Here is a 70,179-nt window from a genome sequence, read left to right as displayed (position 1 = left end):
ACAGTCGCGATTTAGGCCAGACCCGGCGGTGACAGACAGTTTCCCAGGTCACATTCGTTGCCTCCATTTATGGACCTGCGTGGGTATGGAATGGATCAGATGGGGGTGGTGGGGCAGGATGAAAACCGCTGAGACTTGGTGCCATGAAGATCCCGGAGTCCCGCTCCAAGTGACGGATCTGGCAACCATCCGTCTCTAGACCCTGAGATGGGTACCTACCCCAAGTCCATGTAAATAATCCATAATTAATCTATAAACCAAAATTGGAGTTGATTATGAGCCAACTTTTGAGGCCCATAGCCTGAGGCCTTCCTTCCCCAAGGAAGGAAGGGCACTAACGAAATGGGTGTACAGAGCAGTTATATACTGTCAAAGAGCATGTATCACATAGGATTGCAATGTTCCATTTACAATAGCCACAAGATCGCCCTGCCAGAATAGCTATTGATGGACACAGCGGGGAGCGGGTCTGCTGTCGATGGTCTTGGCTGGTGTCAGGTCTGTTGCCTGCAGCTGGGTGGTCACAGGATGAGTGCAGCAGTCAAATCCTAGCCTAGGGAGAAATGCTTATCCTTAAGGAAATGCCATATGGGGGAAGTTGCATCCTTAAGGGCATTTACTCTTCTCTTTGGGACATGGCAAAGCAGATACACAATGCCTGTTTAAGGGCAACAGACCCTGTGGTGAAAAACAAACTCAGGCCGAATTAGTTTTACCCCTAATGGCTTCCTCATGTGCTCCAATATATCCTATTGCTTGCCATTTATTTATCCGCCAGATTTGACCAGAGGCAGACTCTTCCCTGGCGCCACACCACAGAGTCCCCTGCCTCTCCCAGGGCCACTGAGGAAACTACGGAGGGCCCTGCTCACCGCTGGTGTCTCTCCACCCACCATCGCCACTCCACCCGCCACCGCCAGGACCCTCATCCTCCCTCTGGAGGCTGGGCATGACCTGCAAGGACCTGGATGTGCCTGTCGCTACCTCCTATGTCAGGCACAAAGCATGACTGGCCCCTTCCTCCCCTGACATGGCCCATGACACCTCCCAGAAAACTTTCACAGCTCACGACTCTTTCCTCTGTAGTTTGCAAACTGAAGTCTTGGCCCAAGTGGCTGTGAGGTCTGGCCTCCTTTGGATAAAGTAGGCAAGCCATAGAGTGCTCCTCTCCCTCTCTCCCTCATGGGTGCACTGAGGGAGTGGGCCTGGAGGAGGCCTATCTCGGTTCTCATTGTCGGCTGTCTCCCATGGGTGGTGCCCTATGCAGCAGGAGAGCGGGCTTTCCTGACTCCAGAGTTGAGGGTGGGTCATGCTCGGGGAAGAGCATGCCCAGTGGGTTCCCGTTCATTCCCTGGGTGGCCTGCCTACTCTGCCACACTCCTTTGCAAGCCTTTCTCGGCCTTCTGACTTGACCAAGTCTTTCCTCCTGGAGTCAAAAGCTTCTTTCATGATGTGAGGCCATATGACTTCAGATCATTTCGCTGGGCACTGTCCACTGCGATGTGAAAAGTTGACGTCTGTGCCATTTAGCTGGACACTGTCCAGTGCAGTGTGAAAAGTTGAAGTCTGGGTCATTTAGCTTGGAACTGTCCAGAGCAATGTGAAAAGCTGACATCCAGGCCATTTAGTTGGGAACCCTCCATTATGGTGTGAAAAGATGACATGTGGCCACTTAGCTGGGCACTCTCCAGTGAAGTGTGAAAAGGTGACATCCAGGATTTAGAGGGGCACTGTCGAGTATAGTGTGAAAAGGTGATGTCTATGTCATTTAGCTGGACACTGTCCAGTGTGGTGTGAAAAGGTGACATCTGTGTCATTTAGCTGGGCACAGTTCAGTGTGATGTGAAAAGGTGACATCGGGTCATTTAGAAGGGCACTGTCTACTGTGGGGTGAAAAAGTGACCTCAAGTCATTTAGTGGGGCACTGTCCACTGTGGGGTGAAAAAGTGACCTCAAGTCATTTAGTGGGGCACTGTCTACTGTGGTGTGAAAAGTTGACATCCAGGTCATTTAGCTGGGAACCCTCACATATGGTGTGAAAAGGTGACATGGGGTCACTTAGCTGGGCACTGTCCAGTGAAGTGTGAAAAGGTGACCTTGGGTCATGGAGCTGGGCAATGTCCCATGCAGTGTGAAAAGGTGACGTCCAGGTCATTTAGCTGGGCACTGTCCAGTGTCGTGTGAAAAGGTGACATCCAAGTCATTTAGCTGGTACTGTCCAGTGCAGTTTGAAAAGGTCACATTGGTTCATTTACCTGGGCACAGTCCAGTTCCATGTGAAAAGGTGGCATCCCAGTCATTTAGCTGGGCACTGTCCAGAGTGGTGTGAAAAGGTGACATCCGGGTCACTTTGATGTGCACTGTCCAGGGCAGTGTGAAAAGGTGAAGTAGGTTTCATTTAGCTGGGCACTGTAAAGTACCGTATGAATAGAAGACGTCTGGGTCTTTAGCCTGGCACTGTCCAGTGCAGTGTGAAAAGGTGATGTCTGTGTCATTTACCTGGGCAATGTCCATTGCCATGTGGAAAGGTGATATCGAGTCGTTTAGCTGTGCATTGTCCAGTGCAGTTTGAAAAAGTGATGTTTGGGTCATTTATCTGGGAACTTTCTAATGTGAGGTGAAAAAGTAACATCTGGGTCATTTAGCTGGGGACTGTCCAGGGCAGTGATAAAGGTTACATCTGGGTAATTTAGCTGGGCACTGTCCAGTGCAGTGTGAAAAGGTGACATCCAGGTCTCTTAGCTGAGCACTTTCCAGTGTGGTGTGAAAATGTGATGTCTGGGTCATTTAGCTGGGCACTGTCTGGTGCATATGAAAAGCTGACATCTGGGTAATTTAGGTGGGCACTGTCCAGTGTGGTGTGAAAAGGTGACATCAGTATCATTAATTTGGGCACTGTCCAGTGTGGTGTGAAAAGGTGACGTCCAGGTCATTTAGCGGGGCACTGTCCAGTGCAGTGTGAAAAGCTGATGTCCTGGTCATTTAGCTGGGCACTGTATAGTGCGGTGACAACAGGTGACATCCCGATCACTTGGTTGGGCATTTTCCAGTGCAGTGTGGAAAGGTGCCAAGCAGGTAATTTAGCCTGGCACTGGCCAGTGCTGTGTGAAAAGGTGACATCTGGGACATTTAGGTGGGCACTTTCTAGTGCAGTGTGAAAAGGTGATGTCCAGTTCATTTAGCTGGGCACTGTCCATTGCGGTGTGAAAATGTGATGTCTGGGTCATTTAGCCAGGCACTGTCTAGTGTGGTGTGAAAAGGTCACATCCAGGTCATTTATCTTGGCACTGTCCAGTGCAGTTTTAAAAGGTGACGTCAGGGTCATGGAGCTGGGCACTGTCCTGTATGTGACAATGTGATGTCCACGTCATTTAGCTGGGCCCTGTCCAGTGCAATGTGAAAAGGTGACATCCAGATCATTTTGCTGGGCACTGTCCAGTTCGCTGGAAAAGGGTCAATGGTTCAGTTCTCCTGGGTCAGCTCCCCAGTCGCTCCCCATCTTGAGTCCCTCCCTTGCGGAGGATCATGTGTTTCCCCCCATCTGTCACCTCCTCTATGGTTCCACCAGCTTGTACCAACCTCCTCCCTTTACCACATCCCAGGCAGCCCCAGGCCCTGCTACCAACCATTTAGGCTCAGGACTAGAGTGAGTAATGAATCAGTCTGCTTTTTTTTCACAGGTCCTGATTACCCCTGTGATGGGGGTGCCTAAAGGACCTGGTGGGAGCTCTGATGGAAGAGAAGGGCCTGCATCCTGACCCCTCTAGCCTTGGGGAGGGTTACAGGCAAACATCCTTCTTTTCCTTCTCTCCTAGCCTCTTAGCTAGCGGCACACATAGGTCTCAGTGTGATGGTCCCTGTCGTCGCCCCATCCGTTCCTGGTCCTTTTCAGCTGTGAGCATCAACAGCAGCTCAGTCCCACCTATCTCTGGAGTCACCTCTGCTCCAGGCAGGGGCTGCACAGTCACTCAGGATCTGGGGTCTGCAGGAGGCTGGCTGCCGGGTGCACGCAACAGGCTGAGCCAGAATTCCCCTTGTTACCTGGAGAACTGGCCTCCTCCTAATCTGGTCTTACACAGTCTCTACTCTTCACCTTCTGCCTTTCCTGCTGTGACCCCAGGCACTTTCTGTGAGAACGCAGCCCTGAACGCCAGCCTTTTGAGTTGAGTCTTCAATGTTTGCACCCTTCTTCCTGGGATTAGACCCAGGCCTCTCTCCTCTTAGCCCCCTGGATGAGTCCCCTTCCCTTTGATACATACCGTGGAGTGATCATGCGGCTCTCCCCCAAATGTGAGTACTTCCCACGACTTGTGTGTCTCCTATCTCTACACCACCTCCCACTGGGCCCAAATAGACTCTCCGAAACAGAGGATCTGGACTGAGTCAGGCCTGACTTTGCTAACCCCCTTCAGCATCCACAGGCCCTAAGCCTAGGTGTGGCCCCTCCCCTTTCCCCCTGGCCTCACCAGTGAGGAGACACCAGAACCCAGGGCTGAGCTTGTCCAAGTCATTGCTGTGGAGCCACATGAGGTCTCATTCTCCTGGTATCTATTGAGGGAATCAGACAATGTACAACTTGTTGGACCACACTGGTCAGAGCCTTGAAAACACAAAAGAAGGCATGAATGATTCTCTCCAGGAGAGCGATGAAGCCTTCATGGGAGATGAATCTGGGGGGAAATAAAATTCAGCCAGGTGGGAAAATGGGGAAAATGATCAGGGATGAGGGCTGAGCCAACGTCTACAGTAACAGAAAAGTCTCCCAATCTGGGCTCCCCTCTGCCCAGGGTCTTTGAAAGTTGGGACACAACAGCAGAATATCTTGTTCTCTGGAGCATCTCCAGTCAAGTGAACAGGATAGGGGGCTGTGGGTGCCTGGTCCCAGAGTTCTAAGTTCTGTTGGGGCCTATCACCAAGGAAGTGAGGTCAAAATTCCATTACCTGAGCCCCTTCATCAAGTCAGACTACCCAAAGGCCCCTCTGGCTGTTATACCTTCCTCCCCCGTGTCATCTCCTTACCTGCACACAATGAGCCAGCATAGCTGGAAATGTAGCAGGATCCCAGCTTTGAGGAGACAGAGCTAAATTCAGACCTCTTTTTTCTTAACACTTCTCTGTCCTGGAAAACTCAGTGTGCCTCTCAGGTCCTCCTCAGTCTCCCAACCTATACAATGGGGTCAGGTTAGAATCTACTTCCTGGGACATCATCAGTTGTATATGAGATAAATCTGTAACGCCTGTGGGCTGGTGTCACATGTAGCTAAGGCACAAACTTAGAGAGAGAAGAATTATAAGAAGGGTTTGAATGTAGCATGGGACACCACTCAAAAGGGGCCTACGTCCCAGCGATGTGATATTGGAACAGTCACTTTTAACTTGGCCTTGTTTGAATGTCAGAACCATGAGGGGGTTAATGAGTGAAATTCAAACACTGTCATCCTCTGGATGAAAACCTTTAATTACTAGATGATGGGAATCCTTTCACATGTATATTAAACCACTGTGATGTACGCTTTTAAATGTCTCACAATTTTGTCAATTATACCTCAATAAGCTGAGAAAAAATCAAAAAAATAAAACCTTTCAATTGTTTCCTGTTATATTTAGAATGAGACCCAAGTGCCTCATCTCATTCTATGGGGTGGGTGGTCTCCACAATGGCTCCCAGCGATCCCCAACTGTGGGAGACACAATGCTGTGTAACCACTAAGTGGTTAGTGACTGGATTCTGCCAATAGATTTAACCAAAATGATGGGACACCGTGTCTGACTTTTCATTACAAAGTCAATCAGTTCCTTACTGCCTCTCTTGTGTTCCACCTCTCTCTGTGTCTCTCTATGTCTCTCTGTGTCTCTGTGTCTATCTCTGTCATCCCTGAGCTGGGGACTCGAGCACAGATGTTTTGAGCTGCCCCGTGTAGAGGCCCACACAGGAGAGAACCAAGGCAGTGCCCAGGCCAGCAGACAGAAAGGAACTCCTGCTGAGTCCAAGCTGCACCCTGAATCCATTGAATGACCTTGGGAGCAAATCTGCAGTTGAGGCTGCAGCCCCGGCCTGTGGGGCATCTGGAACAGAGGAACCAAGCTAATCTGCCTGGATTCCTCATCCACAAAACTTATGAGATATTAAATATTTGTAGTTTGAAGATGCAAGGCATTGGGGCAATGTTTTCAGAGAGCAGGAGATGACTCACAGTCTGTCAGGCCCCAAGAGCTGGCCCTGCCCTCCTCCCTCTGCTCCTCTCTCCTCCCAGGCTCCCTGCAGCCACACTGGGCACCTTTCTAACCTCCTCTGGCCAAACTCACTTCTGCCTGGCAGTCTCTGCACCAGTGGTGCCTTCTCCCTGACACACTGCTCCTGGACCTGTGCAGGGCTGGCTCCCTCTTGTCATTCTGGTCCCAGCAAATGTCACCCCAGTGAGGCCTTTCAGACCCTCCTACCAGTGCCCCCAGCCCTCCCTCACAGCCTCCTTGTGTTTCAGGCCAGCGCTTCCTCTTTTCGTTCTCATGTCTTTGCTTTGGTGCTTTTGTCCGTCTCCTTCCAGACTGTGAGCTCCAGGCAGGCAAGGACCACTTGGCCATCTTCAGCCCCGTGCTTAGGCCCACCCGGGCACCTGACACAGAGTGAGTGCTTGGCGCACAGTTGCTGAATGAATAACTGGGCGTGTCTGGGAGCTCTCCTCCCTTTTAATCAGCCGGGCTGCAGAGATGAACGCTGGTAATGGGTTCCCTGTGGTTTCTGATGCGGGAAGACAGCCGGAATCAACTCTGCGTGACCTCCTGCTCCAGTTGCTCCAGCCAAGCTCACTCTGGACACCACTGACACGGAAGAATGCCTGCCACCCAGGCAGGAGCACCACTGAAGAAACTGGCAAGTTTATCTGGGTGTCCTCAAGGCAGTGGCTTTCCAGAGTCCCAGGGGCAAAGAAGCAGGACCTACAGGCTCTGATGGCAGTGCAAGTGACCTTGCAAGCCTCCATTTCTCCTCTTTTCTGTCCACTCCAGTGTTGTCCTCTGACTAATGAGGTGTCACCACTGGACCATTACAAAGAACCCCCACATTCAAATGAGCACCTTGAGAGTCCAACAAGGACTGGTCTTGTCCCTGGACCCCAGTCTTTTTTTTTTTTTTTTTAATAATTTTATTTATTTTTTCCCCCAAAGCCCCAGTAGATAGTTGTATGTCATAGCTGCACATCCTTCTAGTTGCTGTATGTGGGATGCGGCCTCAGCATGGCCGGAGAAGCGGTGCGTTGGTGTGCGCCCGGGATCGAACCCGGGCCGCCAGCAGCGGAGCACGCGCACTTAACCGCTAAGCCACGGGGCCGGCCCATGGACCCCAGTCTTGGTGTACAGTGCTCTGGCATGTTCTTCCCTATCCCTAGTCCTCAATCACCCAAGCCTCTCTGCTCTGAAGGACCTCCAGGGAGTGGAAAGCAGTTTCCCAAGGTCTCAGAGCACAGGGGGTCATTGGTAGAGAACCAGGGTCTACAGCCTTTGCCAGCATGCAGGACCCTTGGGGTCAGCCACTGCAAGTGCCCAATTTGTAGAGAAGGAAATTGAGACCTTCTCTCCTGTAGTCCCTCTCTATACTGGGGGGTGGAGTGCTCAGATCAGTTCCAGGAGCCCAGAGCAGTGGGCTGCATAACCCCAGTCTCTGTCTCCTGGAAACTACTATGGAGATGGCCCCGGCCCAGGCTGTACTGTGGCAAATTTGAGGATCACCCTCATGCTATAGATCTCTAGACATGTTGCCAAGAGAATGGATGCCCCTACTCCACTGCAGTCTCCAACCCCTGTCTCCTCTTTCCCTTGTCACTTACAGGTTGTCTGCTCTTCTGACCTACCCTCCCATGGTCCCCAACTGTGAAGTTGGCTTCTGTTTGTGCACGCCTGTGTGCACGTGAGGATGCAGGAAGAAAAATGGCCCCATTGGGAGGGGTTGGGCACAGTTCACCTGGATCTTAGGGGCTCTCATTTCCAACGTGAACATGACTGGAGGGGTTGGGCCCTGGCCTAGGAAGCCAGTGTCCTCCCTTTTCTTCTTGATTCTGCCCATGTAGTATGCCCTGGGCCACTCTCTGCCTCCTTCGGGCCTCGTTTTCCCAATTATACAAAGAGGGGTTGAATGTGGAAGTTTATAAGCCCATGCACAGCAGAACCTGTTGTCAGGCTCCATCGACACTGGATGGGGTGATGGAGTGGGCAGGCTCGAGCAGGCACAGGTGCATGGGCCTCCTAACATGGGCAGATGCTGGTGGACACGGAGCAGGAGCAGCCAGGTCTCCTGTCAAGGGCCCAGCGCTCACAAGTGGCCCCACGACAGTGAGTGCCCCTGAGCCCTGCCTTGCCGCTGGCATGCGCACTGCACCAGCTGCTCCGCTCAGGAGGTGAGTATTTGTGATCCCCGACCTGCAGCCTCTCAACACTCCACATCTTCTGTAGCCCCATGGGCGCCTCCAGTGCACTAGGGAGTCCTCAGGGAGCTGGACCTCATGAGCCTGCAGATCCTGGAGAGGAGGGAATCCCTTTTCTATTTTCCCCTCAGCTTGGTCACATTTTGCATTCAACAATTTTGTGATTGTATGACTGAGCCTGGGCTTATTTTCATATATTTACGACTACTTGTATATCTTTTTCTGTGAACTGTGAGTTCATGTCTTTTGTCAATTTTTCTACTGAGTGTGTGTTTTTTCTTATCAATTTCTATGATCTTTTTATATATTGGGGGTAAGAGCCCTTTGTGATATGAACTGCAAATATTTCTTCCTTTTTGATTATGATGGTTTCGTTTGGTTTGGGTGGAGTTTTTTTTTGGTGTTTTTGTTTTGCTCTGTGTCGTTAAGACGTCACTTCTCCCCTAATTGATCTCTAGATTCATACCATCACAATAAAGTATCTAAGCAGACATCATGTGGACACTGACTGGACTATCCAATTTCAAATTTCCATAGAAATACAAGTGGCCACATATGGTCCAGACAGTCTTGAAGGAGAACAAGCTTGGAGGGCTTCCACTCGATATGAAGCCCTAGTGTAAAGCTGCAGTCATCAGGGCAGTGTGCTGTCACAGTGCAAGGACAGCCCCGAGGAGAAGTAGAAAGACTAGAGCGTCCTCCTGAGACCCCCACATACGGACATCTGTATGTGACAGAAGAGGCAGGCTGAGCGTGGGGAGAAGAGTGTCTCCCCAATAAATGGCCCAGGGGCACTGGTTATTCTTATAGGAAAAAAAGTCATCTTGACTCCTACCTCACACCATAAACAAGTCAATTCCAGGTGGAGTTTACATCCAAATGTAAGCATTTAAAACAATGACATTTGTAGTACATAACACAGGAGAATATTTTCATGACTTTGGGGCAGGCAAAGATTTCTTAGATAGGTCACTGGGTAAATTAAACATAAAGACAAAAATTAATAAATTGAACTTTATTACATTTAGGAACTTCTTTTCATCAAAAGCCATCTTTAAGAGAGTAAGAAGGCAAAAACAGAATGGGAATAAACATTTGCCATATTTGATCTGGAAAAAGCCTCATATAGGATATGTAACTAACTCCCATAAATTATTAAGAAAAAGGACAGACAATCTACCAGGAAAATTGGGCTAAAAGATTTGACAGGTGTTTCACCAGAAAGATAACCAAATGGCCAATAAGTATTTGAAAAGGTGCACAATATTGTTACTTGTCAGGAAGATGTAAATTAAAACCACAATATGATACCAATACACAATGACTAAAATAAAAACCACGGACAATATCAAGTCTTGGTGAGGATGGAGAATAACGGGGTTCATGCACTGCTGTGGGTGTCAACAGTCACGACCACTTTCAAAAATTCTGTGAGGATCTCCTAAGGACGGACTTAGACATATTCTAGGAGCCACAAATTCCTGTCTTAGGTAAATACCCATAGAAATGCCTACATATGTTCATCGTTGCAAAAGAATTTTCAGAGCATCATTTGGTAATTCTCTCAACTTGAAGCAACCCAGACGTGCATCAACAATAGAAAGGATAGGGGCCAGCCTGGTGGTGCAGCAGTTAAGTGCGGCGCTCCGCTGTGGCAGCCCAGGGTTCACAAGTTCGGATCCCGGCACTCACCGATGTACCACTTGTCAAGCCAAGCTGTGGCGGCGTCCCACATATAGTAGAGGAAGATGGGCACGGATGTTAGCCCAGGGCCAATCTTCCTCAGCAAAAAAAAAGAAAAAAAAAGGAGGATTGGCATCAGATGTTAGCTCAGGGCCGATCTTCCTCACAAAAAAATAAATAATAAATAAAAAGAATTTAAAAAATTTGGAAGGATAAATAAAATAGGTTACTTTTTTTTAGAGTGGTATAGTATACAAAAATAAAAATGAACTACAGCCACATTCATAAATATGTTTGAAATTCACAAACATAATGAAAGAAGCATGACATAAAAGAGTACATTCTGTATAATTCCACTTAAATCAAGTTCAGAAACAAGCAAAATGAATAAGGAAGTGAGAATGTTTGTTACTGGTGGGGAAGAGAGGGCAGTGACTCAGGGTGCCCCAGGCCAGCTCCTCCCACCCTGATGGGAAGGAGAACATTGTAAGGCTTTTCCTTGGGTCCCTGGAGCCCAAGAGAGAGGGGATGACCTGCCCCAGCTCCCTGACCTCTCTACCCCAGCACATATTTACCTGTTGGGGAGGGGTAACATTTATTTGTTGTTCATAGTAAATGCTAGATTAAAATCCTGTGTCTTTTCCAGCCACCGAGTGGGGGTGTGGCTCTTTCACTTCCTGTGCTCCTGTAAATGAGACACAGAATCTCTCATTCCTCCTTGAGTTAAGCCATCTTGCAGGGTCACAGCTTATTGTATGTGGAAGAAGGGAAAAGAGCCAGCGCCCCTTCTTGGCTGCTAAAGGACACCCCCAAGTCCCCCTGCCTCAGAGGACAGGCTCATTTCAGTGTGGTTCACCTGGGCCAGGAGCAGAGACAGCCCCTCAGAGCACCTGGGATTTAGAGGTTGGAGGGACTTTCACAGGCACAGCAACAACCACGGAAATGTGGGTGTCTTGCACATAGCACTAGCCAGGACCATGTCCTGCCCCAGGACAGCGGCTGCCTTTCTACAGCTTTGGAGAAAGAACTTATGTTTTCTGCTTCTCTTGTTGAGGTTTCTTATGGCCAAATACTGAAACTTGTAGTTTTCTTATCAATCTCTTCATTGCAGCAGCAGGAAGTGGGTAAATACATATAAAAAGATAAAAAAATTGCATGTGGAAAGGACAAAGCCAGAGGAAGGTCACTTGCAGACAGACTGAGGGCAGGCAGGACTCTCCCTCCTCAGTTGCCCTCCAGGGGCTCTGTGATCACCCTCGACCTAGATGGGAACCCTCCTGGGATCCTTGTCCATGACCTCAGAATTCCTTTTCCTGTTGGTTTCTTATCTAGGGTAAAGATTTTTGATGCAGGTTTTAAGGCTACAGCTGGGCTTCCTTCATAAACATCACTGCTCCCTGTGAACTAGAATGTCCAGCATCCCTGTACTTCCTAATACAATTCATTTTGGGCAGAAATTTCTCTTCCTCAGTCAAATTATTGTAGGATTTCTCCATAGATGTGGTCTGAGAGAATGAAGGTAATGTAGTCTGGGTGGGGGTCATGGACATTTCCACCACAGCGTCATATGACTTAATCTTTCCTTCATGGTCACTTGGTGGCTATAGTTATGCGTGCAGTGTCTCCTAAGGCCCAGTAGCAAATAAAAGGCTGTTTCTCCAAAGGAGAGCATTATCTGCAGTGCTGTGCTTCCAAATCCTAACAGTCTGTCTTGGGATCCTTCGATTGGGGCCTGCTAATGGCACCACCCAACATCTCCACATGCAGGGACACTTCCAGCACCATGGGGACTGCCGGATCAGATGGCTCAGATGGCAGAGCAGCCTACCCAGCAACCTGGACCTGATGTAGATCCTTCTCTTGTTCTGGATCCTACTCAAGACTAGCAGCTTTTGGGTCACTCACTCAATGAGCTTGAGTCACCCACCCTAATAAGGATTCTGTTGCCTCCAAAATACAAAGAGGCCCACTAGGCATTATGCCTCTCTTTGTTCATAGGAGGGAAGGGGCCAGATTGCACTACTTATCCTTCACCTTTCAAGTGATATCTTAACATGACCTACACCACTGGACTCCTAGAAATTTCACTGAGGAGGGCAGCCCCTGAATTTTTGTTGCATTTATTTCCTGCCTGGTGACACACTATGTCTTCCCGATAAGACTAGATGAGTTTCTACTCGTTGCTGACTAGATGGAATCAGCATCCCCGCATGATCCTGTCACCTGGATGGTGCGATTCCCTGCTTCCATTGAGTTACAGTTTCCCACACAGGTACAGGCAGTGGCCCCTTCTATTTCTTTATACCCACTCTCTGCTCACTTTTCTGTTGGGTCTTTTGTGTTTTATTACTGATTTGAAGTTTTTTTTTTTAGATATTCTATAAAGTAATCCTTTGTTGGTTCATATCTATTGTAGATATTTCCTCCTATTCCGGCCCTTGTATTTTATTTTCTATTTTTAGGTTGTTGGCATATATTAATAAGTTAATTCTATATATTGAGCTTATATCCAGCGACCTTGCTAAGATTCACTTCTTCATTGTAATAATTGGTAGATTATAGTGAATTTCCCATTCACGCAATGGTACCGTCTGTGCCTAATGGCAGTTTGATTTCTTGCTTGTTGATCCTTATGCCTTTTTTTTCTTTTTACTGTGTTAATGCCTTGACTCCCCTTCTAGTAGAATGTTGAACAAATGAGTGATAGCAGGCATCTCTGCCTGGTTTTCATCCTAGGGGAAAAAGCTTTCAATAATTCTGTAGTAAGTATGATGTTTGCTATGGGTTCATTTTTTTTTTTTAAAGATTTTTTATTTATTTTTTCCCCCCAAAGCTCCAGCAGATAGTTGTATGTCATAGCTGCACATCCTTCTAGTTGCTGTATGTGGGACTCGGCCTCAAATGGACGGAGAAGTGGTGCCTCCATGCGCACCCGGGATCCGAACCCCGGCCGCCAGCGTTGCAGCGCGCGCACTTAACCACCAAGCCACAGGGCAGACCCTATGGGTTCATTTTAAACAAACTTAATCAGATTAAAGAAGTTGCCTACTTTTACTATTTTGTTGAGTTTTTAAAAAATGAATTCATATTTAATTTTATTAAATTATGTTTCACATTGATTCTAGATGATGATATAATTTTCTCCTTTACTTTTCTTCTAATGGGATGGTTTCTGTGATTAACTTTTGAATGCTAAATCACCCTTGTACTTTTTAGTATATGCCACTTAGTACTGAGGTATTCTATTTTCATTGATGGCTGAATTCATAGAATAATGTTTTGCTTAGAATATTTATATCTGTGTCTGAAAGAGATGATCTGTCATTTTTTTTTCCTCCTAATGATCCTGTCAAATATAGTCTCAATTAGATGCTGGCCTTATAAAATAAATTGAAAAGTATTCCCTCTTTTCCTCCCCTTCAAGAGAGTTTGAAAAATTTAGGTGTTTTTCTTCCTTATGTTTGGAATCTTTCAATAGTCTTGGTCTGGAGTTTTCTCTTGGCAAGTGTTTTGTTGTTGTTGATTGGTTGTTTGATTGGATTTTTAAGATTTTAAGATTTTATTTATTTATTTTTCCCCCAAAGCCCCAGTACATAGTTGTCTGTCATAGCTGCACATCCTTCTAGTTGCTGTATGTGGGATGCGGCCTCAGCATGGCTGGAGGAGTGGTGCCTTGGTGCGCAGCCGGGATCCGAACCCGGGCCGCCGGCAGCGGAGAGCACGCACTTAACCGCTAAGCCACGGGGCTGGCCCTGATTGGATTTTTAAATAATTGATCTGCCTTATTGAATAGATAGAGAAGTTTTCCTCTTTTATGTTTTTTTTGTGTGTCACTTTTCATAAGTTATGCTTTAAAATTTGGTCTGGGGCCAGTCTGGTGGCACAGGCGGTTAAGTGCGCAAGCCCTGTTTCAGCAGCCCGGGGTTCGCAAGTTTAGATCCCAGGCGCACACTGACGCACCACTTGTCGAGCCATGCTGTGGCAGCATCCCATATAAAATAGAGGAAGATGGGCCTGGATGTTAGCTCAGGGCTTATCTTCCTCACAAAAAATAATTAAATAAATAAAATAAAATTTGGTCCATTTTGATCCCCGTTGTGAAATTTTTATCCTAGATATTTCCTAAAATCTGCTTCGCATCTTGTTAATGTCTGTGGGTCCTGTAGAGGATGAGTGTGTTTTGATTCCTGATATTGGTAATTCAGTTTCTTCTTTTTCTTTTCTTTCTTTCATCTATTTTGCTAGGGGTTTATTAATTTTATTAATGGCAACAAAACACAACTTTTAGCCTTGTTGATTTGCTTCTATTGTATTTTCCTATGTCATTGATTTCTGCTCTTATTTTACTGTTGCCTCACTTGTATACTCTTCCATTTTGATAGTTCTTTTTTTACTTCTTGGCAAGGAAGCTGAGCTTAATGATATCAGTCTTTCCTCTATTCTAATTGACTCATTGAAGGCTATAAATTTCCCTCTAAGCAGTGATGTAGCTACTAGTGATCTAGCTACAGCAGCATGTCTACACTGGTGTTTTTCCAAACTCTGTGCTTGTTTCTATGATAGAAGTATATATAGAGTACAGTAGGTACCCCAAAATGAATGGTCAAGTTTAGGTATCCACAAAGACTCCTTCAACGTGTTTGTAATGTGTCTTGTAAAATGAGAAAGTAAGCTGTTAAAAATTAAAGGATGCTCAAATGCAGTAAGAGTCTGAGACCCCTATATAGTAGTTCAAAACTATTGTGGCACCAGTGATACTGGCTCAAGACAAGGTTGACACAAGGGAAGCCATATTGTACAAAAGAAACCCTATTGTAACTTTGAATGACCTCTGACTAACTAAGCCAGCTGGATATGCACCCTCCAGGAGATCTAACTCTCTCTAGATTTTACGACCCATGCTTGTGCATGTACCTCCCAGCTGCAATAAGATCATAACTTTGTTCTTTTGAGTTCCCTAGGAATGTGATGACCCCCAAACAGAGAGTCTATGCTGATAGCGACTTCAATGAAAACTGAAAGATCTGGTGTGGCGACTCCCAGTCTGTAATACCAGAGAGTCAACATTCCTAACTCCCTCTGCTATAACCCACTGGCCCATATAACTGCTGTAAGATTTTGTGCCCCCTTAAGGTGGTTCTTTGGAACATTAGTCGGTCGTCTTCTCTCTTGCTAGCAAGCAGGAATAAAATGCCCTTTCTCTGCCACCATCTTGCTTCTTGAAGATTGGCTTTTGTCTCTTGGTGAGCATATCATGCCCCTTTTTTGCGGTCACACCCGGAGGCGCAATGTACACAATGGCAGGGCATTAAGGACCAGTGTAGAATCCTGGCAATACAGTATAGGAGCTTAGAGCAGGAGACATGGAGACAGAATGCCTCCTGGAACTCTGGCTTTGCCGTTTACTATGTTGGCAAGCTTAGTCAAGATCTTTGTGTCTGCTTCCTCATAGGTAATGTCTTCTGTTAAGATTAAATGATTTTGTAGTCACACAAGAGTTGATTTGTCAATCAGAGCCTGCTCTTAAAGGGACAGTCACTCTAGGACACATAGGAGGAAGAATAGGCCACTGTTCCACGACGGGGCCGAGTGGGGGCGAGAGCGGCGCCCGGCGGCATGGGCTTTGGAACCAGGGCTTTGGAACCAGGCCCCGCAGGCCAGGAAGACTGTCCCCTTTACTGACCACTGCAGGACCCGGCCGACCACAGAGGAAGGGGGTGGGACCGCCCACGTCACGCCCCGGCCAGACATTCCCCCCCGCCCCTCCCCCTCTCCCCCGTGGCCCCGGAGCCTGTCCCAAGACGCCCGGAACCCCGCCATGCCCGGGGCGCCATCTCCGCGCTCATTCGGGTCCCCGTCCCGGCCGTCCTCCGCCAGCGGCGTCCCGCTTCAGGCCACGCCCCGCCGGTGAACCCCGCCCGGGGACCCCGCAGCGTTCCATTCGCCACCCCCACGCCTCGGGCTCCGCCCCGCACTGGCGCAGCCTGGACCTTGCGGTGGTCGGTCTCGCGGGTGGTCACCAGCCCCCGGCCCCCTCGCCCCAATTGCCGATCCCCCTATCCCCGTTGTCACCGCCCCTCTCCCTTCCTCCGCCCACTTGACGCTCATTGGTTTCCTTCCCTTGCAGGGGGCGGGGCCAGCGGGGAGCGCTGCAGGATTGGTCAGCCGCGAAGAGCGCGCCGGCTCGCGCCACCCACAGCGTTGCGGTCTGATGGTGAGAAGACGCGACCGCTTCATTTGCCTCAGCCAGCGGCTTCCTTCTCGTCAGATTCCGTCACCTGCGGCTCCGCTGCTGCCTCGGTCGCCTCGGACTCTGCCGCCACCGACCGCATCCTCTCAGCCCCGCTGCGGCATCCCGCAGGCCCGCCGCGGGCACGCCGTCTGCCGCGGGACAGGTGAGTGAGAGGTCGCGGACGGGGTCGGGGCTCAGGGGCCGGGTCAGGGGTCAGGGGTCAGCCGAATTCTTGGGCGGGGCCAGGAAGCGGGGGTCAGGGGTCGAGCTGAGGTGGGGGCCAGGCTTGGGATCTGGGGCCGGGGTCAGGGCGGGGGCCGGGGACTTGGGCTGGAGTCGGGGTCGAAAAGTTGTTGGAAAGTCAGCCTTTTGTTGTTCTCTTGCTCCTGTGCAAGTCCTGTGCTTTTCCTGGGCCCGATTTTAGGATTTTCTGCCCCTCCCTATGCGGGTGCCCGCCCACGTGCTCGTGCCTGTGTTCTCTCCGTCCTACTTGGGGTTCACAGAACTTTTTCAGTTGTGCATTGAGTCTTTGATCAGGTTTGAGGAATTCTCAGCCATTTTTCGTTCAAACGCCGCGATCGCCCCGTTCTTTCTGGTTACACGGACGTGAGACCTGGACTGTGTCCCACGTCTCTCATGCTCTGTACGGTGGTTTTCATTCTTCTATTTTCTTCTCTCTGAGCTTTGGTTTCAGATCCAAATGTCTGAAAGTTTGGATGTTTCCTGCTGGACCTGTCTGAGTTTTTGTAATTAGTTCTGCCCTTCTGGCTGCTTGACTTTTAAGGCGTCCAATAACTTCTGAATTGCAGATAGACATTTCTCAGTGATAGAACGTCCATTTGATTACTTTTCTATAGATTCCAAGACTGTTGAAATTCTTCATCTTTTCATCCGTTTATTTCTCTCTTCCTGTTTTTACACGTTAATCATTTTTTCTTGTCAAACTTATTGAGGAATGTTTTACATAAAATAAACGGCATCCGTTCAAGGTGTACCATTTGATGAGTTTGACAGTCGTGTACAGCCATGAGACGGAGCATTTCCGTCACCCCCCAGGGATCCCTGTGTCCCTTTGCGGTCTATCCCTTGCTCTGCCTCTGGGTTCCGGGAAAACACAGACACACTTTTGTCATTTTAGAGTGGTTTGCGTTTTGTATTAATGTAATCACACCCTGTGTGCTGTTTCTGTCTGGCTTCTTTCACTCAGTGAGCTGATTTTGAGATTCGACCGTGTCCTGTCAGCATAATGTTGAGCAGCAGTGGTGAGAGTGGACATGCTCGTCTTGCTGCTGGTCTCTAGAAGGAAAGTGTTCAGTATTTCATCTTGAAGTATGAAGTTAGCTGTTGGATTTTTTGTAGGTGCCCTCTATCAGGTTGAGAAAATTCCTGTCTCTTCCCAGTTTGCTCGGAATTTTTATCAGCAGTGGGTGCTGAATTTGTCAGATGTCTTTCTGCTTCTGTGGAGATGATCATCTCGTTTTTCTCTTTTATCCTGTTAATGAATGATCTTGAATGTTAAACTAACCTTTTCTTCTTGTGATAAACCTCTTTGGTTGTGATGTATATTCTTTTAAAATATTCCTCGATTTGATTTGCACATGTCTGAAGGATTTTAGTGTCTAGTTACCTGAGGGATATTGGTCTGTAGGTTTGTTTTCTCATAATGTCTTCACCTGGTTTCAGTATCAAAAACTTAAAATGGTCTCCTAAAATGAGACCTCATTTTGTAGAATCAGTGTTATTTCTTTCTGCAATGTTTGGTAGAATTTACCAGTGTAGCCCTCTGAGCTTAGAGTTTTTAACTAGGAATTCGATTTATGAAATACATATGAGCTGTGTGTGTTATCTGTTTCTTCTTGATTGAGCTTTGGGAGCTGTCTTTCAAGGAATTTTACCCATTCTTCTAAGTTGTTGAATTTGTGGCCTAAAGTTGTTTAGGATATTCACTTTTTATTGTCTATAGGACCTGTAGAGATACTTCCTCTTTCATGCTTAATATTGATGGTTTACGTCCTCTTTATTTTTTTATATTGATCATTCTAGCTATAAGTTAATACATTTTTACATTTTGTTGATCTTTTCAAAGAACCAGCTTTTAGCTTGGTTATTTTTCTCCGTGTCTGTTTTAAATTTTGTTTGTGTCTGCTCCTTATTTCTCTCCTTCGACTTCTTTGGGTTTACTTTGCTCTTTTTTTCAGCTCCTTGAAATGGAATGATGTCTCTTACACATGTTTTCTTAAATTTATCCCCTCAAATGTTTCATGTTTTTGGATGCTATTATAAATTACAGCTTTAAAAGATTTTCGTTTCTAATTGTTAGCTAGTATATAGAAAGAGAGTGTGTTTGCATATTGAACTTCTATCTTGAACTTAGCTAAAGTCACTTAGTAGTTTTAATAATCTTTTTCCCCATGATCTTGTCATCTGCAAATAAAGGTAGTTTTACTTACTCCTTTCCAACTTGTATGCCTTTTCATTATTTTTCCCACCTTATTGTCTAGGACCTCCAGTAAAATATTGAATTGAAGTAGTGCGAGTGGATCTTCTTCTTCTTCTTTATCTTGGGGAGAAAGTGTTCAGTCATTCATCATTACTTAAAATGTTTACTGCAGGTTTTTCATAGATCCCTTTATCAGCTTGAGGAAATTTCCTTCTTTTTCTTGTTTACTAAATTTTAAATTTATCATGAATGTGTGTTGAATTTTGCCAAATGATTTTCTGCATTTATTGAGATAATCGTAGGGTATTTTTCCTTTCTTCTGTTAATATTTGGAATTGCATTTGTTGAATTTTGAATGTTAAACCAACCTTGCGTTCCTAGGTTGAAGCCCACTTGGTCCTAATGGATTATCTTTTTCATCCATGTATCAATCTATCTATCTTTCTATCTATCTATCTATCTTGCTGAGTTTGATTTGCTGTTACTTTTTAAAGGACTTTTACATCTGTGATCAGAAAGGAAACTGTTCAGTAGTTGTCTTTTCTTGTAGTATCTTTGCTTGGTTTTGTGATGGAATAAATGTATTGGGCTGTTTCCTCCATTTTCTGAAAGAGTTTGTGTTGGATTATATTCTCTTTTTCTTAAAATTTGAATAGAATTCATCCAGACCTCAAGCTTTCTTTGTGGGAAGATTTTTAATTAAGAATTTAGTTTTTTAAACTTTTCATATTTTTGTGTCCTGAGTCAATTTTATTAATTTATGTTTTGTAAGATATTGATTTTTTTCTAAGTTATCAAGTTCAGGGATATAATATTTCTCTTTATATCGCATCATTATCCTTTTCATTATTGTAAGATCTATACTGACGGGAGTGTCCTCCAGAAGGAAAATGGTGGGTCGTTTGAGAGGAGCGGGCATGATGGTGAAGGTGGAACAGAGACGGGAGGGCGGGGGATGGTGGAGGAGAGAGGGGCTGAGGGGCCGGAGGAGAAAGGGGAGGAACTTGGGTGGCAGGAGGAGAGGAACTGACTTCCACATCATCTGCCAAACAATCCCAGAGGGCGGGCCCTGGGGAGGAGCTCCGTGAGGAGCACCCGCGCCGCCGCACACGGGCAGGACAGTGACTCCGTCTGGGTGCCACCGTGAGGTGACAGCCCGTCGGGCTCTGCGCACAGCGGAGTCCCCGTCCCCGCTGCAGGTCGCGAAGGCGCCGACCGCGGGCCCCGAGTTCAGTCTCCGCCTCCTGCTCGCGCTCCTGCTGCTGCGGCGGGACTGTCACTGGGCGGCGCGCGGAGGTGAGTTCCGGATGGAACCTGCGGCAAGTGTGTGGGGGGGAGGGGACACGGGGGCTCACGGGCGCTCAGGTGTCTTGGCCGGTGGGGCTGCCGTCTCCCCTTAAGTTTTCATCCCGGGGCTCCCGTCCCCATGCCGGTTGTTGCCTCTGGGCAAGAGGAGGGCGGGGAAAGAGGCGACTTTGACGAATAAGAAAGGCCGGAGAATGGGAGGGAGAGAGGGCGCAGAGGGACGGGCTGCAGAGGACCCCTGTGCCCAGCCCGCCCGCCCCCCGGGAAGTGGGAGCCCGAGACCCTGGCACCCGAGCCGTGGCCAGGACAGGGCGCGTCCCGGCAGGGGCGTGAACCCAGATGCGGCCCGCCCTCCTCTGCTTGCGCCACTGTCCCCACACACCATCCTGCCCACCTCTCTCCCCCGGGAACCTCCCAGCGCGCCTGGACAGAGGATGAGCGCGCGTGCAGCCCCAGCCACTGTCCCCCAGGAGCCCCTGCTCCTCCACCTCAGCTCACACCCTTTCACTGCCCGCCTCACCCCGTCCCCGTGCACCCCAGGGCCTCCAACACCTTCCCAAATGGGAGCTGTCCCTAATCACCTCTCTACCAACTGACACCTTATCCGCCTGCCTGAGGACACACTTGGGCAAAATTCTCCACACCTGGCAGCCAGAACCTGGAGTAGGAGGGATGGGAGGCAGGGGCGTGGCTTCTTGCCAGGCAGACACCTCCTCCCCTTCCTCCTCCAGCAAGGTGGGGGCACTAGCCTTGAACTCCTGACAGGGAGGGGCCAGGCAGGGGCAGTGTCTGCTCTGCAGCCCAGCCCTTCAGAGAGTCTCTTGCTGTGGCAGAGATGGGGGTGGGGGCTGCCTAGAGGTCCTTTTCTCTCAACCCTCACTTGCGGTTTTCCTTCTCAGATGCTCGCTCTCTTGCTATGACTTCACCATCATTCCTAAGCTCAGACCTGGACAATGATGGTGTGAGGTTCAAGGCCAGGTAGATGAAAAGACTTTTCTTTCCTATGACGTTGGCAGAGACGAGGTGAAATCCTTGAGTCTCCTGGGAGAGGAGGTGAATGGCACGAGGGCCTGGCAAGAACAGATGGAAACGCTGAGAGACGTGGGGGGCTTGCTCAGGCAGCAACTTCCGGACGTTAAACCTGAGAAATACACCGACGGGTAAGTGAGAAAGTCCAAGTGCAGGACGGAGTAGGTTGTGGGGTAAGAGGCCTTGATTGCACTCACGTCAAATCAAAGAATGGATTTTAATCATTTCTCACTTTTCTTTTTCATCTCACCTGGTCTATTTCTTGAAATACTTCGATAACTCCTCAAATCTCAGCTCCTGAGAGGACTTCTCGACCAAAATTCTTATATGTCACCTCCTCTACTGTCACAGCAAGGCTATTGGTTACATTGCAACTCTTCCTTCCCCCATTATCTATATACGCTCCTTGGGGACAGGGCCCGTCTCCTCTCTCCCTCATTCAGGGACTGTCACAGCAGCTGCCAGAAGGAGAGGGGTAGAAAATGTCTGCATTGTAGGATTCTCTGGGGCAGCAGGAGCCGAGGACAAGTCTCCTCAGAGAAGATTGGGGTCTGGACAAGGGCTTCCACTCTCCTTTTTCCATTTCAGCATCACCAACCACGGCTCCAGCTTCAACCCCATCCGGGGCCACGATCATCACTCCCATCGCCTGGATCCTCTCGGTGACTTTCGCCTGCTCTCTTCTCCTCGGCATCCTAGGCTGAGTCCTTCACAGTAACAGGTACTGAGAGCACATTGAGAGGGAAGGGAGGTACCAACCGCCTGGAGTGAGGACAGGGAATGGTGAATTCTCAGCCCAAACCCTGCCCCTCACTGAACTTTCTCATTGTGGAAACGAGACCAGGAGAATAAGACCTCATCTCGCTCAATGGCAACAACTTGGACAAGCTCAGCCCTGGGTTCTGGTGTCTCCTCACTGGTGAGGCCAGGGGGAAAGGGGAGGGGCCCTCACCAAGGTTTAGGACCTGTGGATGCGAAAGGGGTTTAGCAGAGTCAGGCGTCATTCAGACCAGAATCCCTGTTTGGGAGAGTCTCCTTGGGCCCAGCAAGAGGTGGTGTGGGGAGAGCAGGCACACAAGTCGTGGGCAGTACTCACATTTTGGGGAGAGCCACATGGTGGCTCCAGGGTATGTATCAAGGGGGAAGAGGGGGCCGGCCCCGTGGCTTAGCGGTTAAGTGCGCACGCTCTGCTACTGGCAGCCCGGGTTCGGATCCTGGGCGCGCACCAATGCACCGCTTCTCGGGCCATGCTGAGGCCGCGTCCCACATACAACAATTAGAAGGATGTGCAACTATGACATACAACTATCTACTGGGGCTTTGGGGGAAAAAAAAAAAGGAGGAAGATTGACAATAGATGTTAGCTCAGAGCCGGTCTTCCTCAGCAAAAAGAGGAGGATTAGCATGGATATTAGCTCAGGGCTGATCTTGCTCACAAAAAAAAGGGAGGGGGGGAGGATTCATCCAGGGGGCTAAGGTCTCATTCCAGGAAGAGGGGTGCAAACATTGAAGACTCAACTCAGAAGGCAGGAGTTCAGGGCTGTGTTCTCACAGAAAGTGCCTTGGGTCACAGCAGGAAATGCAGAAGGCAAGGAGTGGAGACTGTGAAGGATGAGATCAGGAGGAGGCCAGTTCTCCAGGGAACAAGGGGAATTCTGGCTCAGCCTGTTGCATGCGCCTGGCAGCCAGCCTCCTGCAGAGCCCAGATCCTGAGTGACTGTGCAGCCCCTGCCTGGAGCAGAGGTGACTTAGGAGAGAGGTGGGACTGAGCTGCTGTGATGCTCACAGCTGACCAAGACCAGGAGTGGATGGGGCGAGGACAGGGACCATCACACTGAGACCTATGTGTGCTGCTAGCTAAGAGGCTGGGAGAGAAGGAAAAGAAGGATGTCTGCCTCAACCCCTCCCCAAGGCTACAGGTATTGGGATGCAGGCCTTTCTCCTCCATCAGAGCTCCCACCAGGTCATTTAGGCCCTCCCATGAGAGGGAGAATCAGGAACTGAGTAAAGGGAGCAGACTGATGCATTACTTGCTCTAGTCCTGAGGCTAAAACGATTGGTAGCAGGGTCTGGGGCTGGCAGTGGTGAGGTAAAGGGAGGAGGAGCTTGGGACAAGCTGCTGGACCCATGGTGGAGGTGAAGGGTGGGGGGGATACCTGACCCTCAGTGAGGAAGAGGCTGGAGATGGGGAGTGACTGGGGAGCTGACCTGGGAGAGCTGACCCGGGATTTCCTCTACCACTCAGACCAACACTGTTTCACTTCTGAAGTTTGATGATCCTGTGAAGAAGCCCTGGAGAGTGTGGTGCATGTCACGACTCTGCCTTCCGGGTGGGCGCCTTTGGGTCACCTGCTGCTCATTTCTAGATCAGCAGGAGTTCAGGCCTCACAAATCCAGATGTCGCCATGAGATCATGATGAGACCGTTGATGCAACGTCTCGGGGCCCTTCTTGCATTTGGTGATTCTCTTATTCAGCTTTTGCTTCACATATTATGTCCTTTTCTCCTGGCGCTCGGTGATGGAATTCTGGCACTTCAACTTGAACTGCTTAAACAGGAAATCTCCACAAAGAGAACATTTTCCATCTTCTTAGATTGTGGGAAATCAGATCTTTCTCTGCACCACGAACTTGTTCTTGCAATTGCTATTGCCAGAAAAACACTGTGAGAGAGCTAACTGACTCAGAGGAAAGGGCTAAGCAGCTTTTCTGAGATTAGATCCACCCTCTCTGGGGTGTGTGTGTGTGTGTGTGTGTGTGTGTGCGCACATGTAGTCATAATGAGTTTTCTGCTTGAAACCCCTGACAGCCAAGGGATTTCCCACATATCCTCTTAGTCCTAGCTCACCTGCTGTAATCTCTTCCTCTCCAAGACCCTAAGGACAAGCCACTCTGGCCTGCCTGCTGGTCCTCACCATCATCCTTCCAGGCTTTCTGTACTGGCATATTGCATATTCCTCTGACAGGTATTCCAGTTCCCACTGCTCAAGAGCCTGTGGACCTTGACCGCTGGGCACACATATCATCTCCTGTGAAGTCTTGCTTTCCCTCCTGTTTTAGTCAGGGTTCTCTAGAGAAACAGAACCAGTATGATGTGGAGACAGAGAGACTTACTACTTATTAGAAGGAATGGGCTCACTTGATGATGGAGGCCGTCGAGTCCACAACCTGCAGTGTGGACTGGCTCACTGGAGCCCAGTGGAGCCAAGGATGCAGATGCAGTCTGGAGGCAGTCTGCTGGAGGATGCCCTCTTCTTTGAGGACGTCAGTCTCCTTGTTCGTTTCAGGCCTTCAACTGATTTGACAAGGCCTACCAACATGTGGAGGACCATCTTTACTCCAAGTTCACTGATTTACGTGTTAATCTCCACCAAAGCTTCTCCAAGTTGACAGATCAAATTTCCCATCACACATCTCCAGGCTAAAGGAATCCTCTCCTCTCCTCTGTGTCCTAACACCTGAGTCCACAGTAAAGATGTCACACTTGGTGAGAGGCATTTGTATATTTGTGAGCTCCACACTTCATGTGGGCACTGGGAATACAATGTATCCCTTTATCACTTTTGGTATACAGAGCCTTAGACATGCTGTTGCTCAATCACTCTGGGATCAATTGAATTCCCTTGGGGAACAGGAGCTGAGAGAGGGCTCTCCTCATGCCTGGGGGTCCACTTTACTACACAACCATCCGTGGCCAAACCCTCCCTGACTCCATGGCTCTATCCCCATCTCCACTCAGTTTATCTCTATGAACACTCTGCCCATCCCCAGTGGAGAAACCCCAGTCCATCCTTACTTGGTCCTTGCAAGGGCAGGAGATATTGTGAGCAGAAAGGAGAGGGAGGCTGGAGTCCAGTGGCCCCTGGCTGCTGGGGAGGTCTTTGCTTGGTATGAGGCCTGGGGAGACTCTGAGTCCCACTCTGCCCCCATCCACTGAGCCTTTTCCCCATCTAAGGAGGAAAATACACTAAGACCTCCTACTGCACACGATCTCCATGTGGAAAGAATGAGCTCCAAAGGAGGAGAAGTCCCCACTGTCCTAAGGGTTTGGGAAAGTGGAGGAGGCCTGTACCAGGGCACAGGGCCCGTTTGTACTCGAGGACAGGGACGTAGGATAGCAGCAAGTTGTGTGAATTGACAGGTAACAAGGATATTAGAAGTCTCTGGCCTGATTCACTAGGGTCTCTCTGCAGGAGGGGCCTGTGCTGGGTGGTGTGCAAGACAAGAGAGACACGGGGTGGGCAGGACCTGGCAGAATGGCCGGGTGGGGGGCAGATGGGACACTGTGCTCACCTGGGCTATTCCTGGCTCACCCCCATGCAAGTTCCTGGTCCCCAGACCCACACAATACCCGAGGTTTGGTGGAATTGGCTCCTGAAACAATTTCAACGCATGCGGGCTATAGATCACACTTCCAGAACCAGGAATCAGGTATCTGGATGAAATTCTGGCTGCTTTGCCTGTGCTAGCTTCTTCATCTTTCTTTGCATCAAATCCCACATTTGTAACATAGGAAACTGTACCTCAGGGAATGACAAGAGATTCAATGAAGAGATGGTGCAGGTGACCCTGAGTATGTAAATGCTGAGTTCTCTCCTCAGGTTTCCTCACTCAGGCACTAGTGCCACCTTCTTGGAAGTTATGGACCAGGGTCCCTGGTGATGAGAGATGGACCAGGCGCTGCCTTCCTCTGTCACTCAAAGTGTCTTTGGTGTGTGGAAATAAACCCAAAGACAGGCCCCACTGAAGAAAAATCAAGAGTCTTTCTCTGACTCAACAGGTCACAGTTTGTTTTTTTGTGTGTTTTTTTTTGTGTGTGTGTGAGGAAGATCAGCTCTGAGCTAACATCCATGCTAATCCTCCTCTTTTTGCTGAGGAAGACCGGCTCTGAGCTAACATCTATTTCCAATCTTCCTCCTTTCCCCCCCCTCCAAAGCCCCAGTAGATAGTTGTACATCATAGTTGCACATCCTTCTAGTTGCTGTATGTGGGACGCGGCTTCAGCATGGCCGGAGAAGCGGTGCGTCGGTGCACGCCGCCAGTAGCGGAGCGGGCGCACTTAACCGTTAAGCCACGGGCAGGCCCTAGGTCACGGTTTTACTCTTCATGCCCACATGAGCCACCATTACTTACATGCTGGTTGGACAAGTGTCAGACAAAAGGCCAAAAAAGCCACACAGACCATGTGCAGAAGCAGCAGCCTGGGGCGGGGCTCCCCCTAGAGGCTTCCAGGTGGCGCTGGAGCTGCCTTGAATCCTTGTCTGCAGGAGAAACTTAGAAATACAAAGTCAGAACTCAGCACCCCAAACTTTCCCAAAGAGGAGTTACTTTGGTTAGCACAAGGTCTTGGGCTCCATTGGGATAGAAACTACTAGAAAACAAATCGTTGATGATTGGACAGCCAATGGCTGTGCTCAGCCCCTTTCATTATGACTGGGGTGGTCTCAGGAAGGAAAATCGTGGGTCATTTCAGAAAAGCAGGAATGATTGTAAAGGTGGAATAGAGACAGGAGGGGCAGGACGATGGGTGGAGGAAATGAGGTTCTGAGGGGCAGGAGGAGAAAGGAGAGAAACTTCGGTGGCAGGGAGAGAGAAAATCGCTTCCTTTCCTCTGTCAGCCCCACCCTAGGTGCACTGAGCGGCCAGGGGGAGGAGCTCCGCACAGAAAAGCCCGCTGACCGCAAGGAGGTTACTCATTCTGGGTCTGACCGCGAGGTGACAGCCCACTGGGCTCTGCGCACAGCTGGGTCCCCATCCCCACTGCATGTGATGGCGCGGACTGCGGGCTCTGAGTTCGGTCTCAGCCTCCTGCTCCTGCTCCCGCTCCTGCTGCCTGATCGTCCCCGGGTGGCGCTCGGCGGTGAGTTCCGGAGGGACCCTCCTGGGCGGCAGGGGGACACGCGTGACCCACGGGGGTTTGGGAGCCTTCTCGCCCGGGGACTTTGCCATCTCAGGTCAAGTCCTCTCCGTGGGCTCGCGTCCCTGATGTGGTTCTCCCCATCTGGGCAAGGTGAGGGTGGGGAGGGAGGTGACTCTGGGGAATGAGAAATGCGGGCGAATGGGAAGGGGAGGCAGGGGAGGGCGGTGGGGCGCAGCGGGAAAGGCTGTGGAAGCCCCGGGTGCCCAGCCCGCACGCCCCTCGGGAAGTGGGAGCCCGAGCCCCTGGCCCCCGGGGCGTGGCCAGGAGGGGGCGCCTTGCCGCAGGGGAATGAGCCCCAGCCGCGGCCCGCCCTCCTCTGCTGCCACCCGCACACCCTCCATCCTGCCCTCCTCTCTCCCCTGGGAACTTCCTAGCGCGCCTGCACAGCGGATGAGCACACGTGCAGCCCTAGCCACTGTCCCTCAGGAGTCCCTGCACCTCCACCACAGCTCACACCCTTTCACTGCCCACCTCACCCTGTCCCCTTGCACCCCAGGGCCTCCAACACCTCCCACCTGTGAAGTGTCCCTAATCACCTCTCTACCAACTGGTACCTTCTGCCCCTGCCTGAGGACACGCTCCAGCAAAAGCCTCCACAGCTGGCCCCCAGAACCTGGAGTAGGAGGGATGGGAGGCAGAGTGGGGTGTGACTTCCTGCCAGGCAGAGACCTTCTCCTCATCCTCCAGCAAGGGAGGGCCACTAGCCTTTAACTGGTGAGGAGGAGGGGCTGGGTAGGGGCCGTCCTTGCTGTGCCCTGCCAGCCCTTGGATGTCACATTGATGGGGGAGGGGGTGCCTAGGGCTCCTTTGCTGTCACTTCCAACCCTCACCTGTGTTTTTCCTTCACAGAGGCTCACATTCTTTGCTATGAGTTTACCATCAGTCTGAAAACCAAACCAGGACAACCCTGGTGCATAGTTGAAGGAAAGGTCAACGGAGATATGTTTCTGTACTACCACTGTGGTAGCGAGAAGTTCGAACCCGAAGGTCGTCTGGGGATGAAGGTGAACACTACAGAGGCCTGGGGGAGACAGTCAGAAGCTCTGAAAGAGCTGGTGGAAGAGCTCAGAAAGAAACTCCTTGAGGTGGAACAAGAAATTTCCACAACCAGCGGTGAGTCTGAAGGCTCAGGGCAGATGCAGAACAGTTTCTGTAGGGGAGGGAGCCACTGTGTTGTGTAAAATTGGAAGTTGGTCCCACACAGGAGGCCCAGCAGCCAGGGCAGACAGAGAGGACAGGGCGGGACCGGGAGATACAAAGGGAACCAGAAGAGTGGACACCAGGGTGGGGAAAGGATTTGTTAAGACCGGAGGCTGACCTCTTTCCCCTGGGGGCAGATCCTCTCACCCTGCAGGGCAGGATGATGTGTCTCTGTAAAGCCAATGGACGCACCAGTGGATCGTGGCAGTTTGGCTTGGATGGACAGATATCCCTCCTCTTTGACTCGGAGAACAGAAACTGGACAGTGCTTCAACCTGGAGGCAGGCTGTTAAAATGGACGTTGGCCAATGACAGAGATACAACGACGTTCCTCATGAAGATCTTAAATGGAGACTGTAGGAACTGGCTTGAGCAATTTTTTTTGCACTGGGAGAAAATGCTGGAGACAACAGGTAACTGAGAGGAGAAGGAGGAAGTGGTAGCTCTTTTTAAATGAGGTCAACCTACCCCACCGTGTGTGTGTGTGTCAATATGTTTGTGTGTGCATGTGTTTGAAAGGGTGATCCATCCGCGGTGCTTTCTTATTGGGAGTTTATGGCCATAGGTAGCTTCTACCATCCTTCCTTTCCCTTCTCACCTCCTGACATCTCTTCTTCACTGTACGTACCTCTGCTCCACTCACCGTGGGTTTCTTCCCCCACGTTTCTGACCCCAAACATGAGGGCATCATTCTGTTTCCAGGCCTTTTCTGCTTACTGTTGCCTCTTCTTAGACTCACTTTTCTTTTTCATCCCCCCTGGTCTATTTCTGGAAATCCTTGAATACCACCCCAAATGTCAACTGAGAGGTCTTGTCTACCACCATCCTCATGTGTCACCTTCTCTTCAGTCACAACAGGAGGGATTGGTTACTTGTCACCCTTGCTTCTCCTGTTTGCTGCATAAGCCCCTTGGGGACAGGGCCCATGTCCTCTCTCTCTTCCTAGCTCACAGCATGTCACACAGCTGTCACAAGTATATGGGTAGAAAATGTCTGCATTGTAGGATGATCTAGGGCAGCAAGAGCTGAGGAGGAGTCTCTTCACATTTGGGGTCTGGACAAGGACTATCACTCTTCCTTTTCCATTTCAGCATCACCAACCACAGCCCCAGCTACAGCCCAATCCAGGGCCACAGCCATCACTCCCATCACCTGGATCCTACCGGTGACACTCCTCTGCTCTCTTCTCCTTGGCATCCTAGGCTGAGTCCTTCAGAGCAACAGGTACTGAGAGCAGATTGAATGGGAAGGGAGGGGCAGATAACATGTTATGAGGATGGGGAAAGGTGAATTCCCACCCCAACCATTGGCCTATAACCTAGACCTTCTCATCCGGGAAATGAGACCCGGTGAAGAAGACTGTATTAGCCAGGGTTCTCCTGAAGAACAAGCATTAGGAGCTGATATAGAGATAGGAACTGAGATAGAGATAATTATTATTACCTAAAGGCCTGACAACCAGGAAATTAGTGGTGTAAACCACAGTCCAGGTCCAAAGACCCAAAACCCAGCAGCATGATGACCTTGTCCCTGGGCAGGAGAAGGATGTCCCAGCTCAAAGTGAAAGCTAATTCGCCCTTCCTCTGCCCTTTTGTTCTATTCAGGCCCTCGTGGAAGGGATGATGCCCACCCTCATTGGTGAGGGCCATCTTCTTTACGCAGTCGCCTGATTCAAATACTAATCTCTTCAAGAAGCACCCTCACGGACAAACCAGAAAGAATGTTCTACCAGCTGTCAAGACATCCTTTAGCTCAGTCAAGTTGACATATAGAATCAACCAAGACAAAGACCTCATCTTGCTTGGCAGCAATTACTTAGGGAAGTTCAGCATAGAGTTCTGACAACTCCTCACTGTCAGAAGCCAGCAGGAAAGTGCAGGGGCTCATACGAAGGTTAACAGCCGGTTTATGCTAAAGAGATTTAGCAAAATCTGGCCTAACTCACACCAGATTCTCCCTTTGGGAGGGGCTCACAGGAGGGTGGGGGAAGGAGACAACAGGAACATGACGCAGGGGCAACATGCAACTTTAGGTGAGAGCAGCAGGGTGGCTCCACACGATGTGTCATAGGGAAGGGATTCTATCCAGATGCCTAGAGGAGAGGGGCCCGGGACTAATCGCAGGAAGAGGGGCGGGAAGGCCTTGCAGACCCAACTCAAAAAGCTGGAGTTTAAGGCTGCATTCCCGCAGAAAGCGGCTTGGGTGACGGCAGGTGGGGCAGAAGGTGAAGAGTAGAGACTGTCTGGATGAGATTAGAGGGAGGTCAGTTCTCTGTGGACACCTGGGAACCCCGGCCCAGCCCTGCTACAGTCACCCGGCAGCCAGTCTCCTGCTGTGGACCCCAGATCCTGAGGCACTGCACCCCGCCTGGAGCAGAGGTGACTCAGGAGATAGGTGGGACTGGGTTGGTGTTGGGGTTGGACAAGGACAGCTCAGCTGGACCAGGAATGGATGGGGTGGGGCAGGAACCATCACACTCTGGGCTTTTGAGCTGCCAGCAGGGTGAGGAGAGGCTGAGAGAGGAGGGGAAAGGAGGATCTTTGCCTGCAGCCCTCCCCAGTGCTCGAGGAACCAGAATCCAGGCCCCTCTCTTTGCACGGGGCTGCCACTGGGTCCTCTTGGCCTTCCCACTGGAGGGAGGATCAGGATCTAAGTAAGCAGAAGAGATTGAATCATTACTCACTTTATTCCTGAGACCCAAAGCGCCATCGTGGGGCCCAGAGCTGACTGTGTCACGTGGTAAAGGAGGGGGGAAGTTGGTCCAGGCTGCAGGACTAGCGCTGGGGGTAGGAGTGGAGGGAACTACATGACCCTCAGTGAGTGTGGTGCTCTTAGATGGGGCGTGACTGGGGAGGGGTAGCCCCAGGAGAACTGACCCAGGATTTCCTCAGTCCCTGGGACAAACTCCTGTGTCCCTTTTAGAGGCTGGAGTTACGCTGGCCTACTCACTGGTCCTCACCATCGTGCCTCCAGGCTTTCTGTTCTGGCTCATTCCTCTGTCAGGTATTTCCTTTCCCGTAACCCAGAGCCTGTCCTGTTTTAAAGCTGGACAGAAATACCACCTCCCATTAAGTCTTCCTGACCCTCCTCAGGCTCCGTTAATTACTTTGTTCTGTGTGTCCTAATACAGGAGTCCATGGTGAGACCATCACACTTGGTGAGAGGTGTTTGTATATATCAGTACTCCACACTTCCTGTGGGCATTGGGAATAGAACGTGTCCCTTTATCTCTTTTATTACACAAGGGCTAATACATGCTGTTGCTTATTCATCTCTGATAAATTGAAGTCCCTTGGGGAGCAAGAGCTGAAGGAAGGTTCTTCTGAAGTTTGGGGCTCACTTTCCTGGACAAGCAGGCATGGCCAAACCATCCTCGACTCCATGGGTGCAACCCCCGCTCTGCTCAGTTTATCACTACAACCACTCCAGGCAGCCCCAGTGTGGGAACACTAATCATATTCTTGTCTTCATGAGAGGGAGATGAGGGCCCCAGTGGCCCCTGTCTGCTGGGGAGGTCTTAGCCTATTGTGAGGACTAGAGAGCACCCATGAATCCCACCCTGTCCCCATCCACTGAGTCCTTTCCTCACATTATTGAGAAAAATAGACCAAGGCTTCTTACTCCGCACATTCATCATTTGAGCAGGAATAACACCTATTGTCAATAAATCCCCACTGTCCTAAGGCTGTAGAAAGTGGAGGAGGCCAGTACCAGAGGACAAGACCTGTCTCTGCTTGAGGACAGGGACAGGGGATAGCAGCAAATTCTGTGAATTAATAGGTAAAAAGGAGCATAGAACATTCCTGACTGAATCACTAGAGTCTGTCCCGCAGAGGCCTGCACTGGATGGTTGGAGAACAGGAGACACGTGGGAAGTGGGTGTGGGCAGGACTCAGGCTTACTGGGGCAAGAGTTTGCTGGGTCCAGATGATCTGTGTGGCAGGAAGAGACTGCCATGCATAGGGCTGTGGACAGGAGGCTGGGTTGAATCCTGGGGACAGGAGGCTGGGTTGAATCCTGGGTTGGGAGGAGTAAAGCAGGAAGGGCCTGGCAGCCCCAGTGCACATGGCTGGGTTAATTAGGCAAGCAATTTGGAGGACAAGAAGACACAAGAAAATTTTAATCCAAATAAAACCTAATGTGAAATTGTCCTAATGTGAAAAATGAAAACAAAGTCAACAAAGACAAATAGTATCCCTCCACCACTGATACATCAACCAGCACTGGATCTGCTGAATCATGTGCCCAAGTGCTGAGCACTCTCTTGTTCTGGGCCCCAAAACTAACAATTAACCCCTTTGTTGTGTGTGTGTATTTGTGTGTGTGTGAGAGAGAGAGAGAGAGATACAGAGACACAGAGAGAGAATCTGTGGTAAGAAATGCAGGATGCATGGGTGGAATGGATGGAATGGATGGATGGACAGATGGATGACGGAGGGATGGATGGGTCGATTATTGGTTGGATGACTTGGTGGATTTTCTCTCTGAAGCATCTATGATTCCACAGATATTTCCCAGCTATCCTTCTGACACTTTTCCTCCCTCTAAGAAGACCGTCTCAATAACTCAAGATCCAATCATCCTGATCTCATCCAACGTTTGTGAAACTCCTAAGCTCTATGGTTTGTATTCATTTCTTTCCTCAGAAATCATTTTCCCACCTGGCTAAATTTTATTTCCCCCCAGATTCGTCTCCCATGAAGGCGTCGTCGCTCCCCTGGAGAGAATCAATCATGCCTTCTTTTGTGTTTTCAAGGCTCTGACCAGTGTGGTCCAACAAGTTGTACATTGTCTGATTCCCTCAATAGATATATCAGTTCCTTTAATTTTTGCAGACAAAGTACATCCTTCATTCACCTTTGTACCATCAGGGCCAAAGACTGTGATTGCCACTAAGAGAAACTCTACAACCATGAAAGGATTGAATTGTGGTATTCTCTAACTCTGAAGGTGGGGAGGGTCTGAAATGGGCAGAGACTGGAGAGAGGCTAGCCCCAAAGAGATCTGACCCAGAGTTTCTCTAGGCCCTTGGACAAACACTGGTTTCTCTTCTGAAGACAGGTTGGTGGTAAGACCAGAGAGCTCAACTCAACTCAACAATATCCTTAAACTGACAGCCATTGTTTCACCTATTGTTTTTCTCCTGGACCACAGGGAGTTGTATCTTAGGAGGGCACCAAAGGGCCCTGGAAATTGCCACCTCTTAGAATGACTGATTAAGATACTCTTTATTGATCTTCTATGTTATCCTACTGGATCAAGTAACATGGAAAAAATATTTCATCATATCTTCCTCAATCCAACTCCACTTCAAATGACTCCTTTTTCAGGCATTCCATCTGGATTCTGAGTCCTGAGTCTGTGGTGTCCAGTCCACCTCTGCCCACAGGACCAGTCCTGTGAGGACAAGGATGGTCCAAGTAGAGGAATGGTGGCAGCCTGCCTACAAAATGGCTCCAGTGATCTTTCCTGGTACAAAGATACACGCCAGTGTGGGAACCAGCAAGCAGGCTGCACTGGAAGGCCTGGGTGTAGGGGAGGCATGGAGACGTGCTGTCCTCCATCCGCTCTCCCTTCCCCTCCTCTGTGGAGAAGCACAGGAGCGTGACCCCAATCCATACACCTCCCCTTCCATAATCGCTGAGGCCAGCAAGAGGGGATTGTGTCTGCACAGAGACACTGTGAAGACCAAATCAGAAAGAGCTCAGTAAACGTGGAAGCTATATAGTAGCATTAGCTAATATTTATGATGGACATGTTGTGCTTAATTGTTGATATTAATGATTTATGATAACCTGGTTTTCACACGGTTCACTGACTCCGTTAGGGGCTTTTTTACCACAGATGAAGGATGCTCTGCAGGACAAGTCAGACTCGAGCTTCTAAGGCTAAAGGAGTTCTTACCCTGCTTCAAAAGCACTTCCGAAGCTATGGGTGTGTGGGACTGGATTGGCTGTAGGTAGAAGAATCCTAGCACCTCAATGGTGCAATCAAAGATACTCCTCAGGGCTAAGAAGCAACCTCCTTCCTTCAGCCTCCAGGCCACTCAAAGTTCCAACCTCAATTATTCTACAGTTCTTCCCTCACAAGGAAGTAATATTAGATCTATTGTTTCCTCTAACATTTTTTCTAAGATGTTTGACTTCTAGTCCCCTCCCACTCTCTGCTCTGGGTCTGAAATAAACAGATCCATAGATCTCAGCTCTGGGAAAAAGTAAAGCACTGATACAGATGCTGGTTGTCCACCGGTTCTCTGACTTCCCCTCTTTCTGGGTAATACAAATCAGATTTGGGGCAGGACACTGGACCTTGCAGGATTCAATCTCTGTTTCCCCTAGTTTTCCCTGAAGTTAGGAGTAGCCATCTAACTAGGTTCGCATCAAAGGGCTGATAAAGGGAGGATTGTGAGGGACCTTCTTAAAACACATCTGGTGTAAGCCCTTTTCCCTCTTCCTTTGTCTCCTTCCTGCTGGAATATAGATGAGATGGCTCAAGCTCAGGAAGCCATGTTGGAATGTGAGGTGAAAACCAAGCTGAAGATCATGCAGCAAGAGAAAGAGTCTGGATCCTTGACTCCATGATGAAGCATCAGAGCCCAGAGCAGCCTCAAGACTTATGTGAAAGTGAAATCAACTCCATTCTTGTCTTCCCCTACTATTGTCGCCTGTGTTCTTTCACAGGTGCCCAAATCTAATCCTAACCAATACAGCATTTAATTCCCCACCCTGCCTTTGGCACACTTGGTTGCTACATTCTGGCTCAGTTCTGGAGCTGCAATCCCTGTAGTTCTCCAAAAAGTAGAAGGGAACCTGGCTGATAAGTCTTGCCCTGCAAACACATTAGAGATGATAGTCCTGAACAGGACTAACACTAATAAAAGTGGGACAATAATGGTTATTTTGTTTCCTGATGTCCTTTTGTTTTATCTGATGTTCTTTCTTCATTTCCTCCAGTGCACCAGAGATCTCCCCCTTACAGCACTTATGGGGAGTGTGGTGGGAGGAAGGCTCCAATAGTGGTCATTTCTCCCTTAGTGAGAATATAAAACAATGTGTCAGATGCTAAAAGGGGTAAAGTGAGGTGAAGCCGGGAGAGGCCACTGGACTTAGTAATCGGGAATTCATTTACAGGGAGAGTGAAGGTTGAGGGGCGGTATTTTGTTTTTTACATATTAAGAGAGATCTGAATGTGTCCGCAGCTGTTGGGGGAAGGAGCCAGCAGAGAAAGAGAGATTACAAACATAGGAGAGTTATTAATGATGGAGAAACGTACCTGAGGAGATAAGGGCTGCATCAAGGTCAGGGGAGAGAGGGACCTTGGGAAGAGGGGACACCTTTTCCTCTAGTCCTAGAGGAAAGGAAGGGAAGGTGGGTGCAAACAGGTGAGTGTTTACATTTGGGGTAGGTAGCTGGGGAATTCCACTCCTGACAGCTTTGACTTTCTAGGTTTAAAACTTGTCCAGCCATAGCGGGCCTCCTCTTGAAGACAGAGCACCAGGAGCTGAGCACATGCTATGGCATTCAACCACTGGTGTATTTGTAGAATCCCAGGTACAGCTCCTGAACAAGGTTCTCAGAAACAGTCTGGAAGTGTCTGGGCACAGGAGGAGGGCATGGGTAAGGTGCATTAGTGACTGTTGGGTACAGAACAAAATTTGGAATGAAGCTGGTGTTCCCACAGAGAGTTGTGAAACATAAATATCTGTGATAAACTAATGGTCTAGAATTTGATTCTAGAGCTGGCTCAGACAATCCACACACACCAAACCCCTCTGGAGGAGTCAGGAATCACTGCTGAATTTCTCCAGGATGACAGTTTGGGGCCTTAGTTGCTACTAGAGTCTCCTAATGGCCACCCTGAGGGAAGAAGTTTTGCAAGGGTTCAGGGCCCTGAACGTGTCAGTTCCCCCCTGCATCCTGCTGGACCAGCCACATAAATTGGATATGTTATAAAGGAATGGGGCAAAGAAAGAGACTTTGCTCAACCCCTACCGAAACCACAAACCACTTCTTACAAACTGGAGCCCAACACCGAGCCTGGTTCTGCTTGTTCAGGACAGGACAGTGGTTCCAGGCTGCCCTTCCACACGTCGGTGACTTGTGTAAAGATGAATACCAGTGTTTTGGTTACAGGGAAGGGAGCTTCCCCTCCTTGGGATTGGGGGGTAACATCCCAATCCCAAGTCTGGGGCTCAGATTTAGCTGTGCTAGCAATGAAGCAGACATAAAATCAAGGCAAATTTTCTGTTTGCCAAGTCAGACACTGTTACCACCCAAGGGGAGTCATCAGTCTGCAGCAAGACATGCCAATAGTCAAGAAGCTAGGTGGTAGGAGAGAAAGGGTTTTATTACAGCTTGCTAGCAATGGGGAAGATGGCTGACCAATGTCCAAAAGAACCATCTTACAGAACAAAGAATACAGGCCAGTTATATAGGGGACTGGACTCTGGGTGGGGGAGGCAGCTGGTCTCTGGGTGGGGGCATCCATCTGATCTCTGAGTAGGGGCAGACATCTGGTCTTAGTTCCTGATAATCTTTTCTTTTACTGAATATGCATCAGAGACCAGAGCAACACCCTATTCCAGTTCTCATTGATGATGGCTATCAGCATAGCCTCTCTGTCCGAGGGTCATCACATTCCTAAGGAATTCAAAAGAACAAAGTTATCAGCTTAGAGCAGCTGGGAGGGGTCTTAAATTCTACAGAGCATGTACATTTCCTGGAGGCTGCATATCCAGCTGGGTTAGTTAATCAGTTCATTCAAAGTTACAGTATGGTTTCTTTTCTACATTATGGCTTCCCTTATGTCAACCTTGTGTTAAGCCAGTATCAATACGAAGTTGCTGAACTGTCAGATCTGATTCCTGTTTAATGCCTTGATGACAAGGAAAATGAAATCTCCCATAAAGTACTTGCTAGAATACTGAAAATTATTCTAGACTTTTCAATACTTAGTTGGCATAATTTCTTCAATGTTATTAGTTTGGGCAAATTGAGATCTAAAATTTTCCAACCCTTTCTAAAACACATCATGATAGTTTTCTGAGAAAGCAGCCAAGAGGATGAATTGGGTATTCTGTCCACATGACTGGGAGTGACATTATAAATTGTAACAACTAGAATCGTAGCCACAGGACCCGGATCAGAATTTGCCACCCCAAAATATGCCTCTTTGGCATGAGAGCTACTTTGAGCTGATGATCATTAAAAAAAAAAAAAAAAAAAGGCAGACATAGGCACAGATCTGAAAACCTAGTAGAAGTTACCCCTTTGTAAGGAAAATCTCCATTTGTAAGGGTGCCTCCCTCTCTGTGCCAGGAGGGGGAGGATGACTCTAAACCTCTAGAAACTCTCATCAGTAGAGAAAGCAATGTCTTAAATCTGCATCACAACTTCACCTTGTTTACTGTGCTTTCCCTGGTAACACCCAAAACTGACCTCATCTCAACAACAGGACGTTAAAGCTGTTTATCAGGTGTTGCCAGCCAGCCAGGAGCATGCCCAGAATAGAAAATTTTCATCTGCCAAATCAAACTCATCCTGCCAGTGCTTCTGCATACCAGCCTACCCTATAGGATTCCTTAAACCTTACCCCATACCCTGGATTGGAGAGACAGAGCTGAGAGCCTGTCCTGTCTCTTTGCCAATCAATTACATAATAAACTGCTTCTGCTCTCAAAGACCGATGTGCCACAGTATCTATATTCGCTTCTGTGCCTATGGGGTGGTGAGCTCTTGCTCAGTAACAGAATGGGCACCGGCCGATGTGGCAAGGGGCAGGCCAGGTTTCCCTTTGTATGGTCGATGGGGGATGGGGCTTCTTTATTTAAATATCTTGGGACAGGGTAAATCCAGCAGGCCTGCAGACTGGACAGCACCCAGGTTCTTTTTTTTTTTTTTTTTTTTAAAGATTTTATTTATTTATTTTTTTCCCCCCAAAGCCCCAGTAGATAGTTGTATGTCACAGCTGCACATCCTTCTAGTTGCTGTATGTGGGACGCGGCCTAAGCATAGCCGGAGAAGTGGCGTGTCGGTGCGCGCCCGGGATCCGAACCCGGGCCGCCAGCAGCAGAGCGCGAGCACTTAACCGCTAAGCCACGGGGCCGGCCCCCAGGTTCTTGATATCTGGATTATTTTAATCATCTATTGTGTAAAAGTTATACTTTAATACTGTCAAGACACTACAAAGACTACTCTCAGGTAAAAAAAAAAAGGTTTCTCAATGTTTAGATCTATAACTTAAAATTCATATTTTGTTCTCTTAAATCTTCCTTTACTAATTAGCTTGTGGGATTTAGGACTACAACCTGCTTTTACAGGGCTATGGCAAAAGTGTTTTCTTTCTAGTTAAAAACAACCACAATTATGGAATTATGGTATTCTTCTTCACTTACTAAATATTCCCTTAACCTCCTACCCTCTTTCCCTATCCCTACTGTCTCCTGTCTCTGTCACTAGAGCGCTTGGAGAGAGAACCTGGTGCTCTAAGACTTTTACTTCTCTGGTACCATAAATCACTCAATCGTAATAGCTACCATTTATTTGGCTCATTATATGAGCCAAGCAGTGTGCTAAATGCTTCATATCAATTGTTCCATTTATTCTCCCTAACAACTCTGTGAGGCAGATGTAGGTTTTATCTCCATCTTCCTAATGAGGAAATGGAGATCCAGAGAGAGAAGATTACACCCAAGGTGACAGAGTTCAGTGGTGGAGCAAGGACTCGAAACTTGGCACCTGATTCTGGAGCCTGTCTTCCTAACCACTACACCAGGAGTATTACTCTTTCTATAGAATGTTTCACCTGGAAGGGACTAGAGGGAATATCTAGTCCAATCAACTTATAAAGGAGGAAGCTGAAGTCCAAAGATGGGGGGTTACTAGTTCAAGAGCCCAAAGATGAGACACGATGGATGAGAGGAGAACACACGGGTGCTTCTGATCCACAGCTCACAGCTCTTGTCATGAACTCCTACAGCTTCATCTCTGATCCTCCACTAGAGGCTGTGTGGCTCTGTGAATGTTTATGCAGTCCTCTGACTGAGTCTCCAAGTTACACATTTGCTTGTTTCTGCCACTGGTTGTTCCCCTTCTCCTTGATCACTCCTGGACTCAAAAATATAATTTTCCTTTTTTCTATTCTTCCCTGAGGAACTAGTGTCTGCAGGAAATACAGAGAAACTATGTTGAAGGTACACCAGAAAATTCAGGAAACAGACACGAAAATAAAGCCTTATTTATTTTTTTAGGATGGACTTAGAGAAAGGACTTACAGGATTTATTTCTCCAATAGACACAAGCCTATGTTTGATACTAAAACATGCTGAGGTGGCGTCCCGTATAGAAGAGCTACAACCCTACAACTATGCTACACAACTGTGTAGTGGGGCTTTGGGGAGAAAAAGGAAAAAAGAGGAAGATTGGCAACAGATGTTAACATAGGGCCCATCTTCCTAAAAAAATACATATATATATAATATTCAATTTTTTTTATATGGAAGAAGGGGCCCATTAAATTCATAATGCAGCCCTACAAGTAGCCAACCTCGATTGCTCCAGTGTTCATGGAGCGTTTCCTTCTGAGCTTCTAATGCCCTACAGTACCATATAAGCAGGTCAGGGGAGCTGTAGCTGCTCCCTGCCTCTGTAGCTAAGAGAGAAGGTCCTTGAGCACACAGTGAGGTTTCCTGCATAAGCCATCATCCCGCTGTGCCTGCTATTAGACTGCAAAGTTAAATCCTGGCTCCATCACTTACTAGCTATGTGACCTTGTCTAAGTTCTTAACCTCTCTGTGCCCCGATGTCTTCACCTATAAAATGGGAATAATGATTTCTACACATCATCAGGTTGCTATAACAGTGATGCGCACTCAGGGAGTACTCTCTCCAGTAATTAATTTGGAAGATAACATGCCTGGGAATTCATGTCCTACTTTTAAAAATAATGAGCCAGGGATAAAAACAAAACACCAAAATTTCCCAACCTCCACTTCTTTTCAGAGGATTAGTTGGTTTGTCTTTCACTCAAAAATGGAAAAATATAAAATAACCACATTTACAATTCCCCTCCATCTCTTTCTGATGAAGATAAGAGATTGTTTCTCTCAATTCTGAAGAGGAACTCAGTACTGGGGCCACCACTGCAGGTTTCTATTTCTTATTTGAATTAACTGTCTTATAGGCTTGTAGCTCTCTGACCCTGGTTCCCTAGAGAATACCACTGGACTTGAATGTTCTAGCAAAAATTCAGGTAGTGCCAACAGTTGCTGAGAGACATAAGTTATATGTACATACAATATCTCATGCAATCCTTGTAGCAACACTGTGAGAAGATATTTTCCTCTGACAGGCAAGGAAATGCAGCTCAGAGAAGTTCATTCCCTGGTGGCTAGTAACTGGTGGTGCTGGGATTAGAACCCAGGACTGATCCACCACAGGCACTGTTCTACTGAACCATACCGCTCTCAAAGTCACCGTTCCAAGAACCATAGTCAACACCATATGTATTTACTCATATCTAGGCAAATTAACATATCTAGGGAAAATGACAAATTTAAATATTTCCCTATGAAGGTCTGGGACAGAGCTCTATGAAGGATGCAGTAGAGAAATAAGTTAATTGTGCTTGGAAAAGGGACCTTGCCTTAAGGGGAGTTCATTTAAAAAAACTATGTAAGTTCACTCTGAATCTTCAGCTGTCAAATTTGAGGAGTATTTTCTTAAATGCCCTCAATCCTGGGGAGAGGAAGCCAGTGATGTAGGGAGTGGGAGAGATCAGGTCTCATGGAGAGGGCAGTGTGCACAGGAGACTTAAGAAGACACAACGGCCATGGACTCTACAATTTCCTAGGGGACTTGCCCTACCTCACTTCCACACATCCCATCACAGGCTCTCACCAGAACAGCAAGTCAAAACAAAATAAGATGATTATATGATTTGTTTTTGCAAATAATTCATTTTGGTAATGATCTTTTTAGAAGAGCTAATGTCTTATAAAATTATTTTTTCCCTCTTCTGAATGGCCTATTGTGTTATGTTTATCACACTTAGCTATGCATTCACAGAGGGAGTTGGAGGCTGGGTGGAAATTGTTTTCATTTCATTTTCAGTCATCATAGAATATGCAGGCATGTTCTGGAAGGAAGTTGGGAATACCAGCTGGGAAAGTGGCTATCATATGGGCCTGACTTCAGAATGCTCTATAGCTGCCTGTGACCACCAGCCAACTAACCTAGACAACAGAGTTGTCCTTTCTCACTGCTCACTGGTGGACCACACTGCATGTCTGCAGAGTAGGTAAGAGGGAGCTCTCTTCAGGAAATGTTCTGGATTGTACAAGGACGAGATCTCAGCTAGCCAATGGCAGTTGGTCTGAATGTCTGCTGATACTGTGAATGTTATTAAGCCCTCATTATAGACATAATACCTTACTGAAATTCTCTTTGCTCATTTTCAATTGTTTGTACTATTTAGCCTTGAAAAACCCTCTACAACTTGTCTAAGATTACTTAAAAGGAGTTCTAAGTTCATTGGTGAAGGCAGGCTAAGAAAAATATTACTGTTTATGAATATATTTGTATTTCGACAGAGGGTAATTTTTAATCCTATCAGAATGTTGGAGCTATTCAACTAACTTCTAGATAAATTGAACTATGTCATTTGGTTTAAAACCAAGTGGTTCCTTGGGACTGACCCAAGTGGATCAGATGTTACAAGATAGAATCTACTGTATAAACCATCTGTAGATTTTGAATAATAAAAATTATGTAATCCCCAGAACAATGACCATCAGTTTCAGAATGAAACCATGTAGAAGGTAGAGGATGCCTTTTCCAAGACCCATGTTTCTCTAAGTGCCCAGAATAGTGGGGTGTGCCAAAGCAGATCCTGACTGTAGCTGATTAAATGGCATTTTCCAAGGAAGTGAGTAGGTCAATGAAAGAGGACCTACTCCCTTCAAAATAAGTTTGTGCAAATAATCATCTGATTATTTTCATTTGTGATAAGTGAATTTCCCTTAACTGGATCTTCCATCCATTTGAGAGTCTGGTTGATTCCTGGCACCATGTTGGAGCATAACAGGCTATTCATCTGAGCTGCTGATCAGGCTTCAACACATTCAAACGACCTGCCCAGAAATGTTGTTTTATAGTTTCGAAATGGTTTCTTAATAAGAAAAGAGACAGCCCAAAATAATGAAAAGATGAAATACAGGGCATGTGAAAAAACCCTTTGAAATAGTCTTTATAAGGCTGTCCTCTCTGAATACCTTCCATAATAATGCAAAGGTCGCAGTTGCTCACTCTAGTTACCTCCGGAGAGAAGCTAACCAGCCAGGCTTTGGCATATTTAGCAGGGGAGTCCAAGAAAGTGCAGGCAGAACCCCACTCTCCAAACAGAAATCCTGCATTCTCCTAAGGCCATGCTTCATTCCAGATCCTTACAGAATGTGCTGACCTGCTGGGCTGGACGTGAATTCTCAAGTTTACAAAACACGGATTCCATGTGAATGTGGATACAACACCACTTTTCTAGCACTCTGCAATGCTGGAACCCAGATTTCTTTCCTTTAGCTGGGTTAGATACAAGAGGACAGCCTTGTTAATGTCAGACTTGGACCACACAGAGAACAGGCCCTACAGCTGCAGCCACATCCAGCAACAACCCGGCATTGTGCTGCTGCATTGGAGAGAACTGGCACCATGTGGCCCTGTGCTCTCCCCACCGAGGGCTTGAGTGCACGGAGTGGGTACTCACTGATGTGACCAAATATCTGTGCACGCCCTTAATTCTATCCTTAGTAACACGCTTGGGATAAATTCCCAAGAGTAGGATAATTGGGTCAAGGCACACACAGTTTTAAGGCTTCAGAAACTGCCCTCTGGAAGGCTGTGCTAATTTAATCCCATCAAAAGTGCATGAGACTTGTTTCTCTATATTCTTATACACATTGATTATTATAATTTTTCACCTTTGTCGCTGCGATAGGTGAAAAACTGCATCTCATTACTCGCTGTACTACACTGTTAGTATTACTCTTAACATCTCTTTAGCATGTCTTTACTGAATTAAGCCTTATTTATCCTCACAACATGTCTGTGGGGGAGGAGGAACAGAAAATTGAACTTCTCTCCACAGTTACTGTACTAGCTGATGATCCTTGTAACACGCAGGCACAGGGCATGAATAATCATGCATTTTCAGTCTATTTATGTTATGCTGGGTAGAACATAATTTCAGCTCACTTGAAATCAGAGGCTGGGGGTTCTAGTCTGGTGTCTTAGGGACAACAGAGGGGGAGGGAGGGGACGGCTGCTGTCTAAACAGACACCACATGCTCTGAGGGCCTTTCTGACATGTTCAAAGTTCTATCTTCTCTTCCCACTCTCTTCACCCTGAACTTTCAAAAATTGTGGTTGTGATGGATACTTAATAACACGAAAATGCTCATAAGTGTGAAAAATAAAAGTTTTGTAAAAATACTATTATCCTAATTTGGTTAAGAGTGGAAAAAATGTGTGCATGTATGTGTACAAATAAAAGTAACCAGAAGAAAATGCAACAAATTGTTAATGGTGAGTTTAGCTAGATGATTTTCATTTTCTTCTTTATATTTTTCTGTATTCCCAAATTTTCTGCAGTAAATATGTATTACCTTAATAATTGGGAAAAAATAATATATATTATAAATAATAACTGGACATTTACTCTCTCTGCCTCTATGGAACTCCATTCCTTACATCTTCACAGCCCATGTCAAAGGCTTATTATCAAAAAGGACAAAAACAGAGATTGCAAGTGTACTTCAAGTTGGGTGCCAACCCCCATCACCTGGTGGGGCAGCCTGGAGCGTTATTTTCAACAGGAATCTGAGGCTGAGTCCTCCCTCCCCAGGAGCCAGCGCTGGGATCACTAAGCAGTATCCAGCACAGACAGGGCTGATGGAGGGCTGCATGAGAGTCAGGCTGTCATTCCTGAAACAGACTCCAGTGCTAGACGGGGCCTAGAGGTCATCTGGTGAAATCCCTATGAACTGATGAGGAGACTGAGGACCAGAGATATGAGCAGCTTACTCAAGGTTCTGAAGGCAGGGCCAAGACTAGAACCTAGTTAAGGAGACCTGGCCTGTGGTCTCCTTCAGCTAATCCATTCAAGCCCATGTGAGCCTCTGCACCACAGCGACGGAGCAAGAGTTCTCCATCCTGGCCTCCAAGAACTCAGTTCTCTCCTCAACTCTTCTTCTCTCCTGCTAAAAATACCTAGCCTCCCTTGACTGTGTCTTGGGTGATTGGCTGTCTTCTCCATACAACCTTCCATAGGGAGAAAACGGAGTAAAACAAATCCCAAGACGGATGGAGTGATGAATTTGACCATTAGGTGGCAGCACCAACAAGGAAGAGACCAAAGCATCTGAAGTGCCCTGAACCTCAACTATCAGAAAGAAAAGCCCTTCATGGAATATTCCGTGGACATATTTGTATGAAGGCACTTAACATCCACTAAGTAGATACACAAAAGATGGGAAGGAAATATACCAAAATATTAAAAGTTGTTTTCAATAAAGGGTGGTATTGAATGTCATTTTTCTTTTTTTTTCCCCTAAAAGATCATTGTATTTATCTATCTATCTATCTATCTATCTATCTATCTATCTATCTATCTATCTATCTATCTATTTATTTGCTGAGGAAGCTTTGCCTTCAGCTGACATCTGCCACCAATGTTCCTCTTTCTGTATGTGAGCCACCGCCACAGCATGGCCACCGACAGACCAGTGGTGTGGGTCCGTGCCTGGCACCTGAACCTGGGACCCTGAAGCAGAGTGTGCCGAACTTAACCACTGGCCCACCAGGGCTGGCCCAAGTCATTTTTCTTTTTAATTATTTGTATCTTCTGCAGTGAACAAAAAATTGTCTTAAAGAAGTTATTAAAAGAGTGACAGATTATGTCAGTACAGTGTGTGCAGAGTTTGAGGACTGAACAGACATTCACAGATCACACGGAAATGTGATCATCTATATTTCTGTCTCAGATGTCATACAATCATGCAAACATAAATCTGTAAAGAAGACATTTAAAATGATAGAATCCTGTAATGTTGCTGCAGTGTGAATATATTTAAAAATCTTTGTAGCTTTATTAAAGAAAGAAAAAGCTACAGATTTAGTTAAATTGGAGGCATAACACTGGATTACTAGCACATGCGACCATGTCAACATGACGTCATAGTTTCTTTACATTCACTCGCTCAGTGTGAAGACGACTTACATGAATACGTAGGGAATATGCTGCTTCATCTCAAAAGAATCTAAAATTTAAGACTTAGGACGTTAGTTTCCATAACATAGGTGTTAAAACTTCCTAACTCTAACTTATTTACAAATAAATGCGTTGGTATCTCTGGAGTATGTGTACACAGATATAGAAATGTAGGAATGTGTTAAGTAGGTGTTCCTTACCATAACTAATCAGTGCAAACTTCAGGTGTGTTTTTTTTTCTTTTTGTCCAAATTCTTCACATTAACTCTCTTCTTTCTTTTAAGATATTTCCTTAACATTCTTCAAATATAACCTTAATTTTGAGCAAAGTCTCATTATAGAAAATGAGGCTCTTTATGGAGAACCTGCCTCGAGTCCTTACCTGGCATCACAGGATCAATCTGACTCTCTGGTCCCCAGAAGGCAGAATGACTCTTCTCCATGTTTGATAATGCAGGGGGCTGGTCTGGGGCAGTGTCTTTCTGGGACTTCTCCAACAAGGAGCCCCCTCTGACATCTTCACTCGGTCCCGGGGTTCTAGGCTGGGCAGTTGCTGTGTGGGTCCCCATCTTCCAGTCAAGGCTCACTGAAGCGTGGAATAACTACTGTTAGTTGTTGGGTTTCTTTTCTGAACTTTAAGTAAAACCACTAAATTCACAGTAGATTGAAAGTCTTTTTATTTTTTTATAATTTTATTTATTTATATATTTTTCCCCCAAAGCCCCAGTAGATAGTTGTATGTCATAGCTGCACATCCTTCTAATTGCTGTACGTGGGACGCGGCCTCAGCATGGCCGGAGAAGCGGTGCCTCGGGGCGCGCCTGGGATCCAAACCCGGGCCGCCAGAAGCAGAGCGCGCGCACTTAACCGCTAAGTCCTGGCCCGGCCCTGAAAGTCTTGAATATATGGAAATGATAACATATCCTTCTAAGACACATCAGAGCTCCACAAAAGCTTCTCTCTCTTGTTTTCAAATGAGTAATATGTTCTCTCTTCTTCCAGTAATTAACTTTCTAAATGTCACACATATTTGACAAAGACAAAACTGAAACCTAAGGCTTTGAGACTCTTCTTCCTTCTTCAAACCACAACTTTATGAGAACTTTCTGCAGCTTCTCTTCTTCCTTGCGGTGACGTTTATGAACATGACATTATAAGACCGATTTATAGCGCTGACTGAGCCACGCTCTAGTATGTCATAAATTTTCTAAAAAATTTATCAAAACAAAATGTTAACTCTCTTCAGTTTTTAAAAGAGCATATGCTATACAGCATTTTTAGGATGGGGAAGAATCTTCTGGAAAATTGAAAGCAGTTTTTGGAAAATGTAAGCAATATAAAAAATTTGACATTCGTCACTTGGACTAGAGACTCTAGTCTCATTTAATTTACGGCACAGCCTGTTCACATAAAGTTATACCTGAAACAGGGCAGAAAAAGAACACTTTCGAGTTTGCATTGTATTATGAGAATACAGACATCGCTTCACCCCCTGGCCTGAAAATGTGATATAGCTGACTCACAGTGTTGACAGAAAGCTTCATCAGACCCATCAGGACACTGCCCCACTCCATCTCAAGCCAGCGTGACATCAATGCAACAGCCATCGTCACAAAAGAAGTGGTAGCCTGAGCAAACGTTCAAGCACCCTGTTTATAAACGAGTCTCAGGTCACAGGAGGGCAGGGAAGGTAAGACTTCCACTGGGTCAAGATTAACAGAGACTAACGTGTGATGAAACGCATTTGGGTGTGCGTGAGATGCAGACAATGAGGAAACACCCAACAGTTGGAGCTGGATGGAGCATTGGGTTCTGGAAAGGTTAGGGGGTCTCCTCTTGGCCCTCCTGACTTAATTCTCAGGAATCACCCTGGGCTCTTCACCTTAGGGCCGACACTGTCTAAGAGGTGGGAACAGAGAGGCAGCAGTTCTGGGCTCCTCCTTCCAGACCTTCTACATGCCTTGTTTTGCATTCTTGTTTCCTAAGTAATATCTTTTCCTGAGATTAACTTTTTGCTATTAAACCCTATTTGTTGACTACCATAGCTCCTTGGCTTTCTAAAGAATAAACAGAATCTTTCACTACCAGCTGGTATCAATTAATTTTCTTCAAATAACAAAATGGTCTCCTTTATGGAGCTCTTAGGTTTTAATCTGCAGTGCAATTCATCGGAGCTACCTGGATTTTCTTGAAAGGCATTCCCCCTCACCCCCCAACCACACTGCAGATTCAGCCAACTTTACAAGAACTGGGTGACTTTCTGGCACTGGTAATGCAGATTAAAGGTGTTAGGCTAGAAGCAGGTCATGAAGATTTCCATAACTTTCCAGGGACAGAATGGACTAGACAATTCTCTCAGGACATGGGAGAGGGGTAAATGATGATATTCCACTGAGACAAATGGCTGAGAATAGTGTACACACCCAAGCAAAATTGTGGATACATATTCCATTGGAAAGCAGTGGAATTAAAAGGCTAGGGAAGGAGTCCATCTGGGTGCAGGGCAATTTGAAGATGTCTTGACCCAAGAGGAAGAGGAGGGTAAAGAAAAGAAGTGGTGGTGACTCCTGAGAAAGAAGAGGAAGCAAAGAGCCTCAGTTGTGACTGAGAACTTGGGCCTAGAAGGAGAGTCTGCTCAGCCACAGGGAAGGAGCTAGGAGGAAAAGTGGAGGGGACTCTGTGTCCAAGCAGGACACAGCTACGGCCCACATTTCTTAAATGCAGGACGTGAAAATCCTAAATATCTCAAGGTTTTACTGATTCCTTGGTAGTTTTGAAGATAGATCTATAACTGTAATTTATCCATCTAGTTACGGATTAGCGGTCTGCAAACCTTTTTGACCGTGCATCCCGATCAATAAGATATTGGTGAACACGCATCTCCAATCTATAAATAATATGCACGTACTGCTATACCAACATATTGTACATATTATAAAATACACTGAACATTTAAAGGAGAAGATTAAAAATTAATAAAAATATAAGTTCTGGTGTCTTCTTTTCCTCCCAAAAATGTCTTGACCATCTGTAGGGGAGCCTATTTGGAGACCACTGCTCTAGATTGTATTGGAAGTGTTTCTTGGCTTGCTATTTGAATAGATTATTTTTCCCAAAGCTTGAAAACATGCAGGCCTACGGCCAAAACTGAACCAAGTTATCATCACATAAGCAGGGGTGCGTGCTCTCTGCTTACCCCAGAAGGTGCCACCCTCGGTCACCATTACAGCTGGGTCATTAACAGCAAGGTCAATTTATATGATAGAGGGGAGAGAAGCAGCCCTGGTTGTCAGCGTCTCTCTGTGGTGTTGTATTAACTTTAATTCATAGTTCTGATTCCAGATTAACCAGTGGGTGATTCCAGACAGCAGTTAGGACGACACCCATTCTTTTTGTTTCCTATATAAAGTTACATACATAAGACCCAGAGCCAAGTGGCCTTTCAGTAATCAAAAGTGATTCTTAGCACTCTCTGCCACTACAAATAAGTTATCATCTTGGAGAAAGGCCAGAAATGGACAACCGACAATTTGCCTTTGGAGCCTGGAAAATTGGCCTGAGGAGATAAACCAGGGCAGACAAGTGGCTGGTGAGGTGTTAGCCATCTGCTTATTCCAGCGCAGGCCCTTTCTCCCTCCCAGACACCTCCATTGTACAAATACAATCCTTTTGTGATTTCTGTAGGGGATCATATACAATATGTATATATCGTTTTCCAAAAAATTAGGACAAAAGAAAGCAATAATTAAGACAGAAAGAAAAATTGCGTATCTTGAGATTTCAGGAATCAAAGGGAGAAATATTTTTAGACTGGGCTTTTCTCTTGTTCTTCAAATCCTGTCAGAACATTCCATGTAGATAGTGGTCCACCTATAAAATTAGCCATGATTGGAAGCCTCTAGAAGGAGGGAACAGAGGGAAAAACAGAACTTATTCTTCCCTCTACAACCCAACCAAATTATACTTCTGTGTTATTGTTTCAGAATGTGTTTACAACCAATTTTCCCAACTCTGCCCTCATTTCTTTTTATGCCTCTAATGCAATTCAATCAGAGAAGAATCATTTTTTATACTGAAATTTAGAAGTGCTTTTAGATATAAGCAAAGCTCCTAACTTATGAAGAAAAGCTAGAAGCATGAAGAAGCACCATATAAAATCAAAGGAGTGGGGCAAACTTTGCTCCTAACAGTATGTAGAAACACACATAGAAATAGAAGAAATATAGGGAAAAGCCAAACTTTCAGGCGTTTCATAGGGACATCACTCCCTATATCCTGTGGGAAAGCAACTCCTGGGCACTCCTGGTCTTTCTTACTAGGATGGTTTGAACAAGGAGTCCCACTTTCTTCATCTTCCTACCTCAGAGCAGCACCTAAGTTCTGAGACTAGCAACTCAATGAATATTTGTAGGATGAATGCACAAAAGAGTGAGTAGTATGGCAAATGACAGGAAAGAAGATGGAGAATGAGTTAGAACAGGAGAGGAGAAAGAGAATAAAACAAGAGTTCTCATTGTTCTCAAAAGCAGGACAACATTCCCTGAGAACATGAGTCAATTGTCTTGGCACCCGGCTGTCAGGCAGACTTTCTACAGACAAAAGACCAGCACTGCTTCTCTCTTGTTCCTTTTTCCACTGCCCTTCCCTTCTTTCCAAACTAGGGAAGTTTGTAAAAGGATGCAAAAAAAAAAAAAAGTATGTAAAAGCACAGACCACTGGACAAATGGACAGCTGTCCTCTGGGGAAAGCCTAACCAGAGTCTCATTTCGAATGGATACTGATTTCATATCCGTATCACAAGAGAACACATGTTGAACTTGAACCACCTCAGACATGTTCACAATTTTTGCACTATAGAATGTGGATCTTTTCAGTCCAAAATTTTCATGTCAATATAGTTATATGGGTCCTTTGGTCGAAATAGTAAGATTACAGAGATGTGTACCACGGGGCCCTCACCTGGAAAGTCTTCTCTGACTTCCCCCAGCTAGATTATAATCCCTCCCTCCTCTGAATTCCCGCAGCACCTCGTCTACATTCCCTTATAGCCTTGCCATTTTCTACTTGGTGTTATTGATAATTAGGGGCCCGTCTAATCCCCTCAACTGGAGTCCAGTGACTTGAGAACAATGTCCTCTACAAACTCCTCAGAGGGCCTTACTCCTGTACTCCTTGCCATCAGAAGGCCCTCACAATTCTTCGTTTATCTGCTTATATACAAGTGAGTAAATCTATTCTGACTGCAGTTCAGTTAAACTATTGGTCAGAGAGATCCCACAAATATTTTACATCCCAAGGTGTTGAGAATGAACTATAGAAGCTACCTCTCTTTCCATGCTCATTTTATGCTCTGCAATGTGCTGTTTTATTTGCATTTTCCTATTTCATTTTTTTATTTCCTTTACTCGCTATTTAATAAAATATATGAAAGTTAAGTTAGGAAATATAATTTTTTTTTCATTTCAGGTGGACATCATTATATTTTGATTTCTGTATAGATTACATCATGTTCACCACCCAAAGATAAATTACAATCCATCACCACACACATGTGCCTAATCATCCCTTCTGCCCTCCTCCCTCCCCCCTTCCCCTCTGGTAACCACCAATCCAATCTCTGTCTCTACGTGACTGTTTGTTGTTTTTATCTTCTACTTATAGTGAGATCATACAGTATTTGACTCTCTCCCTCTGACTTATTTCACTTAGCGTAATACCATTTCAGCACCTACCGGAACCCCCTCAGGTGGTATGATCCTCTTCACAATCGAGGCAGCTGAGGCTTCAAGAATGAAGTCATTTTCCCACAGAATTGGCAAAACTAGGTTTGAACCCAGGCCATCTGATTCCAAATTCCACGCTCACAGTCATTGTAGAATCCTCCCTCCCGGTCAGCAGAGGGAGGCCTTCCAGCTCCTTGTCCCAAGAAGCATTTCTTAGAAGGAACCCAGGCCCAGCTGATACACAAACCAGCCAGCTGCCGTGGTCTGAAAGAGCAAGACACTTCCTCACAGAAAGAAATGTCAACAAACTTCTGGGACCCCCGTCCCTGGTCTAACAGGAGAATCTAGCAAGCGATCTGCACAAGCTCAAACTAAGTGCGGAAATCCACGCTGTTCTGTGAACAGCCGTGCAGGCTCCTAAGCCTGTGTAAGAATGACCTTGCAACCCCACACCTCACGACTGAAGACACCAGCCGGACAGACCCACAACAGGAAGAGATAAAGGGCACCTGGCTCGCACATTTCCCAGCTGCATTTCTTACAGATTGGGGGAAAAAGTGACAACCCTGGTCCTTGCCTTCCTCCATACGTAGATAACACCAACATTGCAAGGTTTGTTTGATGTATAACCAAAAAGCTCCTGTTCCGGAAAGGGGGAAGGACAGTCAGAAGAATAAACTGGACGTCGGGTGCCATGTACGTGTATTATATTTTATTTTATTATTTATTTTAGCCAGACTTATGAAGAACTCCACCCCATAATGACTGACGTGTGGCAGCTGTCAGGGGTGCCACCAGGGTTTGCTGTGGCGCATGGGCCTGGTGGGTAGGCCCGGAGCACGCCCGAGAGACAGAGCTGGTTTCCCCTCCTCAGTTTCTGTTCCTCAGAGCGAGGGCCTGGAGACTCCGACCAAGCATACCATCTATAGACCCCTCCATCCTACGAAGGGCAGACGGCAAACAGCTCCTCGCAGGAACACGGTTGGGGGTGGGGGACCAAAACACCAATGGAGGGGGAATGTGTGTGTTTGTGTATGAAGGAGAGGAGGGTGCGGAAACTGGGCGGACAGACGGTAGGGAAGAGGGTGGGGTTAGGAAGCCTGGGGGGGTCAGTAGAGTGGGGGTGGCGGGCACATGCGGGGCCGGGTAGAGATACCGGATATAATGCAGGGAGGACGGGGAGGTCGCTCTGTGGCTCCATTGCCTGCCCCTCCTCCAGTCCCGGGTCCCCAAAGTCCCCGCAGGGTTGGCAGGAGGAAGGAACCTGTGCGTCCCCCTACCCCCGCCCCACCCCCGCATCTCCAGGGACAGAGAGCGCCCTCACCTTGCTCCGCCGGGCGGGGTCCCCTCCCGTCTCCCCAAGGCTGTTCCGGGCCCGGATCCCCCGGGGACCGCAGTGACCCGGAGCGCGGGGGCAGCGCCCGGCGGCCTCGGCGCAGCCACTGCGGGTCCCGCTCCCGCCCCGCGCCCGGCAGGGGGAGCGCGCCGAGCGCAGCCGGTGCCGGGACCGCGGCCTCCGCGCGGGAAAGCGGAAACCGGAACCGAGGACTGAACTTTCGAGAACTTCACTTGTGGTTCAAGTCTGCAGACACCGTGACATCTGCAAACAACGTCTAGTGAAGGTGCGGCGCGGAGTTCCTGCGTCCCCTCCACGTGGCCGCGATCGCTCCTCCGCGCATCCGCGTCCCTGACCCTCCTGCGGAGAGGTGGCCCGGCGCCCCCCGTGACCGTCCTCGGCGCCCCCGCCCCATCGGGACCGGGACAGACGCGCAGCCACGACCGCGGACGCGCGGGGAGGACCCGCCTCGTGCAGGACCGCGCCCACCGCCCGCCGGCGTCCCACCCGAGAAGGTGAGGAGGGGAGGAGCGGGGGAGTAAGACCCCAGGGCCGGGCCCCCGTCTTCCCGAAGCCACCACCCCTGACTCCGGGCCGCGACCGGCGGGGTTGGCCCGCTTGCGGGGCCAGTAGCCGGGCGGGGGAGGGGCTCCCGGGTGATAAGGAAAGGGAGGAAATCCCTAGACCTTTTGCTTTGGCCTCGCTCCTCCGGTGCCCTTGGGGGAGTCTGGAGCCCGCAGGTGAACAGAGACGAGCAGTAACGTCTCGGGTTTTCTTGAGGCCTTGGCTCCAGCAGGATTGTTGGAATCTATGGTCCACCCATCTTCTGTGACAGACCAGGCGCTGTCTGCCTTCAGCGAGTTTGATGAACGCGGGGGTGCACTTGGTGACAGCGAATCTTGCTCATTTGAGAGGAAAGCATTTGACAGTGTAGGGGAGGAAGAGAATTCCTCTACCCTCTAGGTCCTTCTGGCTGGTCTATGAATTAAATTCACATGAGACAGAATAACAGGAGAAAATCAAAGCCTTATAACATGTATACGTGGGAGAAATCCAGGAAAACTGGGTAACTCGCCAGAATGGCCAAAGCTGTCACCTTAAATATCATCTTCAGCTAAAGACAAAGGAATATGTTGGGGGCAGTAGTTTGGGGCTTCAAAGGGGAGGAAGGCACCTCACGGAAATGGAAAAACAAATATTTGGTAGATAAGAATGGGCTTAGCAAGAACCCTCACAGTCTACTGATACCCAGAATTATCTATGGTGATGGCCTGTCCTGGGGACAGGTAGTTTATCTTAAATTCTTTTAGGTAGTTAGATGAGGAGGTCAAAGTTTCTTTTAGAGTCTTTTGTTCTTAAAAATATTCATGGCAGAGACACATTTTGGCGTGGCCAATTCTGATCCCCCACAAGAGGTTAGGAGTGGGAGAGTGGAGGCAGGAGAGAATAGGGGAAGATGGGCAGGGTGGGGGGGTGTGGACAGAAGAAGCAGGGAGGAGACCAGACAAGAAGTTAGGTGGTGGAAGGCGGGAAGGGGAGCTCACTTCACCTCCAGCAATCTTGCTCACACCAGAAGAGGCTTTTGGCAGTGGGTAGGGAAGGAAGAGAGGTTATTGTGTGTGTGTGTGTGTGTGTGTGTGTGTGTGTGTGTGAGGAAGATCAGCCCTGAGCTAACATCTGCCAATCCTCCTCTTTTTGCTGAGGAAGACTGGCCCTGGGCTAACATCCGTGCCCATCTTCCTCCACTTTATATGGGATGCCGCCACAGCATGGCTTGCCAAGTGGTGCGTCAGTGCGCACCCGGGATCCCAACCAGCGAACCCCGGGCTGCCGCAGCGGAGCACGCGCACTTAACCGCTTGCGCCACCGGGCCGGCCCCAAGGGAGGTTATTTAAAGTGAATTTTGCTTTTGATGTCACTTCTTTTTTTTAAAAAAAAAAGTAACTGCATTTTGATTACTTGCAAATATTCCTTTGGTATAATTGTTCTTCCCATTGGATTCCAATAGGCCGCCCTCAGTTGTCCCGGGGTGAAGACACTGGGCAGTGCCCCCCGTGAAGGTTCATATACACGCCCAGCTACTTTTGCGAGTTACTCTCCTAAAATGGCACTGCGGTCTCACACAGCAGGTCTTCTTTGGCAGATTCTGTTGCTAATAGAAGCCTGGAAGACTCTGGGCTGTGAGTATCCTGGGAGCTCCAGACCTGGCTGGGGGTGGGGGGGAGAAAGGGGAGGGGCTTCACCCAGGTTTCAGGCAGCTGAGTGCCTGTCCATGTGCTCTCACCAGGGTGAGGGAGTGGTTTAGCTGGACTGGCTCCCAGGTGTTACTGACACCAAGATGAGGGGGAGGACCCCAGCCTCAGGCACCCCTGCCTGGTACTGTGCTCACATGTGACAGCTCACCCTCTCCTACCATGTTCTACCTTATACCCTAGGAAGCCTTTCTTTTTTTTTAACAGGAATTTTTGTGTTTAATTCTGTGCTTTAATAATACTTTTCATTTTTAAGCATTCTATTGTGTAAATTTCCAAAACATACACAAAAGTGGAGAGAATAATGTAAGGAACTTTCTTGTACCCATCACCCACGTTCACTGTCAGCAGTTATTAGCACATGGCCAAACTTCATTTATTTATACCCCCACTTATCACTCCAGCCTCAAAACAATGGATTGTTTTGAAGCAAATTCCAGACATCATATGATTTTTTTTTTTTGTCCTTTCTGTTTGGCTGTTTTATGTATTTTTTATTTTTTTATTTTTTTTGTTTATTGCAGTAACATTGGTTTATAACATTGTATGAATTTCAGGTGTACATCATTATACTTCTATTTCTGCATAGATTACATCATGTTCACCACCCAAATACTAATTGCAACCCATCACCACACACATGTGCCGAAGTAACCCTTTCGCCCTCCTCCCTCCCCTCTTCCCCTCTGGTAACCACCAATCCAATCTCTGTCTCTGTGTTTGTTTGTTATTATCTACTACTTAATGAGGGAGATTGTATGGTATTTGACCTTCTCCCTCTGACTTATTTCACTTTGCATAATACCCTCAATGTCCATCCATGTTGTCACAAATGGCTGGATTTCATCGTTTCTTATGGCTGAGTAGTATTCCATTGTGTATATATACCACATCTTCCTTATCCATTCGTCCCTTGATGGGCACTTAGGTTGCTTCCAAGTCTTGGCTATCGTGAATAACGCTGCGGTGAACACAGAGGTGCATGTATCTTTATGCATTGGTGTTTTCAAGTTCTTTGGATAAATACCCAGCAGTTGAATAGCTGGATCATATGGTAGTTCTATCCTTAATTTTTTGAGGAATCTCCATACTGTTTTCCATAGTGGCTGCACCAGTTTGCACTCCCACCAGCAGTGTATGAGAGTTCCCTTCTCTCCACATCCTCTCCAACACATGTTGTTTCCTGTCTTGTTAATTATAGCCATTCTGACAGGCATGAGATGATATCTCATTGTAGTTTTGATTTGCATTTCCCTGATAGTTAATGATGTTGAACATCTTTTCATGTACCTGTTGGCCATCTGTATATCTTCTTTGGAGAAATGTCTGTTCAGGTCTTTTGCCCATTTTTTGATTGGGTTGTTAGTTTTTTTGTTGTTGAGATGCATGAGTTCTTTATGTATTTTGGAGATTAACTCCTTATCAGATGTATGGTTTGCAAATATCTTCTCCCAATTGTTAGGTTGTCTTATCGTTTTGTTGATGGTTTCCTTTGCTGTGCAGAAGCTTTTTAGTTTGATGTAGTCCCATTTGTTTATTTTTTCTATTGTTTCTCTTGCCTGGTCAGACATGGTGCTTGAAAATATGTTGCTAAGACCAATGTCGAAGAGCGTACTGCCTATGTTTTCTTCTAGAAGTTTCATAGCTTCAGGTCTTATGTTCAAGTCTTTAATCCATTTTGAGTTAATTTTTGTGTATGGTGTAAGGTAAGGGTCTACTTTCATTGTTTTGCATGTGGCTTTCCAGTTTTCCCAACACCATTTGTTGAAGAGACTTTCTTTTCTCCATTGTATGCTCTTGGCTCCTTTGTTGAAGATTAGCTGTCCATAGATGTGTGGGTTTATTTCTGGGCTCTCGATTCTATGCCATTGATCTGTGTGTCTGTTTTTGTGCCAGTACCATGCTGTTTTGGTTACTATAGCTTTGTAGTATATTTTGAAATCAGGGAGTGTGATACCTCCAGCTTTGTTCTTTTTTCTCTGGATTCCTTTAGCTATTCAGGGTCTTTTGTTGTTCCATATAAATTTTAGGATTCTTTGTTCTATTTCTGTGAAAAATGTTGTTGGAACTTTGATAGGGATTGCATTGAATCTATAGATTGCTTCAGGAAGTATGGACATCTTAACTATGTTAATTCTTCCAATCCAAGAGCACGGAATATCTTTCCATTTCTTTGTGACTTCTTCAATTTCTTTCAGCAATGGTTTATAGTTTTCAGTGTACAGATCTTTCACCTCTTTGGTTAAGTTTATTCCTAGGTATTTTATTCTTTTTGTTGCAATTGCAAATGGGATTGTATTCTTAATTTCTCTTTCTGCTACTTTGTTGTTAGTGTATAGAAATGCAACAGATTTGTATGTTGATTTTGTATCCTGCAACTTTACCATATTTGTTTATTGCTTCTAAAAGTTTTTTGGTGGATTCTTTAGGGTTTTCTATATATAAAATCATGTCATGTGCAAATAGTGAGAGTTTCACTTCTTCCTTTCCAATTTGGATCCCTTTTATTTCTTTTTCTTGCCTGATTGCTCTGGCTAGGTCTTCCAGTACTATGTTAAATAGGAGTGGTGAGAGTGGGCTTCCTTGTCTGGTTCCTGTTCTTAGAGGGATAGCTTTCAGTTTTTCACCATTGAGGATGATATTAGCTGTGGGTTTGTCATATGTGGTCTTTATTATGTTGAGGTACTTTCCTTCTATACCCATTTTATTCAGAGTTTTTATCATAAATGGATACTGTATCTTGTGAAATGCTTTCTCTGCATCTATTGAGATGATCATGTGATTTTTATTCTTCATTTTATTAATGTGGTGTATTACGTTGATTGATTTGCGAATGTTGAACCATCCCTGCATACCTGGAATAAATCCCACTTGATCGTGGTGTATAATCTTTTTAATGTATTGTTGTATGCAATTTGCTGGTATTTTGTTGAGGATTTTTGCATCGATGTTCATCAGTGATATTGGCCTGTAATTTTCTTTTTTTGTGTTGTCCTTGTCTGGTTTTGGTATCACGGTAGTGTCGGCTTCGTAGAATGAGTTAGGAAGCTTCCAGGAAGCCTTTCTTGAATACCCAGGACCCATCGGGAATTTGATATGTGACCCAAGGTGTCTTTTTTCCCTTTCGATTAAAAGTCCTGTCTGTTCAGCTAGATTTTAAGTCCTGGGAGGACAAACACTGTCTTGCATTTTTTGTACCTCAGAACTTGGTAGATGTTGCTTAACATATTTGTCAGATGAATCTTCCTGGTAACAGTCATGCAACCGGGGGGTCCATGGTATCATGTATTTTACATCAGAGTGTTTTACTAAACCTCACCCAGGTAAAGGTGAGACACGACAAGGATCCAGAAGATGGAGGGGGGCAGGGATAGAGACTCCTCCCTCCGCAGCCAGGCCCCCTGCAGGGAGTCCCAGGGCCAGACTTGCATTTTTCTTTTACAGATGCTCACTCTCTTTGCCTTGACCTCACTGTCAAATCTCAGTCCAGACCTGGACAACCCTGGTGTGAAGTCCAGGGCTCAGTGGATACAAAGCCTTTCATTCAGTATGACAGTGACAGCAACGAGGTCAGACCTTTGGGTCTCTTGGGGGAGAAGGTAAATGCCAGCAAGGCATGGACAGACTTGACCCAAACACTGGGAGAAATGGGGCAAGAGCTCAGGATGATCCTGCCTGTCATCAAACTGGAGAAAAACAGGACCAAGGGTAAGTATGGGAAGGGGGTGGAAGATGGAGACAGTCAGCAGGAGAGCGGGAGGAGCAGAGCACATGCAGGGAAGGGGCCTTGAGTAAAAGAAGTGAACAGGGGTCCAGCCTTAGAGATGAGGTGGACCTAATGGGCAAGAAAGGGCGGGTCATGGAGAGAAAAATACAGACCCATGAATGTGCAGACACAGTTGACCGGCTGGGAGATGGTGGAGCTCTCAAGAGTCGAGGATGATGATGACTTGTGGGTGGGGTTGCAGGTATTCACACTATGCAGGTCAAGCTGTCTTGTCAGCGGGAAGCAGAACGATGCACTGGTGCATCCTGGGAGTTCAACATCGAGGGGCAGACAGCCCTCTTTGACACAATGACCATGAACTGGACAGTCGTTGATCCTGGAGCCAGAGGGATCAAGGAGGAGTGGGAGAACAACAAGGAACTGGCAGAATATTTCAGGAAGATCTCAGCTGGAGATTGTAATCACTGGCTTAGGGAATTCTTAGAACACTGGGAGAAAGTACTGAAGCCCACAGGTAACTGAGCAGGGGACGGAGGATGAGGTAGCTCTCTGGAAGGTCTAATGCCTTCCCTGTGTGGATATGAGTCTGTGTGTGTATTTGAAAATTTTCTGGATGAGTCAATTGATTGATATCTGGTGGACTTCCTGTCTGGAGAGTCAGTGACTGCCATAGGATTTCCCACCATCCTCTTTTCTCATCCTCCCTCCTTCAGCGCAGGAGCCCCGTCCTCCATTAACCCATGATTGAGTTGCTCTGGACTGCCAGATGGTCCCCAAATCTCTATGCATTGTTGTGCTCCAGGCCTTCTCTTCCTCCTCTGTTTTAGTTATTTTTTAACCAGCTCAAATATCACTTCTTATGAAGCCTTCACCACCTTCCCACACAAAACTAAGCACCCCCAATTCTATCATCCTCGAGAAGATCTACCCACAGTAAACATGTCAAACTGTATGATAATCAGATGGACATTTGCTGTCTCCCTCAGTAGGAACATGAGCTCTGTGAGGACAGGGCACAACCCCTGTTCATCTTTATCCCCCAGGACCTGATAGAGTGGCTGTCACATAATGAGTCAGTAAATATGTGGGGGGACATGTGCTGCCTGGGAAAGTAGGTGTGAGGAAGGTTTATGTCTTCTTAGGTTTGACAGGGCTTTTGTTTTTTTCTTCGTTTTAGAATCACCATTAAAGGCCCCAGACACCCACCAGTCTTCATCTATGTGGATAATCATATCGATCATTGCATCCATCTTTATTGGCTTAGTCCTAATTGGTGTCATCATCATGAAATGTAGGAGAGATCAGGTACCAGGGAAGGGGAGAAGGAGGCTGGGCTCTGGCTCCTGGGGGGGACATAGTCTGACAAGCACTTGGGAGAGGTGAGCCCGGGTCTCAGCCAAGCCCTTGTCCACTGATCCAGCTCTCCACAGAGACGATGCACTTTCACAGCAGGGCTGGGGATTGCTCTGTTGTTGGGGTACAGAGGCTGTTATAGGCAACATGATAGTGCGGCGAGGGGACAGGCAAACCAAGAATCTGCTCTTGTGTGGAGCAGGGGCTAAGATCTAGAAGGCCTGGGGTCTGGTCTCATCTTATGATCTAACCCAGGCTTCCCTCAGAACTTTGGGGAAAAATTTCTTTGCTCTCTGAAGACAGCATGATTTAGCTCAGCAATTTTTCTCGTGTTGCAACAGCTGACCCACCATCTGAAGTTTCTTCTCTGGACTGTGAGAAGGTGATGTTAAACCAACTTTTGCTGGCAAAACTTGACTCTTGATGACAGTCTGGCCACCAATCTAATCTGTGATCTTCTACTCAGAGGGGGGTTTCCAAGAAGCTAAGAAGCTCAGCCCAGAACCCTTCACCTGCACCAGCTCCTCTCCTGCTCCTCCTTACAAGGTGCTGACTTGGTCATTTTGAGAAATTTGCAGAAGTCGGATATTTGCTGACAATCAATTAGGACAGCCAATTTTACTCTGGCCCTCTTTCAGTCAGACTTCCTTTTTGTCAGGTGGAATTGGAGCGGCTGCTGGTATTTTTTTATGCAGTTAAGAGGAAGAATACTTAGGAATACATTTATTTTGGTTTAATGAGATATATTTGTGTGCTCGCACTCACTTTCGTGTACAGATAAGTGATTGCTACACAGAAACCACAAGTCAGCTATGCTGACGACTAGATGTCATAACACAAGGGTACAGAGCACAGGGTAAAGTGACATGTGAATTAACTTCTCTGTTAACATGGTCTATGGCATCTGGCAGAGTAGAAAGGATAAATAAAGTATGATTACTTACAAATGGAAGACTATATAGAAATCGATAAAGAATAAACTGCTACACGAAACCTAGATGACTCATAGATAGGATGTTGAGAGAGAAAAGTCAGACACAAAGAATATCTACTCTAGGATTGCGTTTATAGAAATTTCAAAACCAGACAACACTGATCTTTGGTGATAGAAGTCAGAACAGTGGATATCCTGGGTAATGATCTATAAGTTGATCTGGCAGGTGGATTTCATTTTTAGAAATACATCAAGCTGACCATAAGGATTTGTACATGTTACTGTAGGGGTGTTACATTTCAACAGAAAAATGTTTCCAAAATTTTCTAAGTGGAGGTTTCTGTTTTCATTCATGTCTTGACAAACTGGTAATTCTCCCTTGTCAGGAATAAACTCAATGATGAATTAAATTATAATTACATTATATATTTTTTTCTGATGAGAATCAGACATACACGCACACATATATATAGAGAGAGACAGAGACGGAAAAGAGAGACAGAGACAGCGACAGCGACAGAGACAGAGGGAGCCATGATATGCCAGACACAGTGCCGGACTTCCACCTGCTGGTCCTCCTTTTCCATCACCGCCCTCACACTAAGAATTCATTTCTTTGTTCCATTGCTTTCATCGTCCCCATAGTGTCCTCTCCAGGTTGACCCAGGCAGACCTCAAAAATTTCAGGATAGCACTTTGGAAAACTTGGCAGCTCTGGGGTTAAGGTACATTCCTGGGGCTCTCTGTGGAGTCCAAAACTAAGATTCCCTCTTATAAGAAGAATAACCTCCTTCCCCTGTGATTCGATAAGGAGCAACGTTACTGGTATAAGAAATGATCCACCCTTGTAGTTACTTAACAAGGTTCAGTCTGTCCCTGTGTTGAGACTGGGTCCTGAAATGAAAAGTTAACCTACCACATAATAGTGCCCACACAGGCTTGGCAGATATGACTGAGTCAGACAAAGACCGCTGCCCAGAGAGGGCCCGTGCTGTGCGTGGTGTGGTGGCAGCAGGGACAGGGAGTGTATCTACCTGGACTTGGGCAGGGCCAGTCTACGTGGTGGGTGCAGCTCTGTTCACAGGATTGTTATGTTAATGAAGTGACTTTTGGACCACACCTAAGCATGGGAGCTGGTCACCTGAAAAAGCAACCATGTCAGTAGAAGGTTGGAACTTTGAGTCCTGCCCACCATTCTCAGGGGAGGGGAAAAGGGCTAGAGGTGGAATCAATCACAAATGGCCAATGATTAAATCAAGCATACCTATGTAATGAAACCTCCATAAAACCCAAAAGGATGGGGTTCAGAGAGCTTCCAAGTCAGTGGATGTGCTGGGAGACTGGTGCTCTGGGAGACAGCATGGAAGTTCCACGCCCCTATCCCCTACCTTGCCTTATGCATCTCTTCCATCTGACAGTTCCTGAGTTATATCTTTTTATAGAAAACTGGTGATCTAGTAAGTAAAATGTTTCCTGAGTTCTGTGAGCTGTTTCTAGCAAAGTAATCGAACCCAAAGAGAGGGTTGTTGGAACCTCCAGTCTGTAGCTGGTGGGTCAGAAGCACAGGTGACAACCTGGACTTCTGACTGGCATCTGAAGTGTAGGGTGAGGCAGCCTTGTAGGCCTGACCTCTTAACCTGTGGGATGTGATGCTCTATCTGAGTAGATAGTGTCAGAACTGAGTGAAATTGTAAGACACCCAGCTGGTGTCTGGAGCTTTGCTTGTTGGTGTGGGGAAGCCTCTTCCCCCACAATGATGGAATTGGGTACAGAACCCTTTTAGTGGAACTTTGTTACAGCAACCCTAGAAAGTTAACATCCATGACATACAAAAATTAAAGGTATCGATATCACTAAAGTCTCAAAAGATGATTGCAAATAACAGCCTGGGAATTCTTGGGACACTGGGAGAAAATGGTGGAGCTGACAGGCAAATGAGCATGGTGGAAAGGGAAGCCTGAGGGAGTGAGCAGGAGAGGGGGCTTCCCTGGTGGTTTCTGTCTGGGAGTCAGTCAGGGACAGACACAAGCAATTCCCACCCACTTCCCTTACCCATCTCTTCATCTCTCTACCTTTCCCTCCCCCACCAACCAGTAACCTAGTCACCAGGGCCTGCCTACTCCTGTCTGCCTCTAGGGTAACTACTAAAACTTTTTAAAGAGGTTTTGACTAATAAACCAATCGTGGAGATCAAAGAAAATCATAAAAAATTACTCAACCCAAAAGAAGGCAGAAAAAGAAGAGAAGAACACAGAACAGGCAGGACTAACAGAAAGTGACCAATGAGATTGTATATGTAAAACTCTCTGTATCAATGCTCATAGATAGTAAATGTTAGTGACCTAAACACCAAACTAAAAGTCAGAGATTGTTGGATTAGATAAAAAGTCAAGGCCCAACTCTATGCTGCCTATAAGAAACCCACTTTATACATAAAACATAGGTAAGTTAAAAGGTAAAGGATAGAAAAGGATGAACATGCAAATAATAAAAGGCAGCTAGAGCACTGCGTTAATATCAGAAAAAGTAGACTTCCAAATAAAGATTTTACCAGGGATGCAGAGGGCAATTACTCAATGATAAAGGGATCAATTTCTCAAGAAGATGCAACAATCCTAAATTTGTGTGCACCTAATAAGAAAGTTTCAATGTATATAAAACAAAACTGAAAGGAGTAGACAAATGCACAGTTATAATTGGAGGCTTCAATCCCCCTGATCCCCCTTTCTCAGTAGTTGATAAACTAAGTTAACAAAAGAACTCAGTATAGATATAGAAGACCGACTTGATTTCATTGACATTTATAGAACACTCCACCTATAACAGCAGAAGATACATTGTTTTCAAACGCACAAGGAACATTTACCAAGATAGGTCATTTCTGGACCTTGAAATAAATCTCAACAAATGCAAAGAATTGGAATCATGCAAAAAAAAAAAAAAAATCTGACCACAATGGAAGTGTTCAATGACAAAAATAACACAATTTAGTAATGAGTGTGAGGTCCTTTATTCAATGGACTGAGAGTACAGTGCCTCAAGCATGGAGCACTGTTTCTGTGGGATTTGGGGCAAGAGGGAGTTTATAGGGGTCAGAAAAGGCAACTTGGAAACAGGGCATGATTGGCTAGGAGGTCAGGGACTTCCTTACAAGGCTCACAGGTCCTGCTTTCCAGGGTCGGATGAGCTAAAGCTGAGTTGAAGGATTCTGATTGGTGTGTTAGGTTTCCTTGACAGTGAGTATAGGTGCAGACTGATTGGGTTTAGATTTGTGACCTGGGTGGGGCTACTGGGGTGGCCTCCATTTTGTGAGTCCTGGTATATAAATTAACTTTATCATAACTTTGATAAAATTTGATTATCAATGTTTGATAAAGTTTCATAATGTTGATTATCATAACTTTGATTAACTGTCATAACTTTGTTATAATATCTTAGATATGTTTATCATAATTTTGAATGAATTATTTTCTTTGTCCTAATAGCTTATATTTTAAAAGAAAACTCTAAACTCCTACCTAAAGTAAAAGAGACACAGAAATATTTTTTCTTGTTGTCACCTTTTCTCTCATCCCCAAACCAGATTTGGGTAAAATTCTATACTTTTTAAAAATTACCAGGGTAAAAAACACTTATCATTTCTTTGGCTGTTAAATAGATTGGTTGTATTTTACCTTCTTCTCCATTACTTCATGACACTATCCATCTTGGCCAGATCACATTTCACCTTGTTTCCTTTTCGATCGCTGTTTGCATAAGTGTAAGAGTTTCTAAAAATAGAAGAACTTGCAAACCAGTCCTTTCTGCCATTGTGGTTTTTCAAATGTATTTTTTCCACCAATGAATGGAAAAACAAACTTAATATAGGTTATGGAAATGCAATTTTACCTTAATAAAAGCAAAGAGAGTGTGTATATTTTTAACAAATAGGATTTACTCTGTAAGTGAGCATAAATGAGGCCATCTTGTTACACTAAATGGCCTCAGCCCCTCCTCTGTGTGATGCTCGATGTTCTGCATGTACTCTAAAAGTTTCACATGCTCTCCTGATTTATGGCCTCTGCTTATGTATGTACTCCCCAATAGCTTGATAAATTAAAAACTTTTGTTCTATCAATTTCTCTCCAGGAACAGGCTGACCACAGGCAGGAAACACACCTACAAGGTATCCATCACAGCTGACGTAAGAATGGAATAATGTGATGCCTGGAGCCTGTCAAGCCTGGAGACCGACATCCCTGGACCCCCTCTTTACTGCCCATTTTCCCTATATAACTGCCTCAGGATTCTGTAATCTTTGAAGATGGGTCTTTGAGATATTAATTACCTGTCTTCCAATTTGCCGGCTAATCTAATTAAACTTCTTTTCTCAATCTCTAACTTGTTGTGATTAATTGGCTCAGATCACGGCAAGTAGAGTGAGCCCATTGCTCGGTATCAACCCTACATACTCTGCTGCCCCTCCTGTGTGTCACTTAATGATGTAGCGAGGAGACACACACATGCAAAGATTCCGCAGCGGGGTTATACCAAAATTTATTGAACCAGCCCTCTACTTGTGCAGATTTAGGATGTTTCCAGCTATTGCTTTTGCAAAACAATCCTGCAATAACCATCCGTACATACGTTTTTACAAACTAGTGTGAGTATATTTGCAAAATAAATTCCTAGAGACAGAATTGCTGGGGAAATGAGTGCCTTTTTAATTTCAAAAATTTCAAAATTGACCAAATATTATAAAATGTGAATCCTCAGCTTGGCAGAGTATGGAGGCTCTTTAGTTGGCAGGAGTAAAAACTGGGTCTGGAGGGCATTTTGGCAATGTGTACAAAAAAAACTTAAAAATGGCCAAGCCTAACCTACAGAACTGTAAGATAATAAATTTGTGTTATTTTAAGCCACTGAGTTGGTGGCAATTTGTTCTAGCACCAAGAGAAAACTATACATACATTATCAAAGGTGCCCAATGTGGAGGATCAGAATTTGCCATCCCAAATGGTGTCTCTTTGCCTTGATTATTTTTAAGGACAAAAGACTGAAAGAAACTTTGACCTTCCCCCTAACTGCCTAAAAGAATTTAAGATAAAAGGCCTGTTTCAGGAAGGAGCTAATACCATGAGATAACTATAGTATAATATAAACCAGTTGTGATAGACAGGGAGGAATCTAACAAGGGCTTTTTAATCAAAGTCCTCTCCATCTGAAGCCAGGTACATGAGGGTTACTGTAAATATTCAATAAGAACATGATTACCTTTTGACCTTGTTCCCAGCACAGAAATTAATCTTGTTAATTTACTGTTTTCTTGTTTAACCTGAGGGGTGACTCAGGGGTCACAAGGATTTATGGCTTGTTTTGCAGATGAAAGAGAATGGCTTCAAGGAAGTTACGATCACCGGATAACCAGCGCCCAGCTGCAGTTGATGCCCAGAAATCAGATTGCCCAAGGGCTTATCTGGAGTGAAAGAAACATGGATTACCTCTTTGTTTCTCCAAAACTCCTCCTGCCAAGCACCTTAGCTCTATAAAACCGTCTGCTTTCTTCTCTTATTAAGATGGATTTGACAGAACCTATTCTCCTGCCTTCCCATTTTGGCCAATTCAAACCTTTCCCCATCTCCAAGCACCCAGTGATTGGCTTACTTCACATTGGACACACAGACTTGAGATTAAGAGGTTTGATATCACATCTCTCCCTGTCTTTGCAAGGCACATCCAACATTTGTTTATCAAATATTTGCTTTTCCATCTCCTTGTGAATTGCCCTCTTTGACACGATGACCATGAACTGGACAGTCATTGATCCTGGAGCCAAAAGGATCAAGGAGGAGTGGGAGAACAACAAGGACCTGGCAAAGCATTTCAAGAGGATCTCAGCAGGAGATTGCCATCACTGGCTTAGGGAATGCTTACAACACTGGGAGAAAGTGCTGGAGCCAGCAGCTAACTGAGCAGGGGGTGGAGGATGAGGTAGCTCTCTTTAAGGTCTAATGCCTTCCCTGTGTGCGTGTGAGTCTGTATGTATTTAAAACTTGATGGATCGATCGGTGCATTGATTTCTGGTGGACTTGCTCTCTAGCAAGTCAGTGACTGCCATAGGGCGTCACACCATCCTCCTTTCTCACTCCCGCTCCCTCAGTGCAGGAGCCCTTTCCCCCATTAACCCATGATTCAGTCGCCCTGGACTGCTAGATGGTCCCCAAACCTCTAGGCATCATTGTGCTTCCACACCTTCTTCTCTTCCTCTGTCGTAGTTATTGTTTAACCAGCTCAAATGTCACTTTGGAAGCCTTCACCACCTTCCCAGACAGAACTAAGCACCCCAATTCTGTCATCCTCAAAAAGGTCTACCCACAGTAAACGTGTCACCCTGTATGGTGATCAGATGGACATTTGTTGTCTCCTTGAGTAGGAACATGAGCTCCATGAGGACAGGGCACAACCCCTGTTCATCTTTATCCCACAGGACCTGATAGAGTGGCTGTCACATAATGAGTCAGTAAACATGTGGGGGGACATGTGCTGCCTGGGAAAGTGGGTGTGAGGAAGGTGTATGTATTCTTAGGTTTGACAGGGCTTTTGCTTTTTTCTTTGTTTTAGAACCACCATTAAAGGCCTCAGGCACCCACCAGTCTTCATCCATCTGGTTAATTGTATGGATCATCCTATGGATCTTCATCTCCGTAATCCTAATTGGCATCATCGTCAGGAAACTCAGATCAGGTACCAGGGAAGGTGAGAAGCAGGCTGGCCTCCGGCTCTTGGGGAGGTTGTAGTCTGGTAAGGACTTGGGAGAAGTGAGCCATGCATTTCACCGGAGCCCTTGTCCACTGATCCATCTCTACATACAGACAATGCATTTCTTAGTCTTGAGCCTCGACACTCCACATTACCCACATGAAATCGTGTATGCGAAAGTGTTTGGCAAACTTTGAAATCACATATAATTGTTAGTTAACATTATATCTTATTACCATACATTATTATTTTTCATATAAATAATTATTTTAATAACTAGTATTTAGAACGTTTGATGATACCTTTCGAAGCCATTCTTCGAAGTTTCTGCTCACAAGCCTACACAAGCTCTCTTAGACTACGGCAAAAAGGAATCTTTATGTTGCTTCAAGGGCATCTTAAAGTGGCTTCAGTTATGTGGGGTAACTCTCTCATAGGGGGAAGAACCTCCAGCCCACAGTGGTACAGCCCAGACATAGCCTTTAGGGCTAAGAAGCCATTTTTTTCAGCCTCAAAGTCATTCACATATGCACTCTCAAAAACACCAATTTCTCCTTTTCATGGAGTGGTCAAAAATATTGGGCTATTTTTCTTTCTTCTTGTTTTTCTATTTTTACTATGTAGTTCTACTTTCTACTCCGTTCTGGACCTTAAAGCAATGGGTTCTTAAATGTCGGCTCTGGAAATAAAAAATATATAACAGAGATTGCTATTTTCCTTTGCAGTTATTTATTCTTCCCTGGCTCAAAAATACAGACATCTAACAAGAGACAATTCACAATGTTCAAGCATCCAATCAAAAAATTTCTGGACATGCTAAAAAGCAAGGAAATGTGCTCCATAATCAGGAGAAAAATGAATCAATCGAAACTGACTCAGAAATAAACAAGAGAAGCTGCTCACAGGCAGCTGGAACTGTCAGGTGTAGCCTCCACTGGTTGGACATTTTCTATACCTTATGACTCATTTAAAACACTACTCCTCTAGATCTACGCGATCTAAGCTGAAGGCCTCTGCGCAGGCTATGGAGAGAACTCATCTGTCCCGGTAATTGGCTGTGCTCAGATTTCTAGCTGTGTCTGTGGAAGATGAGTGAATGTGACCACCAGTTTTTGTATTCTTCAACAGCACAGTCCGCCTTGTGCTACTCAAATACTTCTCGGGAACCCAGTGTGGAAACAATTAGGGACCTAGCAGGTGAAGGACTGGAGACAGGACCTAGTTGTTCCCCAGCTGAGCATGTCCCTTCTCTGGAGCCGGCCCTGAGGTCACAAGGATTGGTGGAGGGTCCCCTTCCCCCCAGGTGCCCATGTCCTTTTGAGCTGACACCCTGAGCAGGTCTGGCTGGTTAACAAAGCCCGGTTGGCCAGACATAAACCCTGCCCTAAGCCGGAGGGCCGCGGGCGCAGAACCACGCTCAGTGCGGCACTCGCGGACGCCGGGTCTCCCCCCGCCCGCCTCGGGTGCTCTCCCCCCGCCCGCCGGCTCTCCCCCCGCCCGCCTCGGGTGCTCTCCCGCCTGGGCGGAGCCCGCGGAGGGGGCTGGGGTGGGCGGGGTCAGCCCGAGCACAGGGGGGCGGAGGGCGGGCCTGGGCGGGGCTCCACGCGTCCCCGCCCCCGCGGCGGCCACTGTTCGCTCTCCTGGTGCTCCTTCGCGCTGAGGCCGCGTGGTGTCCCCCGAACGCTGCCAGGGGCCGGGCAGAGAGGCGCGGGCGCGCCCGGAAGCCTCGGGAAAGGTCGAGGAGCGGCACCCGGCAGGGCCCGCCATGCCTCCCGCTGCGGCGCTTCCTGCCGCGCCCGCGGCCTGGGAGGCGCAGCCGGGCCCCGGGGAGGCCGCGCTGTGAGCGCCCGGGCCGAGGCCGCCGCGGCCGCGCAGGACACAGGCCGCGCTCGCCGCCTTCCTTGCGCGCGGCCCCGCCTCGGCTCGCTCCTCACCGCCGGCCGCCAGGGCCTCGGCTCGCTCCGCACCGCCGGCCGCCAGGGGCTCGGCCGCCCGGGAGAGCGCGGGCTCGGCCGCCGGGCCGCTGCGCGGGCTGCTGCTGCTCTGCCTGTGGCTGCCGAGCGGCCGCGCGGCCGGCCCGCCCTCCCCGCCGCTGTGCGCGCCGCGCGCCCCGCTCTCGGGCCTGGAGCAGCTGCTGCAGGAGCGGCCGCAGGAGGAGCTGGAGCTGGAGCTGCGCGCCCGCGGCCCCCAGGACGGCTGCGCGGGCCCGGGCGGCGGCTACACGCCAGGCCGGACGCCGTCCTCCGCACCCGGGACTCCCTGGCGGCCGGCGCCAGCTCCCCGAGGGCGCCAGCTCCCCGAGGGGCGGGGGTGCATGGCGGCCTGCTGCGCCGGGCCGCGCTGCTCCGTGGCGGTGGTGGAGCTGCCCCGCCGGGCTGCTGCCCCTCCAACTGCACGGTCGCGCTGCCCCGCGGCTGCAGCAGCTACAGCCTCAGCCGCGCCCGGGACGCCGGGCACGGAGGCCTGGAGGCCGGCGCCGCGGCCACCGCCGGGCCCCGCCTCGGCTGCGTGAGCGCGCCACTGAGGGCTGGCCGGCCCCGGCCCCGCGCTGGAGGACTGGGGCCGGACCGCTTGGGTCCTGCTGCCTGGCACCTGTTGGGTGGCTGCATCGGGGAGACCCCCCTAGACAGGA

At 47.2% G+C, this 70,179-nt stretch overlaps 2 protein-coding genes and 2 long non-coding RNA genes across 8 annotated transcripts; 3 read left to right on the top strand and 1 right to left on the bottom strand.

The window, feature by feature from the left end:
• Positions 1 to 16,348: 16,348 nt before the first annotated feature.
• Positions 16,349 to 21,087, top strand: LOC147912250 (uncharacterized). Its single transcript, XR_015550115.1, has 3 exons — positions 16,349 to 16,495; positions 19,832 to 20,068; positions 20,977 to 21,087. It is a non-coding gene; the product is annotated as an uncharacterized LOC147912250 (long non-coding RNA).
• An 858-nt stretch (positions 21,088 to 21,945) lies between these two features.
• Positions 21,946 to 35,122, top strand: LOC147912249 (UL16-binding protein 1-like). 5 transcript variants are annotated; one of them, XM_087425153.1, is made up of 8 exons: positions 21,946 to 22,025; positions 26,724 to 26,965; positions 27,875 to 28,138; positions 28,363 to 28,638; positions 29,317 to 29,449; positions 29,830 to 30,603; positions 32,733 to 32,847; positions 34,706 to 35,122. In XM_087425153.1, exons 2-5 carry the CDS (start codon positions 26,875 to 26,877, stop codon positions 29,430 to 29,432), a joined length of 747 nt encoding a protein of 248 aa, XP_087281279.1. In that variant the 5' UTR covers positions 21,946 to 22,025; positions 26,724 to 26,874; the 3' UTR covers positions 29,433 to 29,449; positions 29,830 to 30,603; positions 32,733 to 32,847; positions 34,706 to 35,122. The 5 variants fall into 5 exon arrangements, with proteins under 5 accessions (XP_087281279.1, XP_087281281.1, XP_087281280.1 ...); XM_087425155.1 differs by lacking the exon at positions 29,830 to 30,603; XM_087425154.1 differs by lacking the exon at positions 32,733 to 32,847.
• A 1,432-nt stretch (positions 35,123 to 36,554) lies between these two features.
• Positions 36,555 to 53,456, bottom strand: LOC147912248 (uncharacterized). Its single transcript, XR_015550114.1, has 5 exons — positions 53,230 to 53,456; positions 52,532 to 52,807; positions 51,217 to 51,471; positions 45,867 to 46,070; positions 36,555 to 36,864 (listed from the first exon to the last, which is right to left on the bottom strand). It is a non-coding gene; the product is annotated as an uncharacterized LOC147912248 (long non-coding RNA).
• On the top strand, positions 52,922 to 65,189 carry LOC101389419 (retinoic acid early transcript 1E-like). Its single transcript, XM_087425151.1, has 6 exons — positions 52,922 to 53,058; positions 54,552 to 54,723; positions 58,240 to 58,503; positions 58,764 to 59,036; positions 59,700 to 59,827; positions 64,938 to 65,189. The coding sequence occupies exons 2-6, from the start codon at positions 54,648 to 54,650 to the stop codon at positions 64,989 to 64,991; spliced, it is 795 nt and encodes a 264-aa protein (XP_087281277.1). The 5' UTR covers positions 52,922 to 53,058; positions 54,552 to 54,647; the 3' UTR covers positions 64,992 to 65,189.
• Positions 65,190 to 70,179: the final 4,990 nt, after the last annotated feature.

The sequence above is a fragment of the Ceratotherium simum genome, chromosome 38 (genome assembly GCF_057802395.1).
Source record: "Ceratotherium simum simum isolate JZ-2026a chromosome 38, ASM5780239v1, whole genome shotgun sequence".
Lineage (NCBI taxonomy): Eukaryota > Metazoa > Chordata > Mammalia > Perissodactyla > Rhinocerotidae > Ceratotherium > Ceratotherium simum.
The sequence above is the reverse complement of the archived record's forward strand: the minus strand, read 5'-3'. Positions and strand labels throughout refer to the sequence as shown.

What these genes read in the sequence shown, in the direction of transcription:
- LOC147912249 (XM_087425156.1), top strand. Translation starts at nt 26,875, where the DNA reads ATGGCGCGGACTGCGGGCTCTGAGTTCGGTCTCAGCCTCCTGCTCCTG. An exon ending in TCCCCGGGTGGCGCTCGGCG is followed by an intron (nt 26,966 to 27,874) that starts GTGAGTTCCGGA and finishes TTTCCTTCACAG; the next exon opens with AGGCTCACATTCTTTGCTAT. An exon ending in GAAAATGCTGGAGACAACAG is followed by an intron (nt 28,639 to 29,316) that starts GTAACTGAGAGG and finishes TTTCCATTTCAG; the next exon opens with CATCACCAACCACAGCCCCA.
- LOC101389419 (XM_087425151.1), top strand. Translation starts at nt 54,648, where the DNA reads ATGGCACTGCGGTCTCACACAGCAGGTCTTCTTTGGCAGATTCTGTTG. An exon ending in AGCCTGGAAGACTCTGGGCT is followed by an intron (nt 54,724 to 58,239) that starts GTGAGTATCCTG and finishes TTTCTTTTACAG; the next exon opens with ATGCTCACTCTCTTTGCCTT. An exon ending in TGAAATGTAGGAGAGATCAG is followed by an intron (nt 59,828 to 64,937) that starts GTACCAGGGAAG and finishes ATTTCTCTCCAG; the next exon opens with GAACAGGCTGACCACAGGCA.